The sequence below is a fragment of the Pleurodeles waltl genome, chromosome 1_2 (assembly GCF_031143425.1).
Source record: "Pleurodeles waltl isolate 20211129_DDA chromosome 1_2, aPleWal1.hap1.20221129, whole genome shotgun sequence".
NCBI classification, from domain to species: Eukaryota; Metazoa; Chordata; class Amphibia; order Caudata; family Salamandridae; genus Pleurodeles; species Pleurodeles waltl.
Genome location: NC_090437.1, coordinates 820,989,410 through 821,061,498, shown reverse-complemented (window position 1 = coordinate 821,061,498; position 72,089 = coordinate 820,989,410).

Genomic DNA, 72,089 nt, shown 5'->3' with positions numbered 1-72,089 from the left:
CAAAACGGTGCTCTGACTGCTTGGGCAGCAGTATGACCACAACATTACAACTGGGGCAGTTGCGCCACGGTCGGACTACCAGCACCACCAGTTTTCCTCCACAGGAGGGACTGGCAGTGCTGGCGGTCCTAATCTGCCAGAGTAGCACTGCAAGCAGCGCCACCCTGGGGATTACGACCCCCCTCACTGCCAGTTTTTACATGGTGGTAGCACAGCCATGTAAAGTCAGTTGGAGTCAGTGCAGGGGTACCAAGGGGGAGCCCTGCACTGTCCATGAACTTGGCATGGGCAGTGGAGGGGTCCCCATGCCCAGCCCATCACGCTGTTCACTATCTGCTTTGCAGACAGTGAACAGTGCAATGGGTGATAGTGCACCCTATGCACTGTAGCATTGCTGTTGGCTCAATTATAAGCAGGGGTCAATGTTACATGCCATTTCCCGCTGGACCAGTGGGAAACTCCTAATGGGGCCTGTTGGAAGGCAGCTGTACTGGCGGCAACCTGACCGCAGGAGTTTGGCTGACGGCCTTTTCCATCCGCCAAACTCATAATGACCCCCATGGTCCTAACCATAACTACCTAGTGGCAACTGCCACTAAGTAATAAATGTATACAATATATACAATATATATATCTATCTATATATACATCTGTATATACCTAAATATATATCTATATGTCCGGAGTTGGCCGCAGGTCCTGGCTTGGGGCCAACCCATTAATTATTTATTATTTGCTCTGGCAGTCCCTGGCTTTCAGGGAGGTGTGCATGTCCCCCCATATATTTTACTACTATACCCCAGGGAGGAGGTGGTCCCAGGGGATTTTATATGCCCCAGGAGGGGGCCCCCTGTGGCCCTCCTCTATTTTGTAAATGCCCCCAGAACCTTGCCCACCTGGGAGCAAAATGAATAGCAAGTGTGGGAGACTGCTCTTTTTTTAATCCATGGCAAAATTTGAAAATATTTTTGCCATGAATCAAAATAAATGAGTTTTAGCCCTGAGGGAGTCCACAGGGGACCTCTGGACCAGGGCTAAAGCTTTAGGGTAATGTCCTCTCTTTTTTGTTTTGTTTTTTAGACTCAGCTGAAGCCAGACACTTCTAGGTTGAAGTGTTGGCAGCCAATCAGATTTCTGAAAGAGATCGGGAGGATTTGCAAAGCCTTCATGCTTCTAGATATACAAATGTGGTTTTCCTTTAATTTCTCTAAAACTACTGAACAGATCGTTAATGACTAGGGATAACTTGCCTGCTAATGTGCTTTCTTTGGGATTTTTTAAAACTGGCATGGATGCTTCAAATACTGGGGAATTTGGAGCTGGCCTGTCTGAGTTGTTAGACTATTGAATTTGTTTTCCCTAATAAACTACTGATAGATGTATTATTTTCTAGTCAATATATTTGATGAACTTTGTTGTGAGCTACAATGGCTCCAGTTTTCCATTTTTTATTTAGTTGGATAATCTGAATCCCGAAAGTTACTTCCAAAACTTGCTCGCAATGCTCATTCGTTTCATAAAATGTAGGACTGGTGTTACAAATGTATACAGGAAGATTTGTTGCTCTTCTTCTAACAGATCCAAGAGTTGTTTTCTTTCAACCAACTCATTTAGATTTGGAAGATCTAGAATACTGTTTTTTTAATATAATATTTCAGATAATTTAAGACACATGCCTTGAATTGATCAGGGTTATCTTATACATTGTCACTTTCATCCACTACCAATATATAATTCCTCACACTTAGGGGGTCATTTTGATCTCGGCTGTCTTTTTTAAAGACCGCTGAGGGACCGCCGTGCGGAAGACCGCCAGTGGTGGCGGTTTGCCGCTCGACCTATTATGAGCGTTGGCAGCTCTCCGGCCTTTTTCGGACGGAGAGCTGCCAACAGCCATACTGGCGGGCGGTGGGGAAGTGGAGGTTGCTCCACCTCCACCGCCACGCCAACAGAACACCGCCCAGTGAATCACGTCCTGTGATTCGCTGTGGCGGTGTTCTGTTGGCGGTGTGGTGTCGGCTGAGCTGACCCCATGGCTCCCGTCCCCTCCCGGAGGATCGTCGGACCAGGTAAGTCGATCGTCCATGAGGGGAGGGGTGTGGGGGGGTGTTGGGTGTTGTGTGGGTGCATTTGGGTGTGCATGTGTGTATGTAGAGGGGGTGTGTGAGTGCGTGTATGCTTGCGGGGTGTTGTGTTCATGGGAATGAGTGCGTGTATGTCTGTAGGTATGTCTGTATGGATGTGTGCGTGTATGTTTGAATGTGGGTGTGCATGTCTGACTGTGTGTGTGGATGTAGGCATGTATGTCGGCATGTGTGCATGTAAGTGTGTAGGTGGTGCCTGCGTGCGTGTCGTGTGGGTATGGGTGAAGTGATGTTGGGGGTCGGGGTGGGGAGGGGGGCCCTGCCACCTTTGGGGGGTGGCAGGGGTGGTGGGGGGGTAGGGGAGGGAGTCGGGGTGTGGGTTGGGGGTGGGGGAGACCCCTATCAGTGCCAGGGAAGGAATTCCCTGGCACTGATAGTGCTTACCGCCATGGATTTCATAGCGGTTCAAACCGCTGGAAATCCACAGCGGTAAGCCGGGTCAAAATACCGCCGGCGGTCTAGTGACGGCCGCCGGGCTGGAGACCCAGGTCTCCAGCCCAGCGGTCGTCTCCGCCCTGGCGGGCAGAACGGAGAACCGGCGGATGACCATGGCTGTAACCGCCATGGTCATAATTCCACAAAGTAAGACCGCAAGCCTGTTGGCGGTCTTACCGCCGGTTCTCTGCCTTCAGCCAGGATCATAATGACCCCCTAAGTGTTTTTGTTTTCCAGGATAGGAGACCCCCATCTCTTTCCCAATATTCAAAGTGTCTCAATTTACTCACCTGCTACCTGGCTGGGGTTCTACCTTTAATTAATGTCTCGAAAACTTCTTGTGTCTCTGCTAGTTATAGTTCCAAGATACTGTCCCTAGTGTTTAAGTTTTGTAATTACCTCTCAATTGTTCTGATTGTTTCTTCTAGCTTATTTTCCTCCTTTTGAGCCCTTTTACCTTTAATGGCTGTCTTTTAAAAAAAAAAATCACTGGTATGCTTTGTAGGCTATAAGGGGAGTGGCAATTCAAAGATTAACCCCAATATATTGTGTACTCTAGTCCACTAGCTCTTGCAATACTTCATCTAAATTAAGTAAAAGTGCGCAGTACAATGTCAATTTAGAATTTTTCTTAATGTTGGGGAGTTCCAACTTTATTAGGACAGCCGAATGATCAGAGCAAAGCCCTGGTATTGTTAGAGGGTTCATACGAATTTAAAAGGACTATTTATTATGTCAACAAGAACTTAACAGTACAGAGACTTAGGGCCTGATTGAGAGTTTGGTGGACGGGTTAGTCCACCACAAATGTGATGGATTTCCTGTCTGCTGTATTACAATCTTAATAGGCTATAATGGAATTGTAATGTGGTGAACATGACCACTCCGATTCCCAATGAATTTGTAGAAACAGATCTAACCCTTTTATTCATTACTTTTGCATGCCCAAGGTGTCAAAAAGAAAAGACATGAAAATATATTTTTAAATATTTTTTGAAAATATCTTATTCTTGTAAATACAACCTGACCTGTGATTATAATTGTTAGAAATGGGCCTCTAATTGGCATTGGTTTGCACCCTGTCCAAGTTGGAACCTTCACTCTAGTGAGGATAAGGGAGCCACTCATCTAAGTTATTCCCTACTTGCCCCCTTTGTAGTCTTGAGCAGTCAGGCTTCTCTCAGAGGCAATGTGTAAAGTGTGTGTACACACATACACAGTAACACAGTGAATACACCACAAAAGTACTCCACACCAGTTAAGAGAAATAACCATTATTAATCTGAGTAAAACAAAACCAAAATGACAAAATTCCAACATGCACAATTAAATATAAGAATTTTCAAAGATTAAATCTTAGTATAGCACTTGATGGAGTCACTTTCAACAGTCTGCACCACTCGCATGGACCCCAGGTACAGTGCCTTGGAAAACGATGATAAAACAAAGATGTTGCAGTGATTCGCTGAGGTGAGGCGATGCTGGAGCCGTTGCAGCATCTCTTCCTTACTGCTACCGGGTAGGTGAGGTGTCGTTTTTCTTACTACTACGCAGGGGAGGTGACATTGGTTCCTGATGGTTGCAGGGGAGGTAATGCAACATTGGTGGAGAGGTGCCAGTTCCTTACAGCAAGTTGGGGTCAATGAATTCAGCAAGTCAACATGCAAAACCTCAACTTTGTAATGTTGCAATCACACCGTGGTGCTGTAGAGTTGGAGTCAGGTGTAAAGGACGTCAGTGACACAGCACTCAGCACTCACACTGTGGCTGAACTTCAAAGGCACTGCAGGGGTGTCGGCCTGTGTTGTAGGTCACAGTCATTGCACTCAGTGGGGACCACAGCCTCAGTGCAAGCAGCTGTGCCAAATCAGCGGCCAACAATAAAGTCACTCTGGAGTCAATGTGCTTAATTTCTTCTTGGTTGCACCAGAGCTCACTTCCAAGAGCCAAGGGCTGGATTTGGCATCACTTGGTAGGTTAGAACCAAGTCAGGACTCTCAGCAAGAGTATGGGTGCTGGCAGGTGAAGTCTTTGATGGCCCTAAGAGTTCTTAATAGGAAGCAAGCTCAGTTCAAGCCCTTGGAGAACCTTGGAAAGCAGGATGTAGAAAGCAGAGTCTAGTCCTTCCACTCCCCGGGCAGAAGCAGCAAGCAGCAGGACAGCATAACAAAGCAACAGGTAGAGTGGCAGCCACTCCTACAGCATCCAGCTCTTCTTCCTAGCAGAATGTCCTGAGTTCATGAGTATTCTAAATATGTGGTGTCTTAGGTCCAGTACTTATATCCATATCTGTCTTTGAAGTAGGCAAACTTCAAAGAGAAGCCTTTGTAGTGCACAAGAACCTGTCTTTCCCTGCCATGGCCCCAGACACACTCTAGGGGGTTGGAGACTACATTGTGAAAGGGCAGGCACAGCCCTATTAAAGTGAAAGTGTCAGCTCCTCCCATCACTGTAGCTCAGGAAGATCCATCAGCCCGGTGATGGGCTATCAGGATATAAGGGCAAACCTCTGCTCCCTTTGTGTGACTGTCTAGAATGAATGCATAAACAGCCCAAATATCATCCTGACCCAGACATGTATTGAGCAGACAGGCAGAGGCACAGAACGGTTAATCAAGAAAATGCCCTCTTACTAAAAGTGTCAATTTCATCCCTACAATTCAAAAACCAAATTCACCAAAAGATGTATTTTTAAATTGGGAGTTCATAGACTCCAAACTCCATATCTCTATCTCCTCCCAATGGGAAATTCCATTAAAAAGGTATCTCAAGGCATCTATGGGAGAGACAGGTCTTGCAATAGTGAAAACCAAATATAGCAGTATCTCACAGGATACAGGACATATGAAAAAAACATTACCTTTTAAATACACTGCACCCTGCCCATGGGGCTGCCTTGGGCCTACTTGAGGGGTGAATTACATAGTAAAAAGGAAGGTTTAGACAAGGCAAGTGGGTGCCCTTGCCAGGTTGAAATGGCAGTTTAAAACCACTCACACAGACACTGCAGGTAGGTGAGACATGTTTACAGGGTTTCTCTAGTGGGTGGCACAATCAGTGCTTCAGGGCCACTAGTAGCATTTGATTTACTGGCCCTGGGCACCCATGGTGCACTATACAAGGGACGTACTGGTAAATAAAATATGCTAATCATGGATAAACTAATCATCAACACAATTTTACAATTTAGACAGAGATCAGTTGCACTCTAGCACTGGTCAGCAGTGGTAGAGGGCCCAAAGTCGTAAAGGCAGAAAAAAATGAAATTCAGCAGAGAATCAAAAACAGGAGGTCAGAAGCACAGACGACAGGGAAACCACACCAAGAGCTTACAGTTTTAACAATTAAACATACAATGCACATCATTGTAATAACCGTTATTGGAATGGTGAAAAATGCAAAAAATTCAACCATGTTAATTGCTCCTAATATTACTAAAATCTTCCTCTACACTAGAGAAAGGCTAGAGAGAGAAGCCCTCTACCGATCCTGTTGGAAAGATCTAACCCCCATACCAGGAAGCCAACTTTAATGCCTTCTCGAATACACCAGTCAAAGTGTGCTGGCTAGCTTCCTTCCCAAGATGAAGGTCGAGGGCCGCAAGAATGCATCTCAGTCTTTGCTCATAGAGGTGCCATGATAACATCAGCATGAAGTGTTCCTCTCGCCGAGTTCAGCATGGATGCTGTTTTTATAATACAACACTATCCTTATTGCAACGTGCCAGATTTGCAGAACACCATCTTTAATTTGTCGGGAAAAGAGTCATCTCCTATGAACACACAAAAAAATATAATGCTATTACATACTAATTGTGTGACCCTGGAACTAAATGTGAACACTACAGGGAGTCAATAAATGCATGTGTGTCACATTCTTGTATGAAAGGAAAACATGCAAAACCCTCCATCACAGAAAGGTGTCAAATTAAAAAGGAAAGTTAAAATGGAGACTAAATGCAGGCCCTACAACACCCTCCTCTCGGTCGGGTGGACACTACTCTATAAAGATAGCTGTAGCACTAAATATGTGTAAAAGCCTTGAGTTATATAATAATAACATTTTAACATCATAAACAGGTACAAAAAGGCATATAAATGTCAAATTCAAAACTATGCAAACTACTGAAAAATGAAGAAAACTATTTAAAAAAATCAATAAGCCAATTCAAAGAGTCTACGAGGTACCTGAATTGAAGGACAGTGTCTCGGAAATGTCCACTACATCTCCTGAGTGTCAATAGGGTTCGGGAAAGAACTAGCATCCACAGATAATAGATCAACAGAGGCCTGAAGAGTAAGATCCAATGAATAAATATAAATGAATATGGTTAGTACCAGCCCATTTAGCAGAAGCCGAAGGCGACAGTGCCAGTAGTGCAGTATCAGAAGATGAGCCAGAAGCCAGGAAACCTGGAGTGGAATGATGAGCCAGCAGTGATGAAAGAGGCTCAGAATAGGCACCTTGTAGCAAAGAAACCAACATCACAGAACAACACTGGACAAAGGACACAGAAGCAGATTAATACCCATAGACTGTGACAATTGTGTAGCAAGGCATACGTTTAGGTGCCACTCAAAAGCAAGGGAGTAGCCAGAAAATTTAAATTGCCCCCACTTGAAGCCATACCCCTGGCCAGAATGAGCATGCAGAGCCAGCAAAGCCGGCCATCCTTAGATTAATTCTATGTACACTTTTTTCCTCATTTCTACCATCTTATCTATCCATCCTCTCACCTTTCTGACCATCAATTCATCAATCTTGCTTCTTCTGTTCCATCCACTGACACATCCAGCTATACTTTCTTCAATCCATCCATCCTGTCACCGATTCATAGATCCATTAATTCTTGTACTTATCAATATATCCCTGTATGTGTCCATCTTTCCATCATCAATCCTTTGTCTCTTCCTTTCTCAATATTTCATCATTTGATATACTTGCCCATTTTTTCATTCACTCAGACCTTCACTTATTGATTTTTCCATTCTTCAGTCCATGCTTCACCTTTTTCTATATACCTCTTTTCACCCTTCCATTTATTGCTTATTCCCTTGTGTTATATGCATCCTTTTATACTGTCAACAACTAATTCATCAATCATGTTTTCCTGTTCATCCTATCTATCACCTTTTCTTCCATCTTCCCTTTCATTTCTTCTTTCTTTCATTCATGCTTTCTCCCTTTCCTTATTTCCCTTTTGCATCTACTCATCTTTCTACTCCCCTACCTTACTTTTACATTTGTTTTTATCTCCTTGCAAACACTTTTGATTTCCTCTCTCTATTTTTCTCTATTTCTTTTTTTTTTTTGTTGCTTTCTTCACTGTTCCTGTCAGCCCTACAACACAGCCATCTTTCATACTGTTTCCTAAGGGTGTTATTTATGAACATTTTCCTGGAAACATGCAGACCCATGAGGCCCAAAAAAGAAAGGATGAGTGAGTTCACCAGCCGATGGGGCCTAGTGACAACCCCACTTAAGCTGCTAAAGTCGGGGCTTCACTACGACACTGCTCGAAAGAGCACCACAGACAGCAAAACAAAGACTGTACACTCTAAATCCACATGGACCTGAAGTACAAAGACCATTTTTCATTCGGATCCAATAACAAAGATATCCAAAATACTGTATCATGCATTCATGACACAGATGGATGTGAGGCAATTCCATCACCATATGGCCTCATTGTGAGACATCCTTTGAGGAGCAACAAAAATAGAACCAAAATAGAAGCCAACAGAAAGAATACAATCGGAATGCCTCCAAAATTACTTGAGAACAGGGAATGAAGAAAGGAAGAAATAACTTCAAGTACAGTCTGGAACGTAGAAACAAATCCAGACCCAATACTTTTAAAAAGTGTGCCACCCTAGCAGTGTTTGAAGCATTAAAAATACGGTGCACAAGTTCCCTGAAATGCGGTGGCAACTGAGTGGCCAAAAGCGAATGCACATCTGAGAAAGAACACCCTAATTGAAGAGCAAACATTTCTTGGGCAAATGTTAGTACCACATCTTTTTAAAACAATAAGGTTTTCAGTCAGCTTAGTCTATCAAAGTTGATTTGAGAAACACAGAGCAGCTTCCCCGGGTGAATATGTAGAAGGATATAAGATATTCTTGCAACAAGTTACAACCTTGGAAACAGTGACTAAATAAGTAGCTTCCATTAGAAAGCAACACAAATACTGATTTTGTCTATGATATGGGAACTGCCTTCAAATAACACACTAGGCTAGTAAGAAACGCATAATAAATTGGCCTGGGAGGAGTTCGCAGAGTCACACTACGCCGAACTCCTCAAAATGGTTAAAAACTCCTCCGCTCTACGCGGAGTTCCAGAGGAGAATAAAGTCTCCCCATTGCACCCTTTTGCTTAGCATTTTACATCAAACGCAATGCAGAGTAAGTTCTTGCATTCAAAATGATGTGCGAATGGCACCATGTGCTTCACATGGGTGTGGCCATCTTGTTTTCTTATTCTGTACATGGTGCTGGGCCTGTTTTTTTAATCCCTTCCTAATCCTTTCAAACCTCAGCCCGCCTAATTAATCTACCCCTCATTTGTATTTATTGTATTGGTGTGTGTTTTTTTGTCTGCATATTTTCGTTTTTTCATTTTTCTGTGAATTTTTATATTCATGTTTATTTTCCCTTTGCTTCCTTATTCATTCCTGCATTCCTTCCTTCTTTACTTTCTTCCTTTCTTCCTTCCTTCTCCTGTTTCTTTTCTTTACTCCACCCAGTGCCATGAAGAGCAGGTCGGCAAACAGAGGGTGGTTGTGTTAGCCCCCCCTCGGGCAACCAGCAAAAACTGCTACCTTGGAGTACAGCCCTGGCCATTTTTTGTGAGGTGGAGGTGGCAGCACTGTTTTGTTATGTACAGCGCCACCTCCCCTCCATCGTGGCAGCAGGCGGCAAGCTTGGCAGCGGGTAACCCCTGTGAGAAAGTCAGCTGCATTGGGGGATGCACAGGTGTGTGCAGTGAACCAGCCAGATCCAGTGCACCACCCAGCGGCGCATGAACTGCTCAACCTGCTAGATGTCGTGATTCCGGTGCTTGGTGAATATTAAGTATATTATTTGTTGAGTTTGTGTTCTACAATGCAAACTTTTTTTGATTATCATGCTGCTCACTCTTAGAGGTAAGTGGCATTTAGTTGACAATAAGAATATTATTTTATGATCCACTTTGAACTAGGCAGGTGCTCAGAGCTACCTAATCGTACTCGTCGGCGCTCGCTTTGGATGATATTTAAGAAGCCATTGTAATGGAGACTCCTCTGACCTCCTGTCACCATAGTGAATTAGTGAAATCAGTGAGTTAGCATTCTAGGTGACTTTTATGTAGCAGAGGCAGGTCCAGGAAGAGCTGATGAGGAGGAGGAGCAGACCACCAGCACCACTGTTTTCCCCAGTAATTTCTATTATTTATTATTAGTATTTCTCTAACTTTTACCTCTGCCCATTATTATACTACTTTTAATTTTGCCTTGTTTCTTTTTTATACTGTCTCCTTTTTTTCCAACTCCCTATTAAATTTTTGTTTGAACCATGTTATCCCTGCATCATCTTTAGTTTTTCCTTATGACTTTGTCCGGTCTGTACTAATCTGTAGATTTGATCTGCTTTGGTGGTAATCTTCCCCTCTCCCCTTATATATTGTGTGGTACTGCAGGACTAAGAACATCTCTTTGGTACTCTACTGTCTACTGTAAAGATTGTAGGCCCAAGTAAGTTAGTATTAGAAATAACATTCACTGTGTATGTTTGTTGAGAAAGTTTTCTTTTTCTTGCTCATGCTTTAACAGTTAACCATGGACCCCTAATGTTGTGCTGTGTAATTAATTTATTCAGTATACCAGCAGCTCCCATGACTGTAGCATTGCAGCAAACACCATATGTCTTTCATTGACCATTATTATTCTACTCTTTCATTGCACCTCAATGATTTAAAGTCATCATCATCATAGGATATAGCTATGCACCTCCATTATGAAAAGTTTTCTGGTTGGCTTGACTACCTGGCTTTTCTAACACTGTGAACCAACAAAATGCCCAGAGTGATATTTTCGATAGAAGATATTGCAGTGCTAACTAAACTGCAATGATGTTTTGTGGTTGCATTTTATTCATTAAAAAAATTAAAGGGAGGCATATTTGGCATCTAAAAACTGTATAATGTTTTTTTTAGCCACACAGCATGCCACCAGCTCACGTTCCACTGCAGGAGGAGATTCGGTTGGAGGGCAGGGACGGACTGTGTAAGTCACATTGCTTGCTTATTGACAATTACTAATATCCTCACAAGCTACAAGGGCATAGTCATCACTCATGGTTGTGAACCCCCCACATTACCAGGTACAGTGGTGGTTGAGTTATGGTTTCTTCTATCTGCACCTCAGCAAATGCTCCCATAATGTATGCTAAAAATGATGGCTTGATGGAAACGGGAAGGAACACAAGTTTAAAAGAAAGGATGGGTGCAATGATAGAAAGGAAAGGATGCGTGGGTGGGTGGGTGAAATGATTTGTGGGTTATTATTGGATAAAAAGATGAATGGGTAAAAGGATGATTGAAAGAAAGGGTAGCTACTGAATGAATTGATAATGGATTGGAAGGTTTGGTGCAAGACTGGATGAAAGAAAGTGGAACAAATCATGGTGCTTATGGGTAAATATGATAGGAAGAATGAAAGGTTGCTTGAATAATTGCTTGGATATATATACAAGGGAGCTCTTCTGGAGAGGGACACGCTGCTCGCCTACTTTGCTTACTCTGTTTTATTGTTATCAAAGCTATGGTTCAAAGTGGGAGGTGTTTGGATTTTTTCTTGACTCCCTAAAGCAGATATGTATCCCACCCATCATCATTCATCAACCCCTCCATGCTGATGGCATTTTGCCACTCATGACAGAAGTGAGTGAGTGACCTCTGACCTGCTTTTGGTCTGGAGCTCACCCCCCACGTCTGCAGCACCACCCTGCTGTCTCCGTGTCCCTGACCCCCGCCCACGCTGCTGCTAGCGTGTTCGAGGCCCTCCTCCACCCGCAGGCCTCCTCCTGCGCCTCATCCCTGGTGTCTAGTGGGCTTCTGCTAAGCGTCGCTAGACTTCTGTGCATTGTGCCGTTTTCGCCGTATCATTTAACTGTATCTTTTAACTGTATTCTGTATTCTGATTTCTGCGCCTTCTGCCCCATTTGTGCCATTTTTAACTGCTGTATTCCGCTTGTATTGTGCCGTTTAGCGTATTTGTGACTGTACTGTGTATCTTGTGATTGCCTTGTGCCTTTTTTCACTTTTTGTGCTTTCTCCGCTTGTTTTCGCCCCTTGGGCGCTCCAACTTGCCACTTTCCCCTGCCGCTGCCTCCCTGCGGCCCGCCCTCCTCGTGCCCCCATTCGCCGCTCCCTCCCGCCTCCCAGCTGCTCCTCCCTCCCCCCTCCCTTCTTAATGGCTGGCGCTGCGCGTTGAGGGTGAGCAACCTCTGACCTGCTTTTGGTCTGGAGCTCGCCCCCCACGTCCGCAGCACCACCCTGCTGTCTCTGTGTCCCTGACCCCCGCCCACGCTGCTGCTAGCGTGTTCGAGGCCCTCCTCCACCCGCAGGCCTCCTCCTGCGCCTCATCCCTGGTGTCTAGTGGGCTTCTGGTAAGCCTCGCTAGACTTGTGTGCATTGTGCCGTTTTCGCCGTATCTTTTAACTGTATCTTTTAACTGTATTCTGTATTCTGATTTCTGCGCCTTGCTCCCAGCGCTTCTGCCCCATTTGTGCCATTTTCAACTGCTGTATTCCGCTTGTATTGTGCCGTTTAGCGTATTTGTGACTGTACTGTGTATCTTATGATTGCCTTGTGCCTTTTTTTCACTTTTTGTGCTTTCTCCGCTTGTTTTGGCCCCTTGGGCGCTCCCCCTTGCCACTTTCCCCTGCCGCTGCCTCCCTGCGGCCCCGCCCCCCTCATACCCCCATTCGCCGCTCCCTCCCACCTCCCAGCTGCTCTTCCCTCCCCCCTCCCTTCTTAATGGCTGGCGCTGCGCGTCGAGGGTGAGCGACCTCTGACCTGCTTTTGGTCTGGAGCTCGCCCCCCACGTCCGCAACACCACCCTGCTGTCTCCGTGTCCCTGACCCCGCCCACACTGCTGCTAGCGTGTTCGAGGCCCTCCTCCACCCGCAGGCCTCCTCCTGCACCTCATCCCTGGTGTCTAGTGGGCTTCTGGTAAGCGTCGCTAGACTTGTGTGCATTGTGCCGTTTCGCCGTATCTTTTAACTGTATCTTTTAACTGTATTCTGTATTCTGATTTCTGCACCTTGCTCCCAGCGCTTCTGCCCCATTTGTGACATTTTTAACTGCTGTATTCCGCTTGTATTGTGTTGTTTAGCGTATTTGTGACTGTACTGTGTATCTTGTGATTGCCTTGTGCCTTTTTTCACTTTTTGTGCTTTCTCCGCTTGTTTTCGCCCCTTGGGCGCTCCCCCTTGCCACTTTCCCCTGCCTCGGTGCGGCCCCGCCCCCTCGCGCCCCCATTCGCCGCTCCCTCCCGCCTCCCAGCTGCTCCTCCCTCCCCCCTCCCTTCTTAATGGCTGGCGCTGCGTGCCCGCGCGCAGTGGGCGCGCCGCTGGTGCGCCGGAGGCGCTCAAGAGGCAAGCCCGTCTGCGCCCGTCCACGCCTTCACCGCGCCCAGCGCCACCCCCCCTGGTCCGCGTGCCCCCCGCACCACCAGACTTCCATACTCAGCCAGCGAACTCACCGCCCTCAACCCCGGCTCTTCCACAGCCTGCTTCCAGGCCACACCGAAGCACACCAAAGGACCCTTCTCCTGCTGCGCCTGCAACTTCACCTGCAACAGAACAAGGAAACCTGCAACAACCAACACCAACCACCTCCACTACATTCTCCTCAACACACGCTCCGCACGAAAGCACGCCATCGAGCTCTGGGACCTGCTCGACACCTCCGCCCCAGACGTAGCCTTCCTGACCGAAACCTGGTGGAACGACTCCTCGGCCCCAGACATCGCCATCCCTGATGGCTACAAGATCACCAGAAGAGATCGCACCAACGGAATCGGAGGAGGAATAGCCATCATCCACAAATCCACCCTCAAGATCCACACCCACACGGACGACACCCTCAAGACAGCTGAACACCTTCATTTCCAGATCCACACGGACCACAACACAACCCTCAGAGGAACACTCATCTACCGACCACCAGGACCAAGAGCCCCCTTCAGCGACACCATCGCCGACCTCGCAAGCACCCACGCCCTCGCCTCTACGGACTACATCCTCCTTGGAGACCTCAACTTCCACGTGGAGAACAACAACGACGCCAACACCACATCACTGACCACCAACCTCTCCAACCTCGGACTCAGACAACTGGTCAACACACCCACACGCTCGACCCAGTCTTCACCGCAAGCAACCACATCTCCTTCAGCCACACCACCGAACTCCACTGGACCGACCACCACTGCGTCCACTTCACATTCAAGAAACACACCGAGCACCACCGAACCCCACTACCTCCCCACCGCCGCTGGAGCTAAGTCACCGAAGACCAACTAACCAGCACCCTCGCCCAGAACCTGCCTACCGACCCGGACACCGCCGCCATCAACCTCCATCAGTGGATCCTCAACTGCGCCAACACCCTTGCACCACTCAAGAGGCCACCCGTCAACCAAGAAAAGAAAAAAGCAGCCTGGTTCACAGACAAACTCATCACTTCCAAACGCACCTGCCAGAAACTTAAGAAGAAATGGCTTTTCAAACGCACACCCGACAGCCTGTCAAACCACAAGGAAGCCACCCGCAAGCACCACCAACTAATCTGACTCGACAAACGCTCCCACTTCACAGAACGCCTAAACAACAATGCACACAACAGGAAGGAGCTCTTCTGCATCATGAAGGAGCTCTCCAACACCAGCGCCAACGTCAACGACGTCCCACCATCCCAGAAACTCTGCGACGCACTCTCCACCTTCTTCTACCAGAAGATCGCCGCCATCCACGACAGCCTTAACACCACACCTCCGCCAGACCCCACCCCCGACAACTCCTCCCACGCCGACCACCTTACCACCTGGACCCACGTAGATGACGCCGAAACTCGAAAGATCATGAACTCCATCCACTCAGGATACCCCTCAGACCCCTGCCCACACCACGTCTACAACAAAGCTGACTCCACCATCGCCCCCCAACTTCGAAAGATCATCAACCTATCCTTCGATACCGCGACTTTCCCAGACAGCTGGAAGCACTCCTCAAGAAACCCAAGGCTGACCTCAACGACCTCAAAAACTTCCGCCCGATCTCCCTCCTCCCCTTCCCAGCAAAGGTCATTGAGAAGATGGTCAACGCCCAGCTCACCCACTACCTCGAATACAACTCCATCCTGGACCCCTCCCAATCCGGCTTCAGACGCAATCACAGCACTGAGACTGCTCTCCTCGCCGCCACAGCTGACATCAGACAGCAAATGGACAACGGCGAAACCTCAGCCCTCATCCTCCTGGACCTCTCCGCTGCCTTCGACACGGTCTGCCACTGCACCCTACTAACACGCCTCCACGAAGCCGGAATACAAGACAAAGCCCTCAACTGGATCTCCTTATTCCTCTCCGGCAGAACCCAGAGAGTCCGACTCTCACCCTTCCGCTCCGAAGCCACTAACCTCATCTGCGGCATCCCCCAAGGCTCCTCGCTCAGCCCGACGCTGTTCAACATCTACATGGCACCCCTCGCACAACTGGCCCGTCAGCACAACCTCAGCATCCTCTCCTATGCCGACGACACCCAGCTCATCCTCTCCCTCACCAAAGACCCACACACCACCGAAGCCAACCTCCATGAGGGATTGAAATCCATCGCCGAGTGGATGAGAAACAGCCGCCTGAAATTAAACTCCGACAAGACGGAGGTCCTCATCCTCGGACGCACCCCCTCGGCCTGGGACGACTCCTGGTGGCCCACCGCGCTGGGACCACCCCCTACACCAGCCAACCACGCACGTAACCTCGGCTTCATCCTCGACTCCGCTCTCACCATGTCCAAACAGGTTAGCGCAGTCTCCTCCTCCTGCTTTAACACTCTCTGCATGCTCCCCAGAATCTACAAGTGGATCCCGACGGAAACCAGAAAAACAGTGATCCAGGCCCTCGTCAGTAGCAGACTTGACTACGGCACCGCACTCTACACAGGCATCCCAGCAAAAGACATCCAACGACTCCAACGCATCCAGAAAGCCTCCGCCCGCTTGATCCTCGACGTACCCCGCCGATGCCACATCTCCCACCACCTGAAGGACCTCCACTGGCTCCCCGTGGACAAAAGGATAACCTTTAAACTCCTCACCCACGCGCACAAAGCACTCCACAACGCCGGACCCGCCTACCTGAACCACAGACTCAACTTCTACGTCCCCTCCGGCCAACTCCGATCTGCCAACCTCTCCCTCGCCATCGTTCCCCGATTCCAACGCAAGACCTCCGGCGGCAGATCCTTCTCCTACCTCGCCGCCAAGACCTGGAACTCCCTCCCTACCCCCCTGCGCCAGACCCAGGACCTCCTCACCTTCAGGAGACTCCTCAAGACCTGGCTCTTCAACCAATAGCAGCCACTCCCCTCCCCCCCTCCCTCCCCTCAGCGCCTTGAAACCCTAACGGGTACGTAGCGCGCTTTAGAAATTTACTGATTGATTGATTGATTGATTTAATTCATTACTGCAGTGTTGGCTATTCAATGTGCATCTACTTCAGTCATTGCAGCATTTACAAAGTTTTCAATGCATTATAAACAGAAAACACAAGGTGTGTTTCCCTTCACCCACTCAGTCACCTCTTAATACTTTACTCCTTTATTCTTCCCTAAGTTCTTCCATCCCAGCCTACTAAAAAAATAGAAAAATCCATTCTTCGCATGTGGCACATTTTTGTGGCCTTGTGAAATGACTCCAAAATGTAGTTCATGGTTTCTCATAACAGTTATTTTATGCCTGTTCAGATTCATCTATTTTAGTGACTGAATAAGCCAGATCTGAGGCAAATGATGAATCAATGATCGGTGACTCCCTTCTATTTTATAGAAAAAGATCTACCTACTCGCCTAATCCATCTACCTTACCCTGCAGTACAGTAGGTCAAGTTTCCTCTCCTTACTGCCCATTGAATTAATTTTTGGAAATAATTTGTGGTGGAGGGCGAGGCCAGTAAGTAAAGTGGGATTAGTAAGGGCCTGATTTGATTTCAAGTTTGGTGTAAGGGATATTCTGTGATGAACATGCCAAATACAATCTATATAGCAAGTTTCTTTCCCTGTAGAGCAGTTCATCAGTTTCTCCACCATCTACTTACAGCAGACAGGATAATAGTAGCCACATCGTGGCGTGTGTGATGTATTATCTTATTTATTATTCATCTGCCTCTTTGGAGTCAGGGTAGAACGTGAAAGGCATTGTGAGAGGCATGTGTTGGTAAACAAATAAAATTGGCTCCATGACTATTCTAGCCATAATCACATCAAATCCAAAGTTCCTAGAGGACCAGCAATGTACTGCTGCTGTGCCACCCACCACCTCATTTTAAACAAGTGTTTGCACAGAGCCTTGTTTCTAATTTGGCTTACCCACCAGGCAGGCTTGTCTGCAGTGGCAAAGGCTGGAGACTATCCAGGCAAAATACCAGCAGCTGGTGGGTCTTGAACATGAAAAGGCAGAAATAGCTGCCTCTGACCCAGGCCCCAGTTCAGCAACATGCCAGCCCCTCCCTCTAGCCTCCCGGCCATTACATTACTGGCACTGCCACCAGCTGTCAGGGTCCCTGACTACAACTGCTGTGGCTCCCTCCCGCTCTGAAAGGGCATTACTGCATCTCATCTTACAGTGGATGGACAGTATGGAGAGCCGATTTGGCAGGATAAAACAGAGTCTGGACCAGATCCGGACCCAAATATACAATGCCCCCCCCCCTGAGCTTTTTTTTAACTTTTTAGTTTGGTGGGAGGTGCTTGTTGTGGGTTGAGAGGTTAGGAAGGGAGTTGGGACAGGGTTTCAATTTGGACTTTCATTGGACTCATTGGTGACAAGGCCATTTGGTTGGGGAGAGGGACGGGCCTATTGTGGGTAGAAAGGGTGGTATTTTTATTTTCAAAAAATAAAAGGGGATATTTTATTTTTCTTCATATCTAAAATATTTATTTTGATAATTTAGCTTGCACTGCCGTCTTTTAGTGTGGGCTATATGTTTAAATCTGCTAAAAAAGTGTATGTCACTTACCTATACCCTTGCTCTACTGACCACTAAGGGTTAATTGACATTGCTTATTTTGCCTACAAAAACCTAGATACACACAAACAACATCTTCAGTAGAAGTTATTTACTAATTAAACAAGTTCACTTCAATCCATACTTCTTCTCTTACCTGAATAGATGAAGCAGGGGCTGATACCTCAGTCTTCTTACTGCAGGGTTTTCCCATGGCGGCATCTTATCTTAAGGGGGTGGTGGTAATAGTAGTATCAGGCTAGCGTACTAACAGGGAAGACACAAGGTGCCACTCCCACCTATGCAAGCTCCAAATGAAGGATTAATCAAAGGGTTATTCATCACTGTCAACTAGATTGAAAGAAAACAGAGAGTTAGTGGATCATATATTATAACAGAACTTTAGGAAGACTGAGATCAGACTACCACAATGACAGTACTTGACACACAACAAAGAAAACATGTTATGATCATAAAAACTAGTAGCAATATCAACTTCTTCTGAAAAATGGGGAGCTAGTCTGAGAACTAAACTTAGGAAATGAAATGCTTGAGTCAGGGCAAGTGTGCTCAGAGTCAGGAGTGGTTTGGGCAAGGTCAAGTGTTTACACAACACAAGGCCTTAATGATGATGTTTGGAAGAGCGTAGCTTATATAATCAATATTAACATGAAATGTTTATGAACTAAAGCATAATAATGTCGCATAGAAAATGTATTGATGTATTTTGCTAAAACGAGTGTTTGAAATGTGCCCACGGGGAGTGGCCGTCAATATATACAATGACTAATGAAACGGACTGATAATGATAAAATGTTATGCTAGGAGATGATTTTGCACTAATAACAATAGGTTACATGTTAATGTTCTGCTAATAAATCATTAGGCCTTAGTTAACATGAGTGAGGCCTAGCTGCCCGGTTTTATATTAAATGTGTTTTTCTAACGTGCAGTGTGCTGACTTGCTGAAGGACATGAACTCTTGTTTTTCCAAACTAGAAGATGAATGTAACTGTAGTAGATCCGTTCTCATGAAACATTCTTGCTGAATGCAACAGTGTAGACTACTTGCAGGTACAAGGTCGTCTGAACCGGTACAGACAATGGAACCACTGACTAAAGATGCAAAAGTATGAAATTATACCGGACATTCTACCCGCTGAAGACGTCAATCATAAGGACCAATAAAATATGTGAGAACAGTTATGGGGTGACAAATTTAATGAAGTCATTGAAACTCTATTGGAGGGAGATAGTGGGGTACTGACCCCAACCAATTAACTTTTAGGGGATTGTACAACAGAAAAGGGATACAAACCCTTGAGACAAGGAAGTGAATCATAATAGGAGACTAGGAGATAGATGAGAGGGATATGCTGTCGCATTTTTCCTATGACCCAGACACTTTGTGACTCTGCATAGAGACTTTGCTGTTTGGTTCTTCAAACCATCCTTGCCCTTATATTGCCTGTTTACACTTTACCTCCTTATGAGGGAAGTGCCCCTTTTATCAGATTACTGAATTCCTGATGGCGAATCAACTAATGTCCTGAGGACAAAGACCGAACCTGAGTGCTGACCCAATAGAGAGGGTAACTATATGACAGTGAAATTGTAATTGTCTGTTTGCTTTTCCTTTCTAGGTACCAACTGCTTCTTTTGACAGAGACCCTAGTTAGATGTTTCCAAATTGGTGTTACTAAATTGTTTTGCATGAAGCCCAACATGCCAATGCTAATTCGAGGTTAGATGAGGGGCACACTAAATAGACGCAAATAGACAAATGTCTGAATCTATGCTTTGTTGAATAACGTGATGATGATACTCTGCTAAGGATAACCTATGTTGACGCCGTGCTATGTTCTAATATTCGTGATTCTTGCTTTGATGAAATCTTATCAGAGTTGCCATTTTGTGACTATGCTAATGTGTTTCTTGGTTTTGAGACTAATAAACTTGCTAGTAGAATTGTAATCAATAGGGAATAAACTTTAAATAATAGTACTAAACTGGTGTGGTTATTCATGACTGCAAGGTCATGGTGATTTCTGAGTTTTATTAATGTCTTTGACTAATTTGAATTGTCGTATTACTGTGAACTTTGATGACGTTATTGACATATTGATTGACATGCTGATTAGTTATCTCGTCCTAAGGTGCCTTCAATCAGGGTCAAAAGATTCATTGGCCTAAAACAAGTCCCAAAGTGAGTAAATTAGACATAAAGGGACGCGTTAGCATGTTCATAGGGCTGGTGTGGAATATTGTTCCGGTGATAGAACTTCATGCAGTGAATTGGTGTCACTTTCACCCCCCCAGCAAGAGAGTGATCCATTTATGCTGTGAAATTAAGTTACACCTCAATAAATCATACAGCCTGGGGAAAGGAGATTAGGGGCTCAATGAATGGATCGGAAAGGGGATTTGGGGAAAGGTGTGACAAAGACAAACCCTACACAAAGAAACCACAACACAAATCATATGCTGAGCAGCACATCCTCATCAATCTATTGTGGAAAGAAATAATGAAGGGATAAGTATGCCATAGTTTGGAGAAATGCATTGCAAACAATCATTTTGCCCATGAGAGACCCAAGATAGTACATCTCTAAATCCAATCACTCTTGGTTTGACAAATACAAATTATGGAGGATTGAAGTTAACCCTCCCAGTTCCAAAAAGTATGCTTGTTAAAAGGAAAATGACACTGTATTGCCAAATTGGGCCATTCATTTTTATTCTTCTTGGAATGTCCATCACTCTTGGGTGCCTGGCTGATTCTGTCTAATACATAAATTGGAGTGTGGTGAGCTTTCACCAAGTTTTGTTTGTGCAGAAGAGGAGTGGACTAGGAGAAGGCCTGCATATTGAAAAACAATAATTGTATTATGAAGTAAAGGAGAAGGACAAAGAGAAGCAAGGTAAACTTCATGAGGAGACAAGAGTGTACCAAGAAGACTGAGAGGCAGATCAAAAATATAAAGAGGAGTTTCACGCTTTGAGCCAGCAATGCATCAAACATACACTCAGCAGCATTTCTCAAAATCAACACACCTCTCTCCAGTACACAGAACTGAGTAAGTACTAGGCCTCAGAGTCTTTGCCATTATCCTGATTTGTCTTTGAAGTTGATAACTTTCTTCTTGTAGCTGTTTAGGTAGTCCCGCCCTGAACCCTTCCTCCATCCTCCACCTGGTTCTGAGTAACTCTACTGGTGCAATAGTTAGTAGTTACCTCTTCCAATCCAAGTTGGTGGTTGGTGATACAAAGTATTTGATCCTTTTTGATGGTGGCAACACATTAGAATTTGTCACTGGCAAGGGCAGTCTATTAATCAATGATCTTTTGGGACAGCTCTGCTAGGTGATTAAAAAAGGATAGGCAATGGCACGTAAGGAAGGCAGGCATAGTCTCAAAATGTCCTGAAGGGAATTTGGGGGATTCTTCACACTACACGTGGGTCCAGCTCCAATCCAGCCATATTTGTGAATGTGACTAAGAAATAGGGGGCAGCATAATTCCAACACAAACATAATGTTCCATTAGCTATTTTTTGTTCTTGCAAACAAAGAAAGAAGCTCAATGAGAAATAATGTAAAAGTTCTATGGTGGCACTGGCATACTCAGTCCAGGAACTACAATTCATCCTAATACTCAGTTGGTTCACCCAGAAATGTGTCAGTTAACACACTTGATTCTGACCAGTCATCCTCTTTCTCCTCCTGTGGTGTTTCAGGAACAGTGTAATCAGATGGTATGAAATGCTTGTTCATTTTGACCATGGTTAATCTCTCCATAATCCAAGACAAGAGACTGGTACTTCTCACTATAACAACTGTGCCAGCTGTACTGAACACACGTTCAGCAGACACACTGGATACAGAACAAGGCATATGGGGCCTGATTAAAACTTTGGAGGAGGTGTTAATCCGTCCCAAAAGTGACGGTAAAGTGACGGATATACCACCAGCCGTATTACGAGTCCATTATATCCTATGGAACTCGTAATACGTCTGGTGGTATATCCGTCACATTTGGGACGGATTAACACCTCCTCCAAAGTTGTAATCAGGCCCATAATTTATTGTCAGCCTGGCCATTAGCACATCTTCCCAAACCAATACACTACTGGGTTTTGATCCACATATACCTCTTTTGGGTCATCAAGATATTTCTGAAACATCCTCTGAATGCTCATTGGTGTTGCCACTTGTTTGACTGCTTTTGTCTTTGCCTCTGCACTGGGCTTACAACTTGCCACTTAAAACCAAGTTAATGCTGAGGTTGGGTCTGATTCTTCTGTTGCTGTTGTTGCCGGTTTTCTTGTTGCTGGTATTGGCTGCTGTGAGACAAGACTGCCCTCTCTGGAACTTGAAAGGGACACCCTAGAACTGTGGAGTTGGACTCTAAGTTCCAGCTGTTCTTCTTCCAATTTACCTGCTTGCTCCACAACCCACTTCTAGTATTTTGAAACATCCCCTTCAGAAAAAGGAATCAAAGTAGGAATAATTTTTTGTAGCGTGGATCAAGTAGGGTAGCACAGATATTCTCATTGGATGAGAGAATTTCATTTTGCAGCCATGCATTACAATTCAAGTGATAGCTTAGGCTCTCAACCAAGGTTGTGCTTCTGGGTTTTTGTCCACACAGTACGAAACTTTCAGACACTTTCGGTAGTGGATCATGTAGCAGATTCAACAGAAGGATAGTTGGCCCATAGTTCTGTGCTTCTTGCTAGCTTCCCGAGTAAAAACCTAAAAAGGGAGCAGAATCTGCATCAGGCATTTGATTAGGTCCCATTTGTCCTCATTCATGGTCATACCTTTCCCTATTGCATCAGTCGCTCTTTCAATGACATTGTCATTGATCTGTCTGTACTGCTCTAACAGACACTGCAACATATAATAGGTTGAGTTCCGACGGGTTGGCATCTCCTGTATCAGGGCTTTAACTGCTACTCTGAATGCTCCACATCTGCTTTTAGGCTTTAAAAAAATGGATGAAATGAGTGCAGATTCGTCTGCAGGTGGTCAATATGTTGCCAACTATACCATCTTTCTTGGGGAATTCTTATACAACCAGGTTGATGCAGTGCACCAGATACAGAACCCTGAAAAAGCCACCATCTGACATGGCCTTGACTGCATTACTGCTATTGTCCGTGGCAACAAATCGAAATCAGAGACCCCTGGGTCACAGCAATTCAGACACCTTGCTGTTAAATTTGTCCAACATGTTCGCAGCTGTATGTGATTTCTCCATGGAGAACATGGCTACTGTTGCATGCTGCTGAATGGTCTTAAAAATTACTTCAGGGCTAAGACCTGTAGATAGCTTTTGCTTTACCCCTGAAAAAGAGATCCAGTGTGCAGTGATGCACATGTAATCGGTAGCCTGACAACTGGTCCACATGTCTTTTGCCAGGTGGATAGTGTGGACAACACTTTGCTGAAAAGCTTGTCCAACCAATTGCAGAACATTGTGATGCAGCGCTGGAACAGCTACTCTGGCAAAATAGGTCTGACTTGGAACCTTCCATTTGGGCAGATGGATGCCACAAATTTTACGAATCCCACTCCTTCCACAAAAGAAAAAGAGAGGAGGTCCAGCGCTAACATTTTTGCCAACTTCTCATTGTACAAACTTGCCGGTGGGTAGTTGCGGTCATATGTCCCCTCCTGCATAAACATGCCTTTAATAGTAGCCTGGATTTTCTTCTTTTCTGTGGCCACTGACACAGGCTACTTTCAAGAACTAGGTGGTGGTAGACTCAATATGCATTGTGGGTCAATTATTGTTTGCAGAGGTGTCTCCATCTGATTCTCAATCTTCCTGTGCCATTGTGAGGTCACTGAGGCGGGTGATTCTGCTGCACTGCTGGGGACAGGGCTGCTTTGTATGAGGATGTCACCCTCTTCCTGCTCATCTTCCACTGTGATTGGACCAGTTGTGGCTGATGTTTCCTAGATCTCCACACCTTCGCCACCAACACCACATTCAGCAATGTTTTAAGGTATTCTCTCCACCTGATTGTGTGAGTTTTTTTCATGTGAGTTGTCTTGCCTCCCATACCATAATGTGAACCAAGCTTACCTCGACGAATACTTGAATGGCAAATGGAGCATATTGCGATGTTCTCCTCCTGTTTGTTAATCGTAAAAAAGTCCCAAACTGGAGAGAAGTACTTACTTACTGGACCTTTGCAAATGCCTGGTTAAGAAATGGAGGTAGGTGTGTGTGTCGATTGCCTCTCTGTAGTGCATACTTCAACTGAGATAGTATGTAGTAAGTTGAAATAATCACGCAGGCAATGAACAATAGTTTTTGTATTTATTTACTTACGCAGATGTCGACAGTCATCCCAGGCTGCTCGCAGTCAGCTCCCAACTGTCCTGCTCACCAACATTCCTAGATTCATGCCAATGTAGAGGTTCCATAAGGGAATACAACACATGGCCTTAAGGTTCACTTGTAATTCAATAACCTTTATTCACACAGTTATCATACCTAAATATTACATATACTTTTTTTCTTTTTCACAAAAAAACAACAGGACCTATAAACAGCAATAAAAAAATAAGAAGTGCACAAGTTACTCAAAAATGGCTTCAAATGAATTATCTGTATCTCAAAGGCACTTCATGGCACCTAGCACTTTTGCATACAGGCACATGACTCTTTTGATTTTGGCTAGTTCCATCATTGACCACATTATCATGAAAATTCATACCATAAGAAATACCCAATTAATCTTCCTTATTTTCTCTGTCTTAAATGTTAGTTACCTTTACTTTATTCCACCAGTAATGACCTAACACCTTCACAGCAGGCCCTCACTCTTTATCCTCCACTGTAGGTTCATAGAGTTTTTGTTCCCCTTTTTTTATAAACCCAGGTTTTTTTATGTGTACCCTGTCACAAACCTCAATGGATTTTTCCTGTGCACCATGTCTTTGATTATAATAACCTTTTTGTTTAGCTTGAGCTATTTCAACATTAGCTCATGCAAAAGTTTCTAATTCTTTTGGAGTCAGTTGTTCTTCAACAGCTAGGCCATTCAAGCTGGTCTATACTGTGTAGCTAGTTTTCTGTTTAAAAAAAGTTCAAATGGAGATACACCTGTGGATGAATGAGGGGTTGTCTGTAGAACCATAACATGGTTTGGACCACACAAGAAACCACACATTTATTCAGTAAAGGCCATCTCACACATTCTCCTTGCACTCTGCTGGTTTGTGGATGATATAACAAACTTTTTAAATCTTTCATAGAGCACCCTGTTAACAATTCTTCCATCTCAGCCAAAACAAATTGAACTCCAATATCTGAAACTAATTCTTCTGGAACAAACTCACATTTGAATACATCTTTAAAAAATGTTATCATGGATTTGGAATTTGGTTCACTCACAAAGTTGACATGTGGCCACTTAGAGTAATAATCCATGATTACATAAGCATACCTGGAATAGTATGGAAGAGAGTAGAAAGTACTTACCATATCTATACCATGGGATACTCTATAGATTTCAATGGTGCAGCTGATATTTTTAAAGATTTGTCACAAGTAGCATAAACTACATATTTCTTTACCAAACAATCGATGTCCCCATCCATTTATGGCCACCAATACGATTCACGTATCCTACATTTGGTTAAAGTAGCCCCTAGATGTCCTAGTGAGCATTTTAAACAATTTGATTCCTAAGATTAAAAGGAGGAACCACTTTGTCTGATCTCATGACAATGTCATCTTCAATTGTCAATTCTTCAGCAATTTTACAGGATGGCTGATTCATCACATTTACTGTTTTTTCCCATGGCCTCCCTTCCACTACACACTTAGAAGCATCTTGAAGTACATAATCATTTTCAGTGGCCTCTTACAACCTTTTTCTGAAACTGAACATACATTCTCGATTTCAATTGCTGCAATCAAACATGCCTCATCCTCCTTCTTATTTGTTCTGAATTGACTTCTGTTAAGGGAAATCTTGACAAGTAGTCAGCTCTAACATTCTTTTCACCTGATATGTGGCGTACCTCAAAATGAAATTGGAGCAGTCTTGTGGCAAACCTAGTTAACTTGGGTGTACTGGCTTTAGCGTTAGTGCCATTGACAATAGCTACCAGTGGTTTGGGGTCAGTTTGAAGAATGAAATGTCTACCCCATAGGTAACTCTTCCACTTTTCTATGACCCACCAACACGCCAAAAGTAATTTTTTTAAGACAGAATAGTGATTCATGGAGTCTCTAAAAACTCTTAATGCAAAGCCAATAGTAAACTCTTGGGGCCAGATGTATGAAAAAACCCATTGCGAATCACAAATAGCGATTTTTAAGAAATCGCTATTTCTGAGTCGCAAAATACAATGTAACAAAATTGCGATTTCGAAATAGCGATTTCTTAAAAACAGCTAATGCAATTTGCGAGGTCCAAATACTGAATCGCAAAAAAAATTGCAATTCGGTATTTGAAAATCACAAATTGTGAAAACGCACACCTGGTACAGCCTGTTGACATCACAAGCAGGAAGTGAGTCATCCCAGGCAGTTTGCAGGTGCCACACCAAAAGGAGCAGTGAGAGAGACATAGCCCAGCCCCAGGGAGCAAGTCTATAAGCAAGCCAACACTGCACAGCACCATCGCCAATTCTGCTAATGGAAAGGAGAAGGGAGAGAGGAAGAGAAAACTGAGGTTCAGTGAGCAGGAACTGGAGGTGCTCACTGAGGAGGTGGTGAGGAGCCATGACCGGCTTTTTGGGAAGAGCTAACTCCAGGTCCCAGAGAGTGAGAAGCGCAAACTCTGGGCAGACATACAAACCAAAATCTGCGCAGTGGGGGTTGTGCAGTGCTCAGTGGAGGAGATTAGAAAGAGGTGGTACGACCTGCGTTCCCGTGCCAAGGAGAGGGTGGCCAGAAGACTACAGGAGGCAAGGAACACAGGAGGCAGACCATCCACCCAGACACCCTCCACCCCCATGGAAGACCTGGTGGAGTTGACACTCCTCCCAGAAGCTGTCAGTGGGGTCACTGACATAGACACGTCCGGCACACCAAGCACCAGTAAAGGTAAATGCAATAATGAAATGTAACCCCATATGTGTATGTACAAATGCCCCTTAGGAATTAGCAATTAGTATAAAGCAATGTGAAAACTAGTCCATTCCACATCTTAGAAGTGGCACAACAATGTCTTATGGGAGTGGTAGTCCACAACCCAGAGCTGAAAGTAGCACATAGAATGTAATTAAGTAGAGCGACATCCAGAAGAACACAACACCCACAACAAAGTGATATAATGTAACTGTATATTTATTACCATTGTGCAACATTTAGTGATACATACATAAATGACATGCTGCACATTGTTGTTGCAGATGGCGCAGGCCCAGCAGCATCAGCATGTGCCGTTGTGGGGGATACTGAAACTCAGTCTCCATCAGACTTCAACATCAGTGAATATTGCACCAATCAGACGCAGGGCAAGGGCTGTACCTCTCCCAGATTTGAGCCAGGACTCGGACAACATGCGGGAAGAAGGCCACACTCCATCTCCAGAAGCCATATCCACCATAAGGCAGGAGTCCCAGCCCCAGCATCACTCAACACCCCACAGGAGGACTCAGTATGCAGGCACACAGCACGTGGAAGTGGGTGAGGGCCCATCATTCTTTGGTGGCCTAGAATCCTCTATGCTTAAAGTGTAGCGCCTGCAAAATAAGAACATGAGGGCAATGCATAGGTAGATGCAGGCACACAATGCCAACATGGGGGGGCTGCATAGGCAGTTGGAGTGCCTTAACTCAAACATTAGCAAGTTGCATGAGGGACAGATCACAGCTGCGGAGAACACCCAGGAACTGACCAATGCAGTGAAGGAACTCTGTACAGAGATAAGACATGAGAGAGTCAGCCACCACAGGCATGAGAGGCGATTTATGGGGATGTTTAGTGGATTCTGTAGATCTGTCAATTGCCTAGCAACATCTACGGCCCTCATATCGCAGCGTGCTGTGGCCACACAGGTGGAGGCAACACACAGCAGTCGGGATTTAGCCCTGGGACTGGTCCAGATAACAAATGTTCTGGATACTATGCTGGGTAACCGCTCTGCTACACCCAGTGAACTTGGACTAGGGGAGACTGAGGACTCATCTAGCCTCAGCAGCCTTGCAGTGCCCACAAGAGATCCTAGGCGTCACAGTGCCAGCCACAGCACTGCCACTGAGGCAGATACCAGAGGTGCCGGTGAGGCCACTGCGCATTCAAATGGATTGCGTGGCCGTAAAAAGTGACCGTGATGGCCACAGGGGACTGACAGCATATTTTGTTTCACAATGAACTATGAATACAATCGTGAGACACTGTTAATGGTTCTTTTATGACAAATGTGTTTATTTGTTTTTGCTAGTGACACATATGTTACCTGACTTTAAGGTAATAAAGCTACCAACTACCAGAACACATGTCAGTGAAGTTGTGTTGTTATTACTTACATCTGAAATGGTTGTGCATGATTTCAGCACGCCTTTGCCTGCCCTCTGCTGCACTGGTCCTGTCTACTGGCTGCAGGGGGGGTATGGGATCATCATCCTCATCTGAGCCTGGATCACATGTTTCCACAGGTATGCCCCTGGTGGTAGCTATATTGTGTAGGATCGCACATGTGGCCACAATTCTACAGGTCGTGTCCAGGCTGTACTGTAGTGCCCCTCCACTTTTGTGGATGCACTGGAAGCGACTGTTCAGCAGGCCAAAGGTGTGCTCCACCACATTGCGGGTTGCCCTGTGTGCTGAATTGTATCTCCGTCCTGCTGGTGTTGTAGGATTTAGGTAGGGCGTCATCATGTAGGTGCGCACTGCATAGGCACTGTCTCCTGGAAGGAACAGAGATATATTGAGTAAGTGAGCCATCTGACATCACAACGCCATCAATGCACCAGTGTACAGAGGGACAAAACCTAGTAGGTATCCTTCACCAAACTCCCCAGTTAGCAGTCTTGTGTGAATCCCTCTGTGGCGAAGGATGTACGAATCATGTGTGCTCCCTGGGTACCTGGCCACAAGATCAGTTATGATATAGGAGGCTTTGCATATCACCTGTATATTCATGGAATGTTGGTATTTACAATTGTGTTACACATACTCTGTGGCTGATGGTGGACAGATTTTTGTCTGCTGTATTTCCTGTGGGGTGTGGGGGAATCTGATGTACTGGTGTATCCTACTCAGCATGGCGTTAAGAAATGCGTTGAAAAATCTAGAGAGGGCACTCTGTGATACTCCTCCAGCTGCTGCTATGACCCCTTGATAGCTCCCTAAGGCAAGTAGGTGCAGGGAGCATAATACCTGCACATGGGTGGATATGCTATTAGTCCTATGTGTTGTGCGCTGCAGTATGGGTTGTAGCTCAACTATCAGGTCAAGTATCATGGCTGAGTTCAACCTATATATATCTCCTCCTCAGTCTCTCAGTCTGGTCAAAAATGGTAATGCACACTCTGAAAATGCACTCCTGTCTCCTCATCCCTCTCCTCAAACCTGCCAAGATCCTCATTTTCCTCATCATGACGTAGAGTGCAGCCATTGTGGAAAAGAGTCTGAGGCATTCTGGGCCTCTTTATATAGTTTGCACCTGGTTACCACCTGGTTTCACTCCGTGGTAATTTGCATGTGCAAAAGGCCATTCTGCGAAAATTTGCAATTTGCGAATTTTTGATGCATCGAATTGCGACATGGTTTTGCGTGTCACATTTTGCGTCTCTCAATTTCCGACGTGAAATACCGAATCTGTAATTGTGAGTCGCATTTCCATCTCGCAATTTGCGAAATGCTAATAGCGATTCGGTATTTCATGTCGCAAATTGCGAGATGCAAAATGCGACAAGCAAAACCATGTTGCTTCGCAAAAATTTGCTAATTTTGTGATTCCTTGTTTTTGGCCTGCGAATGCCTTTCATGCATCGCAGACCACATTTTTGCATTCGCAAACGGCCAAAATCTGTGATTCGCACCTCTGGCCCTTGGTCACCATATCTCTTTGCAAGCACTGCACCCAATTCCACATTGCTTGCAACAACCGTTAGAATGCATGTCAGATTAGAATCATATGATTTAAGCACATCTACAAATGATATTTGGCATTTGATAACATTAAAGGCATTAACACACTCAGCATCCCACATAAGATTCACACGTGATTTCAGCAGCAACAAAATAGGCCTGACTCTTGAAGCTAAATCTGGGATAAACCGCAAATATAATTCACAAAGTCCCAAGAGTTTTTAAACCTTGTCTCATCAGTTGGAGACAACGCTTTCATAATAGCATTGATGAGCCACAGTTTTGGTCTCACTCCATCAGATGAAATCACATTTCCTAAGAATTCTACAGACTCCTTTAAAAATATACAATTATTTATTTTTTAAAACAATGCCAGCAGATTTGGAAATATAAAACACTTTTTGCAACACAACATCATGCTCCTCTCGCTTTTTAGTGTATATTAATATTTCATCCTGGAAGACAGTCACATTAGAAATACCTTTGAAGATAGTGCTCATCACTCTTTGAAAAACTGATGCCGCTGATGCTAGGCTGAATGGCATGTGGCAAAACTGATAAGTACCCCATGGGGAAACAAATGCCATACGATGTCAACATACTGGTCCTATTTCCACTTGATGATACACCTCAGCTAGGTCAAGTTTAGTAAAGTACTTTCCCCCTGAAATGGTCGACAACATTTCACAAATCTTGGGAAGACGGCCACACACCCTCAGGATTCTCCATTTATTTTTGAGCTATAACAAAAGGTGAAAGCCACCAAGAAGATTCAACTGGTTCAATAATACCTGTGCTGCATAATCCCTCCAACTCTCTTTCCAAATCTTCTGTGACACTGAAAGGTACTCCTCTCATTTTATGCTTAATAGGTATAGCATTGTCTTTAGTCTTAATCTTATGTTGAAACTGTTTAATTCTTCCAAGTTCTCTAGGAAACACCTCAGGGAACTGATTTAATATTTCTTCAATGGGGTTGTCATCACGTCCAACAGATACTTGTTGACTCGTACCAGGCTGTAAAATCATACAAAAAGTGCATAGTGAAACCAACCCAATATGTTAAGACCTTTAACTGCCATATATACTTATTTTGTCAAAGATCCTCATGCACTTACAAATCAAGATATCTTCAAAATATCCTTGCAATTCTATTTTCTTCCTTCATAGGATACTGGAGATCTATCTGGAGGAATCAAATCAAGTTCACCCCATTTTTGCAGAAATAATTCCTGAGTGACCATAATGATTCTGGCGACAGAATTTACCAGCAGACTTGTAATTTTGTCAACTAGCTGAACCTCAACATAAGGCCCTATACAATGTTCAGGATTACCCTGCTTGACAATGTCAGATCTGGCAAGCACTGTGTCATGCACTTCATCTGCTAATTCGTCCACATTGCTTACACAGTCTTTCTGTTTGGCACTATGGCAGACCTTTGCAAAGTGTCCAATCCTTGTACAAATATGACATTGACATTTTTAACTGGACATATCCTTTCTCCTTTATTATGAGGCAGATTTTCAGACCTAAAACAACCATTAGATTGCTTGTAAAATGAACTGTTTTGGGGAAATCTATTTCCTGGATATTGATGTGCAGTTGGCTTGCTTCCTTTGCTCTCTCTAGCTTTAATGCTATTCACCTGTTCTAGAGTTTTTTTCATTTAATTCCTTTGCTGCTTTTGAAGAAGTTTCTATGCTTTTTGCCACTTTAAAAGTTTCAGCCACCGTGGGATTGCCTATTGAGAGTAACCTTTGTTTAATCACTCTGTCAGTGCAATGGCAGATAAATTGATCACAAATCAATTGTTCTGTAAAGTTTTCAAACTAACAATCTGCAATGAGTTTACGTAAGACAATTATATAAGTATCTACATACTCATCAGCATTTTGCTCTTTATTAAAAAAATGTGTCTCAACATAACTAAGCTGGGTGGTACATCAAATCTCTCAACCATTTTTTTATTCACTTCTTGGAATTCATCAGGGTCCTCACCATCCACCACCTGAATATTCTACAGATGCTTGAAGATAGACCTTCCCTCAAATCCTAGAGAATAAACAAATATTTGTTTTTTCTTTCTGTTCAAAATTGTGATGCTCCAATTGCACCTAGGTAAGTCTCAAATGTGTCATACCATGGTCTCCATGAAATTTGCAGTTCTCCCGGTGTCTCCAAAAATGGTGGGGGTGGAGAAACAGATTGCATGATGAAAAAATATTGGAACCTTGAAAGTAATTGAAATGTTAGTAAGACTGGTTCTAACAATTTGTTATCTTTGTTTAACGATCACTACACACACGTAAATAAATTTTCTAAGGGAGTACAATCAAGTTTATAAGTGCACGCGAGCACTACTTTGTATGACTGATTACAACTCAATAATATTAGTGTGTGTACACTATTGTAACATTGCTGAATAATATTCTTTAGTGTTATTAATCTAGTTGTGTTAAATACAGTTACTAACAATCTGTTGTGTTCCCCACATCTAGTAGGGACCATTGCCGCTACGCATTATGCACAAGTAATATGGCGTAGTCGCGCAGGCAGCGCTGAAAGTAACACACACACCCGCCAGTGTTGGTTCGGTTCAATGCCTAATTGGCGCCAACGCCACGGTCACTTTATTAACTCCACGTCCTGACGTCAGGACTATACCACCTCGTCTACACGGCACAGGGTCATCCCTGTTTACTCATACCGATGGTTGTCCCTCACCCCCCGATCGCTGGTACGATCTAGTGCCAAACATAACACAATCCAGTAATTCAAAGTGTGTAAATATGTTCTCCGTCTATAATGCAAAACTTCTCTAAGATGGCCTCCATGGATCTACTGACAAACCATGAGGCTATGGGAGATGAGCTTATTTTTCCTAAATTCCGAAAATGGCCACGATGTAGAAACCGTCAGTGAGTTTTCTATAGCAAGTAGAGCTTGTTTTGAAACATTCTCCTTTGTTTCTAAAGAAAGTAGAGTATGCTGGTTCTCAACCGTCACGATGGAGCGCTGATGCGTTCCAATGCTAAAATGCTGAACGATCAACTATTCCTCACCAGTATAGCCGCTCCTAGCAATCCTCCGCTTGACTTGTACTGCTGTGCACAAACACAGCGACCTCCATCATCAGACGCTTCGATCCTGATTTCTTTAGTTAGATGGCTGTTCTTGACTTCACCATCACAGCCCAATCTCCATCTCACTCGTGGTGGTTTATTGTCACTGGGAAGACGATCCGCTCATATTGTGGTCAGTTGAAATAATCAAGCAGGCAATGAACAATAGTTCATGTATTTATTTCCTTATGCATATGTCATATGTCAACCCAGGCTGGTCTCAGCCAGCTCTCAACTGTCCTGCTCACCAACATTCCTAGAGTTATACCAACGTAGAGGTTTAATAAAGGAACACAATAAATGGCATTAAGGGCCACTAGTACTTCAATAATATTTATTCACACATTTATCATAATGAAATATTATATAGTGGTTGGAGCAGGTCTCGGCTGGAGCCTTACAAATATGATAGTTGGCGCTGCTGCCTATGCCACATCCCTCCGAGCAGGTTAGATAATAATGTTGGACTCATCTCTGCCAGCTTCCACAATGACTGACTCGTCATCATACTTCTCATCATCATCCTTTTCCATGATTCTGAGAGCCAGATTTACAAGAAAGTGGCACACCAGCTGCTGTGCGCCACTTTTCTTGCATCCCCCTACCGGCACCTAACGACACCTTGGAAACACCATATTGATTAGTACAGTACACCATGGCGCATGTTAGGACAATTGAGTCATCATTTATGATGCTATTGTGGTACTCTGCAGGATTAGTGCCATAAGGAATGGCACTAATTCTGCAAAGTAAAGGGAGGCCCATTGAAAGTAATGGGTGAGTCATTTTAATGCCTGCTCTGAGCAGACATTAAAAATTATGCCAAAATGGTGCAGTGAAATGTTGTAAATTTCACTGCTCCATTTTTATGGACCTCCCAGCACCCGGAGCGCCCTCCTTGCGTACATGATGCCTGGTGCAGGCATAATGTGGCGCAAGGAGTCTCAAAGTGGCACAATATAAGCATTGTGCCACTCCGTAAATATGACGGAGCATGGCCTCCTTAATGCCACATTGGCATAAACAAATGACACTAGTGTGATGCCAAGGGGTGCTAGGGCCTTGTAAACCTGGCCCTAATTCTTTCTGGCAACTTTTGCCTTGCCTTTCCTGGCATCTACCGGTTTAATGCCGAAGTCCACTCAATATCCCTATCATCATCATCTGAAGCGATGTTTGGAGAAGATGGTGGAGTAGTACCCTTCCCATTTGTTATTGTAGAATTGGGCACAATGGACTCTATAAGAGGAGGTTCTTGCTCAGTAGGAAGCACGGCCTCCTGTTCTGCTCCACATTTGGGAATTTCTACTATTACTGACTGTGGCTTCTCTCCACTCTGCTCTGTTTCCTGAAATGATTGGGTACTACTTTGCAAAAGGAAGAAATACAATTCAACATGACTGCTCATCAGCATTGCCATGATTGCAGTGGCTGCCTCACTGACAGAAATGGTCTTGGGCTCAGGTTGGGGTGGTGCTGTTGATGCTGAAGTGCTGCTCTGTGGTTCCTCCCCCAGAGGCGAGTGTGGCAGGCACAAGTCTCCTGAAAAAGGTTGCAGTCGGCACACCACTGATGGCAAGCTCCTTCTTTTCACTGACTACTTTATTGGGAGCAACGTTCTTTCAGGCCATCTTAAAGCTCAGTTAATAGTGGCACCAAGCTGTACAAGCAGAAGGGATTGGTGGACTGAAAAATAACTGTTCAGGCCTTCTCTTTGGCAATACTGCGTGTTACTGCATAATATCTCTTCTCTTCTGCACCTAGAAGCAACCAAGCAAGAAAAACATGTGGTTAGTAAAATGTGTTATTGTTGAAACAGTACAGACAATACAGAAAAGTGTATATTAGTGCGATTGATTACGTATGTAATGAATAGCAATTTCATTAAACATTTCAAAGTCAAAACACACCACCACACCATATTTCATTTAAAATCAGGCAATAGAACATGCAGTTATAGTTCTTTGTTTATCTCCATCTGTTTTAAAGGAGACACCTGTGGTACTCAGAGAGAGGTGCATGGGTAGATGGAAAAGTCCTTAAAAAAGCTGTCAGCAAGGTGGTCCAGGAGAAATGGAATAATCATTCCCAAAAAATGAATTATGATGCTGATGTATCTGCAGTGCAACGAAGCCAGGGTGCCCAGGAGGAAATTGAATTATTCTACACCTAAAGAAACTGAATGATGTAGCTGAGCTGTGCTCCTATGGTGGATGGTTGGTTGGATGGATAGATGGAGGAATGGGTGAATGGATGGATCAAGGCAAAATTCTGAAATAAATAAATTGAAAGAATAAAATGAAAACTAAAAAAACAAAGAAACTTTAAAGCAAAAATTGAAAATAAAGTTAAAATTTAAATAAAAAACAAGAAATTAAATAAAAAATAAGAATTAAAATAAAAAATGCAATTCAAATATTAAATATTTTTTTTAAAATAATTGAAAAGCTTAATATAAACAAATGAACACTATTTACTCATGTTTATTTGGGAGGACAAGAAGAAAAAAACTTTTGTGAGGAAAGAACAAAGGAGCCACAAAATAAAAAAGAAATGGAAAAAAGGAAGGAAATAACATAAGCAATAATCAGAATCATATTCTTTTAGCAGACATATACTACAATGATCCTCAAGCATATCAATTTTAAACTGGTATCACATCAATCTATGCAAACCTAAGGCAGGATTCTGCAAAGTCGGTCCTGGAGAGCTGGGTTCATGCCAGATTTTTAGCATATCCACATTTAGAAAACTGTAGATTTCTGAAACATATTTTTTTCTAAATGTGGATATGCCAAAAATCTGGCATGGAGCCGGCTCTCCAGGATCGACTTTGCAGAACCCTGGCCTAAGGCAAAGGCACATTGGCTGCATGCACAACATAGCTGCCAGCCACACAGTCAAACAATAACAAGGAGCAAGAAGGCTTGGTAATCAAAGAACACATGCAAACCTATGGCAAGGCATATTGGCTGAATGCACAAAATGGGCGCCAGGCACATGGTCAAACAACAGCAAGGAGGCATGGGGGAACAAAGAAAACATGCACGTCTATATCAAAGGCACACTGGCTGCATGCACAAAATGGTTGGAAGCCACATGGTCAAACAACAAAAAGGAGCAAGGAGGCATGGCAAACAAAGAACACATGCAAGCCCATGGCAAAGGCATTCTGACTGGATGCACAAAATGGCAGCCAGCCACGTGGTCAAACACCAACAATAAGGAACAAGGAGAGATGGGGAACAAAGAACACATGCAAGCCAAAGGAAAAGACTCAGTGGCTGGATGCACAAAATGGTCACCAGCCAAATGGTTAACCAACAACAATAACAAGGAGCAGGGAGAACAAAGAACACATGCAAGCCTATGACAAGGACACACTGGCTGGATGCACAAAATAGCTGCCACCCACATAGTCAAACAACAACAACAACAAGCAAGGAGTCATGGGAAACAAAAAACACATGCAAGCCTATGGCAACAGCACACTGGCTGAATGCATAAAATGACTGTGAGCCCCATGGTCAAACAACAACTGCGAACAAAGAGGCATGGAAAACAAAGAACACATGCAAGCATACGGACATAGACTACACAAATGGCCCCTAGCCACATCGCTTTGAGAACAAAGACAAAAGGCAGACAATAACACACACACACAAACACACTGGCCATAAGAAGGCATGGTGGTAACACTGAAGAAAACACGAAAATTAATTGAGCTATAGAAATTTCACAACAACACACATCCTCCTGTGCAATCAAATATTACCCCACAATATTTACACTTTGTGCAAAAAAACATTTTTAATTTAAACCAAATACCACTGAAACATTTATTTCATGCACTGATTACTACTAGTTTGGGCCTACTGGCAAGATGGCCATGTGGAAATCCAAGCCACGTAGTAAATTAACATTGCAAATGTTACAAACATGTTGAAAAGGTACTGAGCTCTGCAACACTTTTCCTTTACAAAAGATGAAAAATCATTTAAATTCAAAATAAATAATAACTAGGCCCATAATTAAACTCCAGGCACCCACTACTATAAAATTGTTAAATCAATTTTAAGTACTGGTGCATGCCCAAGGAAACACACCACACCATTATACAATAGTTTTTTAACATACTTGTGTGACTTCACAAAAAACAAAGTCCTTAAATCCAAAAGTATATCCAGTAGACAAGGAGAGTGATCTTTCCAACTCTCAATCCAAATGAAAAGTGACTTTAAAATAGAAAAAGCACTGTGAGTAGCCTGCTGGACAAGAACAGAAATTAAATCCCTGGGACACTTTCTTTCTGTTTAAAAAAAAAAGGCTTCTCACACTAAAAAACTATTTGAAGGGTCCATTGGAGAAGAACATCCAGTCAAAGATCTATTTTTGACTAGATTTAGAAGCATCTCAATTAGAACATCTACTCCAGAAAGTGTTCGAGCTCGCAAGTGGCACTGTTTTGGCCACCGTCATGGCTGGAAGCAGTGTGAGGGAACACGAAGTCTTGTGCATGATTACTAGTGGTCTGAGAGTAACTTGGTGCTTGCAATTCAGTACCACTAACAAATCTTGTGTGCATGAACAAACTATGCTTTTATGCCGGAAGTCAGAATTCGGGAACTCAGTACTACTCCACATAGAGCGAAGTGACCAAATTCTGAAAATTCCATTGGGGGAGCGGAGTTCTGCACCTAATTATAAACTTTATGAAGTGTTATCTGTTTACAGACAAAGGAGTGACCCAAAGCAGTTCTACATTCATGCAGACTAACAAAAACCTTTTTTTACTAGCAGAAATCTGTATTCAAAAGGGAGAAACAAAGCCTTGTGTAAAAAAAAGGTGTTCCTATCTCTTCATATCTGCCTACTTGAAAATGTTTCATACATTATGTGAAGTGAAACGTTGATGCGGAAGAGAAATTAAACTGTGAACGAGTCAGGCAGCAGACAAGTTTTCAGCTACAGTGAATGCAGTTTTTCTAGATGTCTATGTTAAGCATAGTGTAGGTTGCCTCTTTCTTAGCCATCACCTGTTGAATGCAAGACAAGTTTTAAGGTAAAAACAATTGTACGATTATAACTGAGAAAGCATTTTAGAAACAGTCATAACATCCCATTAATTACAAATGGAACCTGGGGTTATAATGTCATCTATAGCAATTTTAAACACATACAGAATTTGCAATGTCTCTGTAGGACCATAAATGTCATAGGGGATCATATCCCAAATGATACCATCATTGACAGGGGATGCAGTGATGTTCACAAGGGACAAGCCCCTTTGGCCCTTGTGTGAACAAGAATGGGGCTTAAGCACTTTAGCAAACAGTTCTGGAGAAGACAGTGTCTCTTCAACAGCAGAAAAAAACTGTAACAAAACCAATCCAGAGAATGAGAAAAAATTGTGAAAGGAAAATCAAAAAGTAGGTGAATGGAAGAATCAGGTAATTCTTGTATCAATCACAGGACCAGTGCACACACACCACGCAAGGAGGAATACAAGGAGCTTGCAGAAAAATAATCAATGTGGACAAAGAAACCAGAGGCAGTCTGAGTAATAAAAGGGACATCGTTAGGCAAAAGAGTATAGGTAGGCACCTTCAAAGGTGGTTGATAGTATACAACTTCATTGCTAGAAGTAGCAGTAGAAAGAGGCAAACTCATGTTAGATACACATCCTGTATAGGCATCAGTAATAGGTACAATTGAAAGTGCAGCATCTGAAGTCCCCAGCCAGGGAATGGAAAGATTTAGACTGCTTAGTGCATGCAGAGGTAGGGAGGGTAGACAAGGAACTACATAGATACCCTCATGGCCTACTGTGGAGAATTGGCCAGATGATGTAACTTGATCATATCAATGTAAACATGTTGTTTCTGTTTACAACCAGCAAGATGTGGCAATATCACAGTTCAAGAACTTTGGACTTTAAGGACAGGCACCAGTGCATGGTAGGACAGGCCAAACTTCTTCCTCTGCAATATTCTCTTGGACTACATCCTCAACATTAAGCATCCAGCAAGAAGCTGCTGGTTGTTCCTACACGTTATCAGTGGCAGAATATTTAGAAGTTTAATTTGAGTGCTCATCTCAAAAGTCTTGCAATTCCTGTTAGTAAGAGAAATATTAATTGATGTCAAAGGACTCATCTGAAGCCTGCATGCCAAGGTTATCAAGATTTGAGCCTACATTTGAACCCCAAATATTGCTTTGTAGGGAGTCCAACCAGCCAAAGATCATCTAGGCAGAATATTTAAAGCTCTTTATGCTCCATACAGGTGATGGGTCAAGCTACAACTTCAACCTATTAACCTAGCTGTTAATAACATATTTAAGTCATGGTTTTTCCATTCCACTATCAAATTTCCCTCTGGTAGAATAATGCACAGCAAAACCCAGGGTGCCCATAGTATCCCGGTATGCCCTGGAGGCAAATGCTGGCCCCTGGTCCGAGTGGAATGCCGCCACCGCACATGTACTGATAAAAATTTGCAGTTTAAGCGTCAGCCAGTCTCTGTGGCTATGCCTATATAAGGTGAGAACAAGAATCAGAATCCAATAAGATACATTTTAAATTAAGATCCATATGGAGTGGTCTGCAATGATCTAAGGAGACACATTGTAACGGCTTATTTGAAACTAAAAGTGGTGTCTGTGGTAGGCATGCAACAGTGGAACTTTTAATTTGTTGATAAAAATCACAGCAAAGGACACATTTTCAGTCTGTTTATAAAGATCTTGTCACCTGGAGCTTTTCTGTAATAATGAAACTGTAGCTGCCACACCAGCCGGCAGATGCCAATCCCTCATGAGCAGCAGTCATTAATTCCAATCCGTGGTCCTGTTTGGGCATCACTCTATCACCTACTCCGGAATGCATGCAAAGGAAATATTTTGTGTGCTCAATTGATAGGAGTATTTTGCTGAATAGCCTTAGGTAGGGGTGCACCACTAGCCAAAGCACTGACCGCAGCCATGATGTCATCTATCCTCGTACATGGACATGTAATCGAAGCTACTAACACAGTCTGAAAAGCCTCCATGGTAGCTTCACCAGCTAACAAATTCCCTGCAATGTGTACACTAACATGTTGATGAGTCAATGTGTGAATCACATGAGCCCATGACAAAACATCTTTCAGACATGCCACCTTTCCCCTATTAAACTTGATGGTGCTGCCTTTAAAATCTATGAATCCATTCAAGTGCCAATAAGGTCAATTATTAATAGAGGACTGGATGGAATAACAGGAATCACAGACTATGAGTGTGGGGAATTATGCATCCTTATTGTGCAGTGCCAGAGGCAAAGCTTTCAATTCAGCCAGCTGAGTGGTCATCACTTAAAGCTTGTGTATATGTTTTATGTGCCTGACATATGCCATCTTTCATGATACCTTTTACTACAGCACATGCAGCTGAGTACTTATACTTAGTGAGAACTACAGGCTGTTCTAAACCATCAATATAAATTATGTTAGCATATTTATTTAGAGGCAAAATGTCACTAGACATGGGGTATTCTTGTTCATACCGGAGAAATTCCTATGTTCTCAGAGTAGGGTCAAAAACATACCCTACATCAGCAGCTGTCAAGGAAGTGGCCCACTGGGTCTATTTTGGACGTAAGGCTTTTGCGTTGGGAACACTGGCATTGGTGAGACCCTCTAAGGCCGGAACAGGAGACATCACAATTATGCTTTTCCCTTGTGCCAATTGATGTTACATTAGGACAGCTCTTTGAAATGAAGTCAGAATTTTTTGGTGGATGCAAGATGCATTTCTGCATTGGAGCATAAATCTTATTAATGAGCAATTGGCACAAGTTCCCCTTCATTAAAGGAGACGTATGTGTAGCCCTTGAACCCGCAATGATGCATATCATCAAATTAGTAGTGTGAACACATGTAAGTATTTAGACTCAAGGATTTCTGTTTATAAAATTCGGAGAATAGTAGTGCATTCAGTAAACATTTATTTGAAAAATCAGGTCAAATTAAATAGTTCAACAGTTTGCTTACAATCTGGTATGTATGTTCTAGCAAACTTTAAAAATCCCAAAAGCGATTTAAGCTTCTTTAAGATATTTGGTGAAAAGAGCACATTTCTCTAAGAAATGTGGTGCTAGGCTTCTGCCTTCATTTGAATATTCCTATCCTAAAACAGGATAATGAGACAGACAATTGTAGATTTTGGTAAATTAAATGTATAGCCATGGTCAGTGAATCCCAGAATTATATGATACACTCTGGCCAAATGGTTATTTAAATCATTATCTGTGAGATAATTGTCATCAACATAAGACAATGCTTCTGAGTCAATCATTTGCAGAATTGGCATCACTGGTGCAACAAACAGACCTGGACTGTTCATATGCATTTGTGGTAGGTGAAAAAACCTCTGTTAAGTTCCTAACTCAGTGTAAGCCGTCAAATCCCTGCTTTCAGGCCCTATATTTTGGCAGAACAAACATTGTAAATGTCCAATGTAGTTTTGTATCTTTTAAGAACAATATGATTTATTAATGATGTGCTGTGCACATTTTTAACATCAAAGGTCAGTGTGTGACTGTTCAAATATCGATAGTCTAAAACTATACGATAGGAATGATCTGGTTTAATCACAGGAAATACATAGAGGAGAGGTAGGAGGCTGGCCTGGCTTATAGTGGGTACCTGATGGTACTTACACCTTGTGCCAGCTCCAGTTATCCCTTATTAGTAGATTAGTAGTGTTCTAGCAGCTTAGGCTGATAGAGGTAGCTATAGCAGAGCAGCCTAGGCTGAACTAGGAGACATGCAATGCTCCTACTATACCGCTTATATCATATAGGTACTACATCATAAGAAACACAATACTCAGTGTTACTAAAAAAAATGGTACTTTATTTTAGTGACAATGTGCCAAAAATATCTCAGAGGATAACCCCACTATGTGCCAAAAATATCTCAGAGGGTATACTCCCTTAGGAGGTAAGTAAAATACACAAAATATGCACCCAAAACAAAATCAGGTAAGAAAAACAGTTAGAAAATAGTGCAAATACTGTAGAATATAATGTGATGCAATAGGCCTAGGGGCAACACAAACCATATACTATGAAAGTGGAATGCGAAACACAAATGGACCCCTAGGCAAGTGTAGTGTGTAGAAGGTTGCTGGGAGTGTAGGGAAACACCCAGGGTGTCCAAAATACCCAACCCCAAGACCCTGGAAAGTAGGAGTAAAGTACTACTATTTCCCCAGAAACACACAAACTTGTGATAGAGGATTTTGCAAAGACCACAACGGACTGCAATGCACTGAAGACGGATTCCTGGACCTGAGGACCTGCAAAGGAAGGGGAACAAGTCCAAGTGTCATGAAAGTGTCCGGGGGCAGGAGCCCACTAAACCCCGGATAAGTGTGCACAATGGCTGCCTCTGGATGGAAGAAGCTGAAGATCCTGCAACAACGAAAGGTGTTAGGAACTTCTCCTTCATGCAGAAGATGTCCCACGGAGTGCTGGAGGATGCAGAGTTGTGTCTTTGGCCAAAGACTGCAAACAAGCCTTGCTAGCTGCAAGAGTCATGGTTAATGAAAAATGGTGCTGCTAGGGCCCAGGAAGGACCAGGATGTTGCCACTTGAGAGGGGAGACAGAGGGGGCCCTCTGCAACATAGAGAGCCCATGCACAAGAAGGTAGCACCTGCAGAAGTCCTTGAACATGGGTTTAAGAAGCCTGAACACAGCAGTTGTCTCAATGCTGCAAAAGAGGGTCCCACAAAGCCAGAGGTCAACTCAGGTAGCTGAGCAATGCAGGACAGAGTGCCGAGGACCTAGGCTTGGCTGTGCACAAGGGATTCCATGGAAATGTACACAGAAGCCCTAACAGTTGCAGTTCACACAGTGCACAGGATTACTGTTTGGAGAGGGGAGGCAAGGACTTACCTCCTCCAAATTTGGACAGTTGGAACACTGGACATTCTGGGTCACTTGGGTCCACCACCTGTGTACCAGGGGCCACACTCGTCAGGATGAGAGGGGTCCCAGAGTACCGGTGACACTGAGGTTTGGTGCCTGCTGAAGCAGGGGGAAGATTCTGTTGACCCACTGGAGATTTCTTCATGGCTTCCAGTGCAGGATGAAGGCAGGCAGCCCCCAAAGCATGCACCACCAGGAAACAGTTGAGAAAGCCGGCAGGATTAGGCGCTACAATGTCGCTGGTAGTCTTCTTGCTACTTTGTTGCAGTTTTGCAGGCGTCCTGGAGCAGTCAGTTGTCCATCCTTGGCAGCAGCTGAAGAGACAGGTGCGAAAGAACTCTAGTGAATTCTTGCAAGTCGTTATCTGGAGAAAAGCCCACAGGAGAGACCCTAAATAGCCCTCAGAGGAGGTTTGGCCATCTAGTCAGCACCTATCAGGAGGGGTCTATGATGTCACCTGCTGGCACTGGCCACTGAGAGGCCTCCAGAGTGCCCTCACACCTCTGGATCCAAGATGGCAGAGGTCTGTGACACCCGGGAGGAGCTCTGGGCACCACCCCTGGAATGGGATGGACAGGAGAGTGGTCACTCCCCTTTCCTTTGTCTAGTTTCACAGCAGAGCAGGGACTGTGGGGTTCCCTAAACCGGTGTAGACTGGCTTATGCAAGGAGGGCACCATCTGTGCCCTAGCATTTCCAGAGGCTGAGAAAGGCTACCCCTCCCCAGCCTTTAACACCTATTTCCAAAGGGAGAGGGTGTAACACCCGCTCTCTGAGGAAATTCTTTGTTCTGCCTTCCAGGGACTTGGCTGCCCAGACCCCAGGAGGGCAGAACCCTGTCTGTGGGGTGACAGCAGCGGTAGCTTCAGAGAAAACCCCAGAGAGCTGGTTTGGCAGTACCCAGGGTCCATAGGGGAGCCCCCGGGATGCATGGGATTGGCACCCCAATACCAGATTTGGCATGGGGAGACAATTCCATGATCTTAGACATGTAACATGGCCATATTTGGAGTTACCATTGTGAAGCTACATATAGGTATTGATCTGTATGTAGTGCACGCATGTAATGGTATCTCCGCCCTCACAAAGTTCGGGGAAATGACCCTGAACTATGTGGGGGCACCTTTGCTAGTAAAAGGGTGCCCTCACACTTAGTAACTTTGCACTTTAGACATATAGGTGACTTATAAGTTACTTAAGTGCAGTGAAAATGGCCGTGAAATAACGTGTGCGTTATTTCACTCAGGTTGCAGTGGCAGTCTTGTGTTAGGGTTTGTCTGGGCTCCCTATGGGTGGCAAAAGAAATGCTGCAGCCCATAGGAATCTCCTGGAACCCCAATACACTGGGTACCTAGGTACTATATACTAGGGAATTATAAGGGTGTTCCAGCATTCCAATTAGAATTGGTAAAAATGGTCACTAGCCTATAGTGACAATTTTAAAGGCAGAGAGAGCATAAGCACTGAGGTTCTGGTTAGCAGAGCCTCAGTGACACAGTTAGTCACTACACAGGTACACACATTGAGGCCACAAACTATGAGCACTGGGGTCCTGGCTAGCAGGATCCCAGTGAGACAGGCAAAAATAAACTTACATACATGTAAAAATGGGGGTAACATGCCAGGCAAGATGGTACTTTCCTACAAGAGACACAAGACTCCATCACACCATGAAATTCTAATTGTGATATAATCTCACTAACAGGGTTTTTAGCTTCATGTTTAGTAGGGTATTGTGGTTCCACTTGTGGACTGGCATCCTTATCCTAACCAGCATGGTTATGATATAATACTAGGGCTTTTGCAATTGCCAATTCTGCAGGATATACTTCTTTACCTTTCAGGAATACGAACAAATAATGAAGGTAGTATTACATTTTCCCCTTGTGGGACTTTTCTAACAAACTCAGGCGACCAATCTACCCAAGCTAAGAGAATGTCATAATAATTAATTCAATTCTTCCAGAGTAATACTTTAATAGTACAAGGTATGTCACCCTCAATTTGTATGTCCAAATAAAAAAGTCTTTCAGGGGGGCTTAGCCGTTGATCTGGAGTTTCAACTTGTATATAGTCATTAGTCGATCTCACCACCAGAAACTCTTGAGGAGTCTGGCAAACTATTGTGACCTCTATTGCACTGTTGTGCAGAGTTCTCACCCAAGACTTGTCCAGAAGAAGAGGAGGTCTGAGTATTTGTGGCAGATTTAGCACAAATCCCTGCCACTTTCTTCTTTTTAAATAGTGTTTTTGTTATGGAAGTTTCACTTCATTTTTTACGATGAGATCAGAGAAGCATTGTGAATCCATTTTTGGTTTCACATACTCTTCTTGTCTGTGGTCGACTCGTTCCACTCTTTCTGACCATCTATCTGTAGAGTCCTTAAAGGAAAGAGAAGGGTATGTATCAGAATACTGATACCTATCAGGCTGTTTAATGGTATCACTGTTATTTGGATTATGATGTTTTTCATAAACCTGTTCATGTTTTAATTGTAGCTTTACCTTTATTTTTAACCCAGCACTGTTTCGAAGACTCACACGTCTGCTTGGCAGTATGAGTATCAGGTTTGCATTTAAGTTGTGGCTTATTACCCTTGTCCCCAACCTATCATGACCCATTGATATCTAGATTTCAGAATTAATTTTATGTAGCTCACGTTACTGAGCCACACCAGAAAGAAATGTGAGCAGTTGGCATATCACCAAAGAAGCTGCCTTCCCTTTGATATAACTTAAAATTATTAAGGCCACTGTGTAAAGTTGCCAATGAGTTTCATCCCCAGATCCAGTGTGGGGCCGCCTCATGTTCATTATGAAGTTGCTTAAGCACTTCAGACAAAACAGAAATTGATGGCGTACCATGAGTAATGGTATATATGGCAGCAAATAAAGTATCCCCTGTAGCACAATCCTCTACAGGGTGAACCATACCAAGTGGAAGATACATAGTGAGAAATATAAATTTATCATGGGGTCCTTTATAGGGAACGCGATTTCAATCTGATTTGCTTTTTGTGCAATCACAATTGGAATTTCAGCACTTTGGTAGGTATTTTATCCATCATAGCATTAGTAGTACCTGGACTATTTTCAGGTTCAGTTAACTGTGTCTATTTAGCTTGAAGAGCCCTAGCTGGGACAGTAGTTAATGTATATTAATGTATGTAATGTTAATGTATAATAAACTGCATCATACGTTGATACAATCTAACCAAATGGTTGATACAGTCAAATGGTTTAAGAGTGCAAGCATCATAGTCTGATTTCAATTTTGTTCATTTGTTTATGGCGTGTAGTCTCTAAGACTGGCTAGGTTGCCCACCCATTCATAATATAGAGTACCCAGTCTTATATTTTGAAGTGTATGTGAGACGGCGCCTTCAACCATTTATGATGTTCCTGGTAAGTTAGTGGTATTTCTAACTATTCATAAGGTCTTTATGCAGCCAGAAATGCTTTGACTGCAGCAAAATGAACCCAAGAATAAAAAACTTCATATTTAAAAGCTTTTTGTTCCTCGACCACTAAGGTAATCACCACAATCATTGGCAAACCCATGTGTAGATAAATGAGCAGTGACAGCTTGTCTGTAATTAACAGCAATAATTAGTGGTGGCACCATATTTAATGAATGAAATCCAAAGAAAGGAAACACTACAGCTAGAAATCCTTTTAAAAGTTCAAGCTTGAACAACCTGCAACCATAAATATGTGCTTCCTTTTATAGCTGATGAGGATAAATCTGTATCACCATGGACATCTCTGCATGAAAGGTGATAAAGGAGCATTAGCCACATGCAAGGAAACTACTCATAAGACCCATTAATTAGGTACCAAACCTAGAACCTTGGTGGGGCCATGTTTTACAGCTTTTACAAATTTAGTAGGACTGTGTATTATGTCATCAAAAACTTGATAACATATAGACTTGGGGTCTGATTTAGATCTTGGCGGATCTGGTCCTGCTGTCGTTTTTCCATCAGATAACCCGTTTGCCAACTAAGTGGTCCACCCACTTTATTTAGATGCTGGTGGGCCCATAGATGATAGTCCGCTGGTGAACTGCTGTCACCACAAGAATTGTACGCCCGCATTGACGACATCATAGGCTAATGTGGCTGGTGGCGGGCGCACAGCTAGTTTTATCTCTGGGCCAATCAATATGTGCCTTGCCAACAATGTAACTGTGGAAGCTAAACCTCCACACCTGAGTTTGTAGAATCAAAGGCATATAAGGTTGAAACTTACTAGTTTTCACTTCCCTTCACTCCATTAATCAACTCATACAAGTCTTACATTTGCTGCTGCTATGGGACCACAACGAAAATCAACCCCGCTGTCCCAGAACTGAAGGTAAGTGTCTGATTTATCTGTTGTCATCAGAACTTTCTGTGTACATTAGCTCTGGATTTCTGCATTTTTAAGAAAATACTTGCAAGCAATAGTACAATAATGCCTCATGTACTGTATATGTGCGTAATATGGTAGTGGTAGTGTTAGAAATTTAAAGCAACATACCTGTATATTTTACTTACATTGACCAATTTAGTTCAAGCTGCCTTCATGCTAATGGACACTTGCAAAAAACACAAAACATCACATTAATCCAAAATTCAAAATGTGTCTATACTGGGGTGTTTAATAATTTTCCTTAATCTACCAAATCAGTTACATATACATTACACATTATATGAAAAACATACATCTCATAAAATATAGTAATTCCACTCTACAAAGCAAGAAGTGGGTTTAAAGGAAATGTACATTTAATGTCACCTCTAAACTTAAAACATTCATATATGTATTAATGTCACATATCCCTTGTCTGATGCATTTTCTTTTAATCATTAAATTTCATTTAAAAAAAATGTTTTTATTAGTAATAAATATGTATTTATTATTAACACTCATCATTTTTAAATAAACAAACCTACATTAACAAGTTATAAAAATATAAACGTGTTTAATTTTGGTGTAAGTTTCCGTTATCATGATGAATGCTTGCACCAAAAAAGTCCATTTCAATTGGTCATCGATAATGTATGCACTATATGAATATGTCAAAAATAAAACCTGTTTTGTTCACTGTCCTAAATTAAATAAAGTTGATGTTGCTCACATTTTCATAAATAACATTATCATCAATCAATAACTTTTAATTATAAAATTGACAGTGGGTTTGGCTGCGGCAATGCCACAGCCAATGTTCTCAATAGTGCTCGCAAGGGTTTTGTCTGCCTTGCTCAAACACATGTGCAGCTACATCGCTTTGGCTGGTTTCTATGCAATGGGACGTATACAACATGTTATTGGGGCCATTGAACACATATTGGATTAGTCCCCCCGGACCAATGAACAGGTGTTCAGGAATCGGAAGAGTTTCCACTCTCTCAATTTCCAAATGGTGTGCCTGGCTGACCAGTACATCTCCCACGTCACTGCCAAGTACCATGGGTTCGTGCATGATGCCTTCGTCTTGAGGAATAGCAGCATCCCACATGTGATAGCACAACAACAGATGCACAGGGTGTGGCTTATAGGTGAGTCTGAGTCCCCACCCAATGCAGGTCAGTGTATGTCTTCAAGAGGCATCCCCCATGCCATTGTGCAAGACTAATGTTTGTCCCTCACTTCTTGCAGGTGAATTTGGCTACCCAAGCCTGTCCTGGCTCTTGACCCCTGTACGGAATCCGAGGACAGAGGCTGAGAATAGGTATAATGATGCTCACGGGCTAACCATGAGAATCATTGAGAAGACCTTCGGTCCACTGAAGGCCAGGTTCAGTTGCCTCCATCTGACAGGTAGGTCCCTCTGCTACTCCCCAGAGAAGGTCTGCCAGATAATTGTTGTATGCTGCATGTTGCACAACCTGGCTATCAGATGACATGTGCCCTATCTGCAGGAGGGTGAGGGTAGAAATGCTCCTGTGGCAGCAGTGGACCCTGAGGACAGTGAGGATGAGCAGGAAGAGGATGAGGATTTGGACAACAGGACACTAGTAATACAGCAGTACTTCCAGTGACACACAGGTAATACAGTAGAACTGACCATACCTCTGATATATAAATTTTCCGTGTGGCTGTGGCATGATGGCAGTCACCTTAGCACCCCCACTGACTGTCACCTATGCCTTCCCATTTTGCAGATGCTGGTGTGGCCATTTTTGGGATGGAATCACAAAGTTCTGGCCAATTGCACAAAATGATACAGTTCAAAACATTGCACATTTCTGTCAGATAAAGCACCATTACTCAAGTTGTGTTCAAGGGTGGCAGGGACTCCAGTCCACTAGCTGCAGCAGATGTGGAGGGCTATTCAGTTGACTGGCTAGTGGAAGGGGCCCGCTGGTGTGCTGTGTAGTCCCTCATGATTTTGGCCATATCTCCCAGCACCCCTGCAAATGGAGACCATGGTGGTGTTGAGGGCCTGCAGTTCTTTTTGATCTCCTGGTGGTGTGTCTCCTGCAGCTGCTGATTTTCCTGCATGATGTCTATCACCGGATCCATCTTGTCCTAGGATTGTTGGTAAGCCTCCAGGACATTAGTGAGTGCCTCCTGGGCAGTCTGTCCCTGGGCCTGTCTTCCCCCTGGCGAACAGCTGTCCTCCAACTGTCCCTGGCCCCCTGTGCCTGTGTCCCCTGATCGGTGTGCCCACTGCCACTGACCCCAGGACCCTCATTGTCTTGCCTGCATGGTGTGTTCTAGGGTCCCTGTACATGTAGGCACACTAGAGATTGAGAGAGGTGTGGGGACGTTGGGTGGCTGGTGTGGTCACCCCTTAACTTTTTGCCTGCCTCCCTCCACTTTTGAGATACTGTTTTTTTTTCTGGTTTTTAGACTCTGCGCACTTTACCACTGCTAACCAGTGCTAAAGTGCATATGCTCTCTCCCTTTAAACATGGTAACCTTGGATCATATTCAATTGGGCTATTTAATTTACTTATAAGTCCCTAGTAGAGTGCACTATATGTGCCCAGGGCCTGTAGATTAAAAGCTACTAGTGGGCCTGCATCAATAGCCCCTTAACCTTGTCTCAGACCCGCCATTACAAGGCCTGTGTGTGCAGTTTCACTGCCAATTCGACTTGGCATTTAAAAGTACTTGTCAAGCAAAACACTCCCCTTTTTCTATATATAAGTCAGCCCTAAGGTGTGCTCTAAGTAACCCCTAGGGCAGGGTGCTGTGTAGGGAAAAGGCAGGACATGTACATGTGTAGTTTACATGTCCTGGTAGTGTAAAACTCCTAAATTCATTTTTACACTGATGTGATGCCTGCTCCCTTCATAGGCTAACATTGGGGCTGCCCTCATATATTGTGGTAGCTGCTGATCTGAAAGGAGTAGGAAGTATGGCCACAATGGTGATACAAAATCCTGCTGACTGGTGAAGTTGGATTTAATATTACTATTTTAGAAATGCCACTTTTATGAGCATTTCTATGCACTTAGATCTTTCTGTGCTTTACAATCCACGTCTGGCTGGGTTTAGTTGCCAGCTCCTTGTGCATTCACTCAGACGCATCCCAAACACAGGACACTCAGCCTCACTTGCATACATCAGCATTTTGAATGGGCCTTCCTGAGCTGGGAGGGTGGAGGGCCTGCTCTCACACAAAGGACTGCCTCGCCCCCTACTGGGACCCTGGCAGACAGGATTGAACTGAAAGGGGACCTGGTGCACTTCTAAGTCACTCTGTGAAGTCTCCCACACTTCAAAGGCACATTTGGGTACAAAAACAGGGCCTCTGCCCTACCAACTCAGACACTTCCTGGAGAAGAAACCTGAACCTGCATCCTGCCAAGAAGAACTGCCTGGCTGCCGAAAGGACTCACCTGACTGCTTTGTGACAAGGACTGCTGTCTTGCTGTTGCCCTGCTGCCTTGCTGCTCTCTTACTGTTTTGCAGAAGTGCTCTCCAAGGGCTTACATAGAGCTTGCCTCCTGTTACCTGAAGTCTCAGGACCAAAAATACTTCTCTCCTGCAACTGGAATCCCCATGCGGCGAAAATTTGATGCACCGCCTGCCAAAGACGACGCACAGCCTGCTCGTGGTAAAAAATTCACCGCACGCCAAGACTGGAACGACGCAGCATCAGCGATGCGACCGAAACTTCGACGCACAGCCCTACTGGATCCACGCAAGCCAACTCAGAACGACGCTGCCCGACATCCTGAGAGGAATCAATACAGCGCTTGCCATGCGGGAGAAAACTCCACGCATCACCCACTGGAATCAACGCAGTACCTGTGACTTCGCTTTGCAAGCCCAGGATTCCACGCATTGTCCCCGGGGCATCTGAAAACCCCACAACCCGAAGAGGAGCCAAGTCTGCGCGCTGGAAATCGATGCAACGTCTTTCCACGTGGAAAATAATGACACAAGTCCGTGTGCGAAGGGGCAAAACCGATGCACACCTACCGTTTTCCACACATCTACTCCTCTGCGGTCCCTTGCGAGGATTTTTCAACGCAAATCAGGTACTTTGCCCTGCAAGAGACACTTGTGGTTTCTGGGAGAACTTAAGACACTTTTTATTGCTTTTACAATAATATTTCAATTCTAAGACACTTGATATCACTTTTCAGTGATATTTCTACATTTATTCATTTCAACCTTAATCGTTTTGACCTGCATTTATCCAGATAAATATTATATATTTTTCTAAACACTGTGTAGTGTATTTTGTGGTGCTATATTGTGTTGTTGCATGATTTATTATACCAATACTCTACCAGAGGGTGGGGACAGGATAATTTGGATTGTGTGTGACTTAGCTGATTAGAGTGAGGGTCCTTGCTTGGACAGGGGCTAACCTGACTGCCAACCAAAGACCCCATTTCTAACACATACAGGTACTCATTATTCTAAAATTGGGATAATATAAAGGTCAAAAACATATTCAGACAAGTTCATAATTTGAAATGTCTTTCCTGCACTTTACATTTCTCTCATTTCGACTTATGGCGCAGTGTCTACTGGCCACTGGAGATAAGGGGAATGCAGTTTGTAAATTGAACATTTTGAATGTTTACTAAATTGGAATGAAAAGTCACCTTATTAATGCAGATAACTTTTAATTTCAATTTGAAAACAATTAAAACATTTTTAAACATAATTTTATTCACAGCCAAATTATTGAGGTGACTACACTCCAATCACACTCAGTAACTTAAAGGAACAATTTAGCCTGTGTTTAAAAAAAACAAGTTAGTTAGAAATACATTTTCCATTCAAACATGTATCTGTTCTAATGGGCTCCCATACAGCTGGATGTACAGGAACAGGACCTCCATGGTCAGCAGTTCCAACTCCTCTGCTGAGAAGTTAGGGGTCTTGTCCCCTGCTTTGTCTGGCAAGTGGGGGAGGTATCGTTGACTGCAATGTGAGGAGTCAAGTGAGCTCTTTTCATAACATCACACATATGTACGTGATCATCAATGGAGGCGGACACAGCCATTGGGTTTCATACATTGCTGCCACACACATTAGCATATTGCTATGTCCATCGTAGAGTTTTACTTCCACTATGTGGTCAACTTCCGCCAACGGCTGTTGGAGTGCAAATGTCCTGATGGCAAGGGCAGGCACCCGCTATTTTAGAATGTGGACCAGTGTTTTTTTAAATGTTACATGCTTTACCACTACTCAAAATGGTGGCTAGATGTTTAATATGCAAAATGCATACATTACTATTTTTTTTTAGTAGTATAGTGTAATGTGTTATTGTATTTAAATGTAATAGTGACATAGTGTTGCTCAAGTTCTCATTATGCTAATGAGGCTACTTGATTGGGGCGGCAGAATTGCATGGATTGTGGGTACTGAGTACGATTCCACACCAAATGACACCTGTCAGCCTAATCCAGGTTCTCTGGCTAAATAGCAGTGCCTCATCTCTGGCTGAGATGATTGCGGCAACCGGGCCCATGACAAGAAAAACTCCTCATGGTAATCGTGGTCAATCAGACCTCATCCCTTTCTCTCAGTTACCAAAGTCTCACACAGACAATGACAACAGAGGCAGAATATAGTTCAATAAGGATTTATTGAAATAACTGCATCTAAGATAAAATATCATATATTACAACAACTAGGATGATAAAACACAATAAAAGCAAGCATGTGACTAAAAGAGTGAAACACAAAAACAGTCCTACCATACTGTTAATAGGAGTGATCTATAGTCCTCCTGCCTATGCTAAATTGGAGCACAGCATATTAAGCCTAATCTGCCCTTCAGGTTTCCCCCTGGGAGAACATCATCCCTCATACTTGGATAAAGAAGCCTGTAGTTAGAGAGACACCGTCCCCATGTGGATCAGGGGTTCAGCTGTCTAACCAAGTAGCTGTAGCGAAGCAATCAGCAATCAGCAATCAGCATAGAGTCATGGATATCTAGCTGGAATCTCCCTCTAACTGTTTGGGACAAAGCAGTATTTTTATAATACAACTGCTAACATTCTAAGAAATGGTCCCCACGTATGAGTGTGTGTTTTTCTGTGAATGGTGGAGACACAGCATATCACGTTTGTTGGCAACCCTATCTGTCTGAAGCCTTGGAGAAAGCACAGAGTGAAATAAATGTCCCACTAAGAACGTAATGCTTTCCTAGGCGAATGGACAATGAGATAGAGAAAATAAAACAGCAACGCAAATGTGGCTATTGCTAGAAAAATAAAGCAATGCTGAATAAAATGTAACTGGGTTAAAGTGCACAGCGGCCGACCTAGTTAACTAAAATAGCATGTCTAAAATGTGGCTTAAATAGCTAATCAACAGTAGTTTATTTTATACTTCAGTTGATGGAATTTTATTTAAAAAAATAAATCAGACTCAGCTTATCCTGGCTGACCATTGATATTAGCATTGCTAGAGGAAGTCGACTTCAATGAGGCCCATGGAAAAACACAGAGGCCAGTGGAGAGGGCTTATGGGCTCCTAAAGGCTAAATTTAGCTGTCTGGCTAAAACAGGTGGAGCACTCCTCTACTCACCTGATAAGTTGTGCAAAATCACCATGGCCTGCTTCATGTTGCACACCACAGCCCTGTGATGGAACATCCCATACATCGCAGAGGATGGAAACCAAGATGAGCCATTGGGTGAGGGTCTTGAAATGCCAAATGAAGATGATAGCCGTGAAGAGGAAGGAATTGTCTTACATCAAGCGGTAATTGACAACTTCTTTACAGGAGTGTAAGTATATCTTTGCATAATGTTCCAAAACACTTGGAATATAATGAGCATATCAGTCAGTGTTTTTTTTAGGAATGGGTGGTTCAGGAAATTCCAGGGGAAATGTTTGGTGATCAAACCTTTGACACATTGACTACTGTGTTCATTTACATTGTTTATTTTGGATTGCTCTAAGTAAATGTGTCCTCATAATTTGTAATTCATAATGTGTCTATTTTGTCATTTAAAATCATTCATTGTTTCTTGTTATTCTGTTTAGGACCCTTCACCATGTCATCTTCATTTGGACATTTCAAAGTTGTGACACTTGCAGTTATGTGCTGCTGTTGCAGAGTACAAAAGAAACATGGGATGATCCTGTGAAAGACACACACACTTTGGATGTATACAATGACTGAATGGAAGTTTTGGAGTTTGCATTTGTTCTGTTTTCAGTTGAATGATAGCACCAAGGCAATATGTGCTGCTTAACTTACTGTAACCATATGTGTAAATCCACCCACATCTTACTCATCTCCCATCACATTTGCAAAATCATAATTTTGTGTTAAGTGTATGAATCTGTTGACGTGACTCATTATTGTATAAAGAACATTTTGTAGCACACCACTTAAACTTGGTTGTTGCATGCCACAAGATGCTGCCATAATGTATTGGAAGGATCCCGGGGCCCCCAAATAGATTACTACCATGGTTGTGACTATTGGTGTTATTGATCTGGGATTTCTATTGTGAGACAGGAGGTCTGGCTGCAGTGAATGACAAGAATCAATAATAGTTTGCCTATTGGGTCTGATTTCTGCCTTTGTCAGGGCATCCCTTTCTGTGGCGGAGGCAGGCATTGTGGGCCCAGATGTTGCATGGCTACAGAAAGGTATAGTTATTGCTGGGAAAGCCCTGCACATATGGTGGTAAATGTCAAACAGCACCTTAGTCAGGGAGTTCAAAATTGAGTTTAGAGTCTGCATCTCGACATTGTGCTTGCTTTGCAACTGCTTAACGTCTCAGAGTGTTGTAAAACCCTAGCCCATCATGTCTTGGGACAGATGTAAGGATCTCAAGAATTAGTTAATGGGGGTCTGGGTGACAGTGAACCCAATGATCTCACTTTGCCTGCCCACAGATTTCCTCCCACATACCCTACCCTCACTACATTGTGCCCCTGAGCCAGTGTGCCCATCATACCGGCTCCTGGCGAACTGGAGGTTGGATCAACAGCAGCCATGACTGGAGGGCACAAGATTGGGGTGATGTTCTTTTGCACACAGGAAGTAGAGGTGTCCAATGGCTGGGGTGTTGTAACAGCTGGGGTGGGAGGTGTAGATGTGGGCCGAGTGAGACTGACTGGAGCTGTCTACACAGACAGACCAGATGGACCAGGCCGCTACACATTATTAGGGCTTGCAGGAATGGAGTCCTCAGTGAAGGCTTGGTCCTGGTCTGGGGTAGAGGTATCCTCAGTGGTAGATGGTTGTCCACGTACTCTGGGTGTAAGACCTAACACGAATTACAAGAAAACAAATTGTAAATGTATGCATCAAATGTGTTTTGAGCTACAAATGAAGAAACTAAAATTAAAAACAATAATATTAATAATAATATTAATGGTGTGTTTGGACCTTTCAGTGTTTTTGCTAATTTGCCAAATATTATAAATGACATACATGCAGACTTCAAGAAAAGCCATGTGAAGATATGTCCTGAAAAGAAAAATTTTACCTATTAATTGTACATAAATGGAATCACTCATGCAAACCAAATCAGGATAGAGAATAAATGTGAAGTAAACTACTCCTTTTCAAGGCCTAGCATGGTCACATATTATACAACTCAGTAGGATTAATGGATCGGTCATCATATGAATTTTACTGAGCAAATTTACTATCATTTCAACCTCTAATCTACATATAACTTAACATGATAAAAATTCTTTAAGTCAACATACTTTGATGAAATGACAAGAAAGTGACAACATGAAAAATTACCTTAAATAATCCAATTTTCATTCATTGTATAAAATGGGGATTGGAAATGCCTGACATTATGACATATGTGCATATATGGAAGAAAAGAGAGTATGAACAATATCACATTCCAAACATATTTTCCATGTGCAAAATCAAGGCATAATGCTAGCTGTAGTGCTTTCGATTTGACTTGTTCAACACTTGGAAAACTATACGGTGAACGTTCCTAGTTAATATATGCAGTGAATATGTCAACACATTTACTAAATTATGACATATGTGAAATATGGTAAAAGGTAAAAAATTACTTACAAGCTCCATACCTTCACGATATAACAGATGGAGTTTTAAACCTATTATCTTAACTACAACAAAGTACATTCAAACAAACAAGCAAACGCAATAAGTGATCAATGGAGAACAACACACATATTGACTACACTTATTACCCTGTACTAAAAGGAACAATGGCATCATATTGCTAATAATTTGATGATGACAATAGATTTTTCATTTTTAAAATTGTGCTTATATAATTCACAAATGTGGAAAACACATTATGAAGAGCTAACTTACAAGTAAAAACTGAATTCATGTTTAGTGAGTCATACATAAGTCTAACTTACCAGCCTCCACTCCACCAGGGATTCCTGTCAAGCCTATGTCAACCTACAGAGTTCCTTATTCAGCAGTGTGTTAACATCCCCCACAATCAAAATAGGCATTGGTAATTTTAGCAAGTTCAGTGCTAAGTTGTTGAGAGAGGCTATATCGTCACAGAATGTCTGCCTATTACTGAATTTCCCAATAATCCACCTGTCTGATTAATCTATTTTATGTTCTATTTAGTCTATTCCAGAGGAATTGTTTATGATTGCATCTACCCCTCTAAACTGTTTTGTTGTGGCTTGCTACCCATGTCTGTTCACTAAATAGTGTTTTGCACTCTGATAATGTCAAATATGTTTCCTTCAATATTGATATTTGAGCTTCATTGTCTTGTCGTTATTGACACATCTTTTCGATGCAACGGCAATTGACATTACATGTTAATATTTTTATTTCTTTTACTGTATCCTTCCTCATCCTTGAAAATTGCATTATCCGCTCTCTCAGAGTATTCATAGTACTTTTAACCTGCTAAGCGCCCTACCGACAGACTTTCTCCAGGGAGCCCTCTCATTCTTCTGTGGCATATATCTTCTATGCCTATTCATGTTCAACCCATCTGAGAGGAGGTTGTGCAGAAAAGAAAATGAAAATTTAAGACAAACAAATCCACATACACTTCAGCTCTATATTTCTTCACCTCTTGTTTGTTGTTTCTTGTGAATTATATTTTTTGTCTTATTCCCCCTTATTTTGATGTTCATACTAGGTAGAGATCTTATCGTGTTTTATGGTAATTATTAGCTCTTATATTTGGTCCGCTTTCCTAAGGCTATACATGTAGCTCATCTACATGAATCTGAGCATGGGCGGAAATCTAAATTGCACTTTAGTACCAAGCTTCTGTAGTTCTTCCATTCTTCTGGCAAGCTCCAACTGCCTTTGCTCTGTGGTTCCAAATACCTGACGGAATTACATATGTTAAATCCTTGCCAGTTACAGATGTCAGCCCTACAATTTGCTTGTCGGTAGTGTAAGGCAGTAGATTTATTAAGATTTTTCTTGATTTCTTCCAATTGTCATTTCACTTAATGGGAAATCTGTGGATTCTTTGAAACTCCTTTCTGAATTATGTTTTGAAGTTTCCATTAAGGACCATTTCTTTAAGAAGACCGTTTCTGTCAAGTCATTCCCCCAACACCTACTGGCACATTGATTATTCTTAGGTTGTTGTTACTCCTAGAGTGTACTTTGTCAGAAATTGAACTGTTTAATGACTAGAGTGTGAGTCCTGGTCAAGCAGCAAACACAATCCAAGTCAGAGTAAGGCACAAACAAACCCCAAATTAACATGTGCTCAACCCCCTGGTAGCTTGGTACAGAGCAGCCAGGCTTAACTTGTGCAACAGTGTAATACCACACACAAAGATTTCAAACCAGGTTAGGAACATAGAACTTGTTTTAATAAATAAAACAAGACCAAAACAACAAAAACTCAATAAGCAGAACTTAAGCTCTGAATTTTGAAAGTTTAAACTGTAAAATAGCACTTAGAAGCATGGAGCACCAACTGGGGATATCTGGTCACACCAGACTAGGACAAAGTCAAGATCTCAGGCCAAAAGTGATGTGCCCGGGCCATGTACACTTACAGATAGCAGAGTCCAGGTGCAGGGTGGTTGGAAGTCTGTTATGGCAATGCGACTTCAGGTAAGAAGGCCAGTCAACTAGCCCTTGGAGTCACTGTAGGTTCTGGGGTGGAGGGCTGCAGGTCCAGTCTTTCTCACTTCCAGGCAAAAGAACAGTAGGCACAGGTCAGCACAGCAAGACAGAAGTCCAGCAAAACAGCAGCCCAGCAGAATGGCTTGACTTCAGTAGCACAGCAGTCCTTCTTTCTGGCAAAGTATCTACTGTTCCAGAAGTATACTAAAGTGGGGGTGTCTGAGTATTCATACTTTGGTGCTCTGCCTCTGGAAGGTGGGAGAAGAAGCTTCTAGACCATGGTTTTGAAGTACAAGGAATCCCTTTCTCCCCTCCCCTGGCTCCATGCTGTATAAAGTGACAATACAGGATCAATAAGCCCCTTTGTTGGTGGACAGGACACATCCCATTCAGGTCAAATTGAGACTGTGTCCCGCTCCTCCCTCCCACCCATTAAGTCACACCAAAGCTCCCATTATATGTGGCTATCTAGAAGGAATACACAAAGCCCAACAGCCAACTACACCCAGGCATGTGACCAGAGACAGGCTGCAGACATGAAATGGGTAGAGCAAGAAAATGCCAACTACCTAAAAGTGGCATTATCAGAATTGCAATTTGGAATCCAACTTCACCATAAGTTGGGGGTTTGAATTGTCATTCCAGAGATACCTAACTTGAAGGGGTCACCTCTTCCAATTGGAAGTTGCACTTATGAAATAATGAGGCAACTCCAATGTTAACCTATGGGAGAGAAATACTTTGCAGTGGCAAAAAATGAATTTAAGAGTTTTCACCAACAGGACATGTAAAACTAAAAGGTAGATGTTCTACCTTGCAAATTCATTGCACCCTACCCGCTGGCCTGTCCAAGGTCTACCCTAGCAGTAACATATGTAATAAAGAGGAAGGTTTGGGTCTGGCAAAAGGTTTATTTTGCCAGGTTGACATGGCAGTGTAAACTGCACACAAAGGTTATAAGGTGGAAGGCCTGAGACATGTTTTAAAGGGCTACTTAAGCGGGTAGCACAATCCTTGTTGCAGGTCCACTAGTAGCATTGAATTTACAGGCCCTGGGAACATGTAGTCCATTTTACTATGGACCTATAGGTTAATTAAGTAGGTTAAATGGGGAATAACCCAATATCATCATGTTTTAAGGAGGGAGCACATATGCTTTAGCGTTTATTAGAAGCTTTAGCACAATCAGAGTCCTAAGGCCAGCAAAGATAGGTCCAGCAAAAATGGAGAAGAGGCAAAAAGTCTGGGGGAAGATGACCCTAGGGCAGACAGATCTGACAATCTTCCAGCCTCTCTTGATCATCGTGTAAGCTCTGATTTTTCTATTTCAACAGGCTCACTTCAATGACGTTGTCCTAGAGCCATTCTGGAGTGTATATAAAGTGGTAGTGAGTGAATATTAACATTAATAAAGGTAGTCATCTTCATTTTCAAACACTAAAAATTATGAAGGAGGTTTTAGAATTGTTTATAGGTGAATTGTGGGATTTCTTACAATTGACTAAGTGTGTTGTTCAAGGAAAGGGAGAAGACACCATAAGCACTTGGCCTTGCTAAGGTCCAAGGTGACCCTGAACCAGCTTTTCAAAGAAGTGGCTGGTTTCTCTCTAGTCCCAATATTGACAGATATAAAGGACAAATTAACCCCACTTCTGACTCAGTAGCAGCTGTTTTGTATCAGGGAGAGGCGACGCGTTCAAATGTGTACACACACACACCCATTCACAACACACACTCACAATACGTATACATACATTCATACATAGACGCATACATGCATAAAACATACCAAAAAAAACAAGCCGTTGTCCTACAAGGGTCAGGACTGCTGCCTTCTCTCAATGGATAACCTTAGTTGAACCAATGAAAAGAGGCAGAAGCCCCTCATTCGTCACAAAGTGGAAGGGGGCCAGTGAGACTGCTGACTCCAACCCGCTCTGTGATGAGGTGTCACTGATTAACCCCCAGCCCTGGGCACTTCAGAGCTTAAAACTGAAGTTGACAGGTCTGAGGCAATCAGTGATATTGCCCGTCATCACAAGAGGAGGGCCTCAAGGCTCTTCTGCCAGGCTGAGAAGGTCACAACCACAGGGCTGTCAAATTCTCAGCCTGGCAAGCTCAGGCAGCCAGTATTGTGCACATTTAGTGCATGTACTGCTCATTGCTACCTGACCTGAATAAGGAGAGTGTCTACCAGGTTGAACATTACTCTGGCCTGACTGATATTCTTCTTGTCTGGATAAAAGTGAGGGTATGGCCCGTTACCTCTACAGATGGGCCAGTGCCGCTCTGATTCGTGGCAATGAGGTTTACAAGGGAGAGTTTTCTAAATAACCAGCTTTGCATTTCTGGACATGTGTTTCTGGGTTCTTGTCCTTCCTCAGCAGTGGCATGTGGGATTAGGGGTGCTTGCAGTATGTCAGGTAACATACCACTCCAAACCATGAAGATACATCCCTTGGCTCATGTTGTAAAGTGAATTATTGGTAAAGGTAGGTAAGTATCTACACTTAGCAATAGGCCACTAACCCCCACTTGGTCCAGTTAGGTCTCAATAAATTCTCCCCACTCAACCCTTGGTATCTTGGCAATCAGCAACAAGGCTTAACTTAGGAGACAAAGGCCCTCATTAGGAGCTTGGTGGCGAATGCCGCCTACCGCCACGGTGACGGATTATGACTGTAGACGGAATTCGTCCAGAAGGCCGGCGGAGTACCATTGACGGTCATGGCAGCGGATGGCAGTAAGGTGACACAGCTGTCAGCAGCAGCACCATGCCAGCAAAACACTGTCGACTTTATCATGAGCAATGATACGGCCTGACGGTGTTTTGCTGCCGGAAACTGCCGGACACTGCTGCTGACAGCAGAGCCGCATCCCGTCTCCTGCCAGAGGACTCCCCGCAAGCAAGTAAGTCAGGTTCTCCAATAGGAGAGGGGGTTGGGGGTGTTGTGTGCGTGTGTGGGGGTGTTGTGTGTGTGGGGGGGGATTGTGTCTGTTTTTGTCTGCGTGCGGGTGAATGTGAGTGTAAATGTATGTTGTGTGCTGTAAATGTGTGTGTGCGACAATGAATGTTGGTGTGTGTTGTGGTGTGTGGGTATGTATGTGTGCATGCGTGGGTGAATGTGGTTATGCGTGTGTGTATGAGTGTGGATGTGTGCTTGTGTGGGTGTGTAAATGTGCGAGGGCAGGAGAGGGAGGGAGAGGGTGGGGGAGGACTCTGGGGATGGGGCTGGGAGCAGGGGAGACCCCTATCAGTGCCAGGGAAGGAATTCCCTGGCACTGATAGTGTCTGCCTACATGGCTTTCATGGCGGTACGCTTGCCATGAAAAACATGGCGGTAGGCGGGGTCATAATCCTGAGGGTGGGATTGTGATGGCCGCCTGGCTGGAGACCGAAGTCTCCAGCCCAGTGGCTGTTACTACCCTAGCGGACGGAGTGGTACATTGGTGGTTTGGCTTGCGACAAACCACCAATGTAATAATTTGGGAAAAGATACCGCCAGCCTGTTGGCAGTACCTTTCCCCAAATTACCGCCGACTGCCAGGGTCGTAATGAGGGCCAAAGTGTATAAAACATTTAAATATCACAAAACAGTAATAAAATAAAACACAGGAAACAATTTAAAAATCCAAAACCAATTTATAAACAAAGGAAATATTTGTATCTTTAATTTGACACCAAAATGGATATCAAATAAGGGGAAGACATTAATTTTTTAAGAATTAAGGTTTTTTAGCACATAGAAACTAGAAGTGCCACACAGGATATCTGGTCGCACCTCGACCGGGGCACAGTCAAAGTTTAAGGCCAACCACGATGAAGCCCTGCATTGGCTACAGCAAACAGGAGGCCTCGTTCAAAAGTTTACCTTCATACTCAGGCCCTCATTACAACCCTGGTGGTCGGTGATAAAGCAGCAGTAATACCGCCAAGAGGCTGGCGGTAAAAAAATGGAATTATGACCATGGTGGAAACCGCTCAGACAGACAGCCACTTTAACACTCTGACCGCCACGGTGGTATCAACAAGCACCACAACAGTAACTGCCAACAGCATGGCAGAAGACAATGTACCGCCCACACTATTACGTCAGGCCTATCCGTCACCTTTTCCGGGGCGGTACCAACGACATCAAAAGCACGACGGAAACTGAACAGAGAAGTCAAAGGACTCACCTCTTGAGACTCAGGGAACAACCATGATGCCATAAAGCCTGAGCTGCACATATTCCCCATGCCCGTCTACCGTTTCCTGCATTATGAACACCAACGCCGGCAAAGAAGACCATAGTGAGTACTGCCGCCTAGCACACAAGGGAGGGGGGAGGAAAAAGAGAGTGGCACACACATGCAACACGCAACACCCCCAACACCACACACACAACCAGATGCAGTAACATTACATATCCACCCCATACCCCTCAGGAATAATACAAGGACAAAATGATTTGAAGAAATTGAGTGTAATACGATAAAATAACATGAATAAGTGCATCAAAATACAAACGTATATACATATTTACAAATGTAGAGACACTGCCCAGTCCTCAATTGTTCAAGACACCTAACTGTGTCACAGTACACATAGGGCCTATCCAACAATATACTGTTACAGTCACAACATGCAATGCAGTGTAGTGTTTGGAAATATGGAATACTGACCAGTTGTTCACCGTTTGCCTCCTAGATTGCAACCTTTGCAGATGAATAGGAGATGGAGACATCCCTGTGTACGGGCCCCTAGTGGATGTGGCAACAATGGAGGACAGAAACATTATTCTCACCTATAGACTGGACAGTACCACAATCACAGAGCTGTGTGCCCAATTGGAACCTGACCTGATATCTGCTATACGTCAGCCCACTGGGATCCCCCTCTTGTGCAAGTTCCATCAGTGTTCCATTTCCTGGCAACTGGTTCCTTCCAAGTGACAGTGGGCTTGGCAGCAGGAATATCTCAGCCAATGTTCTCAAAAGTGCTGACCAGAGTGTTGTCTGCCCTGATAAAACACATGTTCAGCTATATCGTTTTCCCCCAGGTGGAGGATTTGGCCACAGTGAAAGCTGATTTGTATGCAATGGGACATATCCCCAACATTATTGGGGCAATAGATGGTACACATATTGCATTTGTCCCCCCCTAGAGAAATTAACAGGTGTTCAGAAATCAAAAGAGCTTTCACTCCATGAATGTGCAGATAGTGTGCCTGGTAGACCAGTACATCTCACATGTCAATGCAAAGTGTCCTGGGTCTGTGCATGATGCCTTTATCCTGAGGAATAGCAGCATCAGATATGTGATGGCTCTACTCCAGAGGCACCAGGTGTGGCTAATAGGTGAGCCCTGGTTCCCACCCAGTAGGTGTTGTGGCTGCTTATGGTGTGGGCCCTAATGGTTAGTGTGTGCCAAACAGTTGTCCCTCGATATTTGCAGGTGACTCTGGCTACCCCAACCTCTCATGGCTACTGACCGCTGTGAGGAATCCCAGGATAAGAACAGAGGAATGTTACAATGAGGCACATGGGCGAATAAGACGAATAATAGAAAGGACATTCGGCCTCCTGAAGGCCAGGTTTCGTTGCATCCATCTAACAGGTGGATCCCTGTGCTACTCACCCAAAAAGGTCTGCCAGATCATAGTGGCATGCTGCATGTTACATAACCTTGCCTTGAGAAGCCATGTGCCTTTTCTGCAGGAGGAGGAGGCTAGAGATGGCCGTGTGGCAGCAGTGGACAGTAAGGATGAGGAGGATGAGGATGAGGATGAGGACAACAGAACTGCAGTGATTCAACAATACTTCCAATGACACACCGTAAGACAGTGTTACTTCACATCTCATTGACAATTATTTGTATACCTTTGGCACTGGCATGTTGTTATTTCCCACTTCTATGCTCACTTACTGTACCCTTTGGCAACTCATTTTGCAGATGTTGGTGCCCCACTATCGTTCCTGGTGTGATCACTGCAGCCAACTACAGGTCTTTCCAATTTGAACATTACTGTACATTTGAATTGCAATGTTTGAACATGGTTATACGAGTACATATTTAAATAAGTTTGACATACTCCATACTTGTATTTTGCAAAGCATGTTTATTTAGGTGCTAAGAAGTAGAAAGGAAGTGCATTGGGATGGGGTGATGATTGAGGAAAGTCCAAGGTACTGTTCCAGTCTATTTTTAGCACAGGTGCATTGTCCGTGGGGCAGAGGAAGGGGAGCAATGGCAGTTCAAGGTGGACAAGGTGACTGTGTGGGACAAAAGGGTGACAATCAGGAGAGTCTCATTTCCTGGCTTCTGCCTGGATTGCAGGGAACGTTTGCGGGGTGGTTCTCCTGCAGGGGGCCTGTTGGTCCTGTGGCGGGGCATCCTGTCCACTAGCAGCAGCGGAGGTGGAAGGCAGTTCAGATGTCTTGCTAGTGGCAGGGGCCTGCTGTTGTAAGGCTGCCTCCCTCATTATGTTGGCCATGTCCGCCAGCACCCCTGCTATGGACACCAGGGTGGTGTTGATGGCCTGCAAGTCCTCCCTGGTCCCCTGGCACTGTCCCTTCTGCAGCCGCCTGTTCTCCTGCACGTTGGCCAGGATCTGGCCCAGCATATCCTGGGAATGTTGGTATGCTCCCAGGATCTCTGCTAGTGCCTCCTAGAGATTCAGTTCCCTGGGCCTGTCCTTCCCCTGTTGCACAGCACTCCTCCCAGTTTCCTTGTTGTCCTGTGCCTCTGTCCCCTGAGCTGTGCCCATTGCCACTGACCCCAGGTCCCTGATTGTCATCGGTATGAGTTTTGCCCTGGGTCCCTGTAGAGATAGACACACTGCTGATTGACGTGTCCCGGGGACAGAGGTATGCGTAAGCTGGGTGGGTGCTGTGGTGGTGTTTCCTGAGGGGGGAGGTTCTGTGGTGATGTGTGACTGTGGCTCGGTAACCGACTGTCCAGAGGTCCCTGATGGGCCAGGTTGGTCATTCAGATCCAGGCGACCAGAGTTGCTGTCATCACTGTGGGCATCTTCTGTGGGGGACTGGACATTGCTGGCACCTCCTCTCCACTGACATTGGCTGGGATACCTGTGGGATGTAAATGCTGTGTTATAGTTTCTGAGTCTGACATAGTGTGCATCCATGGCTTGCCCTATTTGGTTGTATTTGCCTTGGCTGCTTTCACTTGTGTAAGTTGGTATGTGGTGGGCTAGCTGATTCTCTCTTGTGTGCATGCTTCAGTGCTAGGTGTCCATGCAGGTCTGTGAGTGGTGTCCATGCATTGCTATGGCATAAGGGCTTGGCATTGGGATGAGTGGGATGTGATGGTGGGTGTGTGTGAGGTGGTGGAGTGATGGGAGAGAGGGTGAGGGTATGTGATGCCATGCAGGTAGGGGGGTGATAGTAGTATAGAGTTGACTTACCAGAGTCCAGTCCTCTGCTACTCCAGCCAGGCCCTCAGGCTGCATGATTGCTAAGACTTGCTCCTCCCATGTTGTTAGTTGTGGGGAAGGAAGTGGGGGTCCACCGCCAGTCCTTTGGATAGCGAGCTGGTGTCTTGCTGCAATGGAACACACCTTCCCCCATAGGTCGTTCCACCTCTTCCTGATGTCATCCCTGGTTCTTGGGTGCTGTCTCACAGCATTGACCTTGTCCACATATCTGCTGCACTTGTGCTCCAAATAGCTGTGGCTCTACCCTGATGATTTCCTCTACCATGACCTTTAGCTCCTCCTCTGAGAATCGGGGGTGTCTTTGTGGTACCATGGGTGTTGTGTGAGGTGTGTAGGTGAAGGTGTGTTGAGTTATGTGTTGGGGTGTGTGATGTGGGGTGCGTGGGTGGTGTATAGGTGATGGTGCTATATTGCTCTGGTCTGGTCTGTGGTTGTGGTGTCTGTCTCATGCCAATGGTTTGTAGTCGTAAGGGATTGTGGGTAATGTGGGTGTGTGTTTTATGGTGGTGTGGGTGTGTGGGTGTGGTGTGTGTATGGGTGTCAGGTGTGTGTTATTTAAATTGTCCAATATGGTGTTGTTATGTATGTGTGTGTATATTTTGAGTGCAGCAGTATGTACAGCCAATGGTTTACTGCGGTTGAATGTCCTCTGTGGTGATTCGTGGGTCATAATGTGATGGGCGTTGTTCTGTTGGCGAAACGGTGTGGGTTTTGATACCGCCAGTTTATCACTTACCTTTGGTGTGGCGGAATTGTGTATGTGGCTGAATAGCGACAGATTGGTGTGTGTGTATCCTAACATGGTGACCAGATGTCCGCCGCGGCACCGGTATGTTGGCGGCAGTTAGCGTGGCAGTAAGTGGGATTTACTGCCAATGTCATAATGAGGGCCTAAGACTTATTCTTTTTAAAATTCATAATTTGACTTGTGTGTGTTGGCTTTTTGTCGTTTTGGTCTTGTTTTGTTTAGATACATATTATCTATCTTTATAAACCTGTGTTGTGCCATTTTGTAGTGTTTTCACTGAGTTACTGTGTGTGTTAGTACAAATACTTTACAAATTGGTTCTGAAATTAAGCCTGCCTGCTCGTGCCAAGCTACCAATGGGGTGAGCGGGGATTAACTGAGGGTGAGTCTCCTTTACCGTGACTAGAGTGAGGGCCCTTGCTTGGACAGGGGGTAACCTGACTGCCAACCAAAGATCCCATGTCTAATAACACGTAAGAATATCAGGCTTCTATTTAGTTGAATTCTTCTTGGTGACTTCAGCTCAGATGGGAAGGTGCCTCAGCGGAGAATGAATTTGACATTGCAGCTTTGAAACAGCATATTTATATCCAGTACTAATCATTTGTCTAGCACATGGTCCGGTAAGATTTTTTTTTAAATAAGCTTGCATTATGGTCAGCTCATGTCATAGGACACCTTTCTGCATACAATTTTGAGAGTTGCAAATTGCGAGTCGGTCTGACTCGCAATTTGCAAGTCACAAAATTGTAGATTGCTACATCTGGGCCTACATGTGTAGCTTGACCTCTGAAGCTTTAAAACTTGTGAACAGACGTGTCAAAATAATCCTTTTTGACAAGAATCCCCACTTTTGAAAATTAAATAAATCAACATTAAGTAGGCCTTCTAGGCCACAAGGCAGGGTGTGAAGTATTTAATTGTGCTATATGAAATATTTTAATATTGGCATGTGCCATACAGTGACCAGGGCCTTGAAGCTTTTTGGAATCTATAGGATTGTAACTGTCCTACAAGAAAAATAAGATTTCAGAATAAAATCATAACTCTGCTATGTCCGGTTTGGGACACTTTTTGGTTTAATTAAAACACAATTTTTAATGTTTATTAAAAACAATTTAGTGGTGAAGCTATAATTATAATTTAGCAAATGTAACTTTTAAAAAGTCAGACTTTGTTAACCTTAACCTCAAGTAGACCAATTAGCGTTAGTATGATGGCAGATGGTCCTGTCAGTTCTTCCCCTTGATGAGGTGTGAAAACTATTCGCAGAAGACATGGTATGAGGTATGTGACACATATGAGCTCAGGAGGGGCATCTAGGAAGGGTGCTTCAATAACTTGAAAGAGGTCTGCACATTCCTACTTAAGTGCAAAGGAAAGCCAAGGGAATGAAAGATTTATCTTTCAAGGCCCTCTGTAGCCAGCTTGGAACTAGCCCAGTGGAAAATGGAGCTGCTTCCATGACCGGTTTGATGTAGCTGAGGAAGAGGAGACTGGTCACTTCCCTAAATACAACCCTGGCAAGCACTCATGCTCCTTTCAGGGGAAGAAAGGTTCTGCCATACTGGTTTTGCCTCAGAATAATGCACTGTTGTATAGTTTTCAGTAAAGCAAAAAAGGATGTGTTGTAAAAGTGGGAAGGTTTGGCCCTTGGATCTTTTGGGCATTAGTAAGGGAGTATGTGGGAGTCACCCCCACACACCAGCTAGTGAAAACTACAAAGCATGAACAACACCCATAGATCATCATGACACTTTCTGGACTTGCAGAAAAACAGACCTGCTCACACAGGATTAAGAAATGGACTCAAGAGGTCAGTTGGCTTACCTCCTCTATGGCTGTCAGGATACAACAAGCAGCAAGAACTAGACCAGTGGACGTGACCTAAACTCTGCTGGCATACTCTGCTAGAATGAGGCTTGGGCATTAGGTGCTGTGGCTGAAGTTAAGGGAGCCTTAGAAGTGACCCAGAGGAGCTGCTCCAGAAACTCAGAATAGTTGGTAATTGGAAATTCCAAGACCTCCTGATTGTCAGTGGGATCTAGTGCCACAGCTGTCCATTTTCTAAGGGATGTCATCAGTTTCAGGTTTGCCCAGCACTGGGATTTTGAGCTCCATAAAAAAGAATAAAAGCCCTATTAAATTTTTGGTGGTAAGGATTGTCTGTCGTGAATGCGGTCCATCCACCAAATTTAATTGCAGGTGGACCTTAGGGCTAATCCTGGCAGAGACTATTCTGTCTGCACAGTGATTAACCTCCATTGACGGTCCTACCTGCCATTCTGCTCACCTAATTTAGGTGGGTGAAATGGCAGTTGTGCTGAAAACCCTCGTAGTAAGGGGCAGTGAAAACTGCTTAATACTCCCCTTGCCACGGGAGAGAACTCCCATGTTAAAGGGAGCATTGTATTTTACATTTTTAAAAAGAAAATACCATTTTGGGCAAAAGGGTAACATGTATAAACGTCTGGTTTTGCTTGCTCCCTTTTGACTAGTATTTTCACAGACCGACTGATAATGAAAACAATCCAAGAATACAGTTACTCTGAAATGCCTTTAGTATTAGTGCCACTCTGGCTATTTGGACAATGGCTAGGGCAGGCCTAGGTGTGAAGCTTGCATAGTTGGTGGTTTCCATCCCTAGTCCATCATGTCAGGAGGAGGTTGTCCCTCCTACCAGCTGATGCCCTTTTGTTCCTTTTCCTGAAAGCAATTCACACCTCCCAGCAGGCTTCCAGTTGGTGATTTCTCGGAAGGAGCTTTCAAGCATGAAAATTACAACTTTCAACAAGTGACTTTATTAAAATAGTAACTTCAAATCCATCTTTACTGTCAGATTATATTTCAAATTCCACTTGAGTCCTTGAATCATGGTTCTGACTTTTCCTGAACTGAAGTTACACATTATTAGGTGTTATAATATAAGACACTGTTTTCTAAGTGAGAGCCAACCTTGCCACAGTGAAAAAACAACTTTAGAACTTTTTACTGACAGGAAATGCAAAAACTAAAGTTCACATGTCCTACTTTTTAAAATCGATGTCCCTTGAGTTATATGCATTTAGGGCCTATCTTCAAGTAAAAAGTAAGGATTAAACCTGTCAAAGGCTTTATTTTACCAGGTTAAATTAGCAATTTTGAACCTGGACACTGAGACTGTAGGGGTAGGCCTTAAGATATGCTTTGCACTGTCAATTTAGTGATGGCACAATAAGGACTGCAGTCCACTAGTGGCATTTAATTTACATGCCTAGGTACATAGGCCCAGATTAAAAAAAGGCCTAGGTCTACTTTAGCGCCACCTTAGCATAATTTTTTTTACGCTATGGTGGCACTAAGGTGACCTTTTCCCCAAGTCAAATTTACAAAGTGGCTCAATGTATGCATGTAGGAGACTGGCCTGGTTTGTAGTGGGTACCTTGGGTACTTACACCTTATATCAGGTCCAGTTATCCCTTATTAGTGAAGTAGTAGTGTTCTAGCGGTTTAGGCTGATAGAGGTAGCTATAGCAGACCAGCTTAGGCTGAACTAGGAGACATGCAAAGCTCATGCAATACCACTTATAGTTACACAGTACTTATACACAAGTAAAGACAATACTCAGTGTTACCAAAAATAAAGGTATTTATTTGGGTGACACAGTACCAAAAATATTTTAGAGACAATACTCCTTCTGGAAGTAAGTATTATACACAATATATACACTAGGCACCAAAATTTGACAAGTAAGTAGTCATAGAACAGTGCAAACAATAGGAAATGCTGTAGAATGCAATGGGAGAAAATAGGTCTAGGGCAACACAAACCATATACTAAGAAAGTGGAATGTGAATCACAAATTCCCCCCTAAACAAGTGTAGTGTGTGCAGAATCGCTGGGAGAGTAGGAATATAGTAAAGGTAAGTAAATTACCCGAGCCCAGAAAAGCAGGAGTAAAGTACTGCAAGTTTCCTTAGGACACACTGCACTTTGTGATTGGGATTGTGCAGTAACCAACCAAGTCTGCAAACAACAACTGCTGGATTCCTGGACCTGAAGACCTGATAAAGAAGGGGACCAAGTCCAGAAGTCGAAAGAAGTTCCAAGAAGGACAGTAGCCCCTGCCAACCCAGAAGAGGGTGCAAAAGAAGAGTCCCCGGTTAGTCGAAGACTGCAAGAATGCACTCTAGGAAGATGCCAGTGGGTTCCTGCATGATGTAAAAGAGAACCCACGATGTGAATATGGATGCAGATGTGATTTCGTGTTGGAAGTCACCAACAAGGCTTAGTTACGACAAATATGCATTTTGCATCAAAATGGCGCTGGCTGGACCCAGGAGGGACCTGGGGGCCTCAACTCTGTGTGAGGAGGAAGAGAGGGCTCTCAGCACTTTAGAGAGCTCTCAGGATGCCAGACAGCACCTACGGGAATCCCAGGACACAGGGACAAAGGAGGTGCAGAACGCAGTTGGTGCAGCACAAAAAAGGAAGGTCCCACGCTGCCGGAGAACAACTCAGTGAGTTGAGCATCACAGGATGGAATGCTGGAGACCTGGGCCAGGCTGTGCATGAAGGAATTTTGCAAATAGTGCACAGAGGCCTCAGGAGGTGAAGAAGATGCAGTTCACAGGGGTTCCATCGCTCTCAGAGAAGGCAAGGTCTTACCTCCTCCAAATTGTGTCAGCAGGAACTCAGGACAGTCTATGTCAATGGGGTCCACCCCCTGTGTCCTTAGGAGCATGCTCGTCACTGTGAGAGGAGTCCAAGGGTACTGGTCATCATCTTGGAAGGTGCCTGCTTGTCCCTAGAGCGTGCACACCATGGAAACTGTTGCAGTTGCTGGCTGGAGCAGAAGTTGCAGGAGAAAAGTATCACTTGTGGATATTTTGTTGCTGTTACAGCGGTTCCTGGAGCAGGCTGCGGTTGATCCGTGGTCAGAGGATGAAATAGTAGTTGCAGAGGATTCCTGAAGGAAACATGCAAGCAGAATCTGAAGAGAACCCTCAGGAGAGATTCTAAATAACCCTGAGAGGGGGATAGGCTACCTTATCAGGTAAGGACCTATCAGGAGGGGTCTCTGACGTCCCCTGCTGGCACTGGCCACTCAGAGCCCTTCAGAGTGACACCACACTTTGTAAAGCAAGATGGCTGAAGTCTGGGACACACTGGAGGAGCTCTGGGCACCACCCCTAGGATGGTGATGGACAGGGGAGTGGTCACTCCCCTTTCCTTTGTCCAGTTTCACGCCAGAGCAGGGGACAAAGGGTCCCTGAACCGGTGTAGACTGGCTTATGCAAGGACGGCAACATCCGTGCCCTTCAAAGCATTTCCAGAGGCTGGTGGAGGCTACCCCTCCCCAGCCTGTAACACCTATTTCCAAAGGGAGAGGGTGTAACACCCTGCTCTCAGAGGAAATGC